Source organism: Urocampus carinirostris, chromosome 13 (assembly GCF_059441175.1).
Source record: "Urocampus carinirostris isolate Australia breed hairy pipefish chromosome 13, RoL_Ucar_1.0, whole genome shotgun sequence".
In the NCBI taxonomy this organism is placed as follows: Eukaryota; Metazoa; Chordata; class Actinopteri; order Syngnathiformes; family Syngnathidae; genus Urocampus; species Urocampus carinirostris.
The window spans coordinates 4,648,180-4,709,932 of record NC_142361.1 but is presented as its reverse complement, the minus strand read 5'-3'; the positions used below and the strand labels follow the sequence as shown (position 1 = coordinate 4,709,932).

The 61,753-nt window shown below is 39.8% G+C and overlaps 2 protein-coding genes and 4 pseudogenes across 3 annotated transcripts; 5 read left to right on the top strand and 1 right to left on the bottom strand.

Moving 5' to 3' along the window:
- Positions 1 to 2,120: 2,120 nt before the first annotated feature.
- tysnd1 (trypsin like peroxisomal matrix peptidase 1) lies at positions 2,121 to 9,349 on the top strand. The gene is made up of 4 exons (XM_088351250.1): positions 2,121 to 3,346; positions 3,538 to 3,668; positions 6,709 to 6,894; positions 9,150 to 9,349. The coding sequence occupies exons 1-4, from the start codon at positions 2,304 to 2,306 to the stop codon at positions 9,347 to 9,349; spliced, it is 1,560 nt and encodes a 519-aa protein (XP_088207376.1). The 5' UTR covers positions 2,121 to 2,303.
- A 7,234-nt stretch (positions 9,350 to 16,583) lies between these two features.
- Positions 16,584 to 52,839, bottom strand: spock2 (SPARC (osteonectin), cwcv and kazal like domains proteoglycan 2). Of its 2 annotated transcripts, none has more exons than XM_088350729.1 (10): positions 52,474 to 52,839; positions 45,998 to 46,043; positions 36,470 to 36,584; positions 36,287 to 36,392; positions 31,740 to 31,851; positions 31,545 to 31,679; positions 25,260 to 25,478; positions 23,783 to 23,845; positions 20,656 to 20,787; positions 16,584 to 17,897 (listed from the first exon to the last, which is right to left on the bottom strand). In XM_088350729.1, the coding sequence occupies exons 1-10, from the start codon at positions 52,654 to 52,656 to the stop codon at positions 17,752 to 17,754; spliced, it is 1,257 nt and encodes a 418-aa protein (XP_088206855.1). In that variant the 5' UTR covers positions 52,657 to 52,839; the 3' UTR covers positions 16,584 to 17,751. The 2 variants fall into 2 exon arrangements, with proteins under 2 accessions (XP_088206855.1, XP_088206856.1); XM_088350730.1 differs by having other exon boundaries at positions 31,749 to 31,851; positions 52,474 to 52,838.
- Positions 26,886 to 27,005, top strand: LOC148353538 (U2 spliceosomal RNA; annotated as a pseudogene).
- LOC148353537 (U2 spliceosomal RNA) lies at positions 38,053 to 38,190 on the top strand (annotated as a pseudogene).
- Positions 38,407 to 38,560, top strand: LOC148353536 (U2 spliceosomal RNA; annotated as a pseudogene).
- On the top strand, positions 38,896 to 39,021 carry LOC148353535 (U2 spliceosomal RNA; annotated as a pseudogene).
- Positions 52,840 to 61,753: the final 8,914 nt, after the last annotated feature.

Here is a 61,753-nt window from a genome sequence, read left to right as displayed (position 1 = left end):
CCCTCTTCCACGGCATCCTTCCAAGCATCCATTAAATTACTTAATGCACTCATTCACATTATGTCATACTTTTCTGTTACTGACACTATAGAGGGGCAGAGAGATGACAAGAAGTCCCAGACTGTGTTGTAAATTTAGAAAGTAACACTTAATGTGTTGAACATATTGTATTCTTGATGTGCTCGCAATGTGAGAAAAACAAAGCATATCTGAATGAATGGTAATTGGTCTGCATTTATATAGAGCTTTCCAAGTCAATGAAAACCTCCTAAAGCGCTTTATAATGTGCTTCACACTTACCCATTCACATACACGCTCACACAACAATAGGGAGTCAACCATGCAAGGCGCCTACCTGCTTATTGGGGGCATTAGGGTTTGCCCAAGGACACTTTGGCATATAACATGGAGGAGCCGGGAATCGAACCTGCGGCTCGCAGCTGGATTTGATCCTATGAGCTCAGAACTGTGCCGTGGACGCGCCAACCACTCGTGCGCTGTGCTGACATTGCTGACCCATTATATTGTATATAAATAGAATATCTATTATGACAGATAGATGGATACTTCATCTCCATAGGGAAATTCACATTTTCAGCAGCATCCTTATGTTAAAAATCAAAATAAGAGAGATGGAATACAAAAATACCCAATATACCATGTAAAATAAAAAGCATTTAAATAATGTTCCAAAGACTATACACTGTATTGTTAGTAACTGTAATAATTATTGTCTTTGGTGCTTTGGTAAAAACTGACAGTTTTGTTGTTTGTGTTGATCATAAAACAAGGTATCCATGAACCTCTGCTAGAGGGGAAGCTTCCCCAGGCAGCAGGATCATCCATTTCTAAATGTCAATGATCTGTGCTTTAAAAAGACAAGACATGGGAGCTTGAGCCAGATCTTTCCAGCATCAACCTCCAAATTGTATCCCCTAACTGTGAGCCTTCTAGTAAATGTTTGTCTTGTGTTTTTATGAAAAGTTATCTCGATGTGAATGTGTCTCCATTTGTTCAGTTTTCACCATCACCAAAATATTTATCCACCTCGTTGTTTTGTTAATAATATAAATCTAGATTTGAATGAATTTGCATAGTATAATGGTGACAGCAATATATAACAATAACAGCAATAATATACATATAGTTGGTAATGATAAAGATAATAGGAGCTTGAGCCAGATCTCTCCAGGATCAAGCTCCCAATTGACTCCCCTAACTGTGAGCCTTCGAGTAAATGTTGACTTGTGTTCTTATTAAAAGTTATCTCAATGTGAATGTGTCTCCATTTGTTCAGTTTTCACCATCACCAGAATATTTATCCACCTCGTTGTTTAGTTGATGATATAAATCTAGATTTGAATGAATTTGCATAGTGGTGACAGCAATATACTAAGAATAACAGCGTTCAAAAACAACAGTAATAATATACATATCGTTGGTAATGATAAAGATAATAGCCATGGTAATGGTTATAATAATACCAAAAAGCTTAATTATCAGTTTGACCCAATTATTTCATGTAAAGGCTTCTGCTCACTAATATATAACGAATAATGGTTAACAATAATAATAACACCTATAGCCACAAATATAATCACTAATATCATTAAAACACAAGTAATAACAACACCAACAGTAGCGTAAAACGTGTCCACCATGAGAAAGATAGTTTCATTTTTGCTCATTACACTATAGCTTAAAACGTGAGCACTTTTTAGTTGGACTACAAGCGTCTTAAGTTTCCTCTATTTTTCAAGGTTACATTGTTCATTTATCTTAAACAAAATTCAGTAATTGTATTTATATTTAGTTTGTTTTGTCTTTTAGTAGCATGTCGGTATTTGGGTAATCAAGGAGTAATCTAGTTACATAACTTTAACATAGTATTCGGATTACGTCACTGACTACAGTTTTCGAAAGTTAATTAGTAACTGCATCGGATTACTTTTTTAAAGTAATCAACAATGGATACTTTTACTATTTTAAAGAGTATGGACATTTTTAATAGCATTTGAGGAGTGAACCAGCGACACATATCCGTAATGATAGGGGTCAGTAATGAACCAAATCGATGGATCTTATACCGCCGTTGAAGAAAACGTTTTCAATCGTCATTTCCTGCAAATGAGGCATCAGGAAGTTTAAGCGCTAAAGTGACAAATATTATTAAGCGTTCTTTTTCGACATTTTGTTATGACGTTCGGCTTACCCTTGCTTTGTTAAGTAAAAATGATTATAAATATCAACATTTATTTCCTTAGTTGAATAAGCGCATACGTGGGTAAAGTTAATCCAACATTATGGAAGTGCGAGACGTAGAGAGGTGCTGCTGTGTTATCACATTAACGGACTCTTTATCCCTTCAAGTGCCTTTAAGTGTCAGCGGTATTGTCATCCATCCTGCCACCGGCATGGTGATATGCACCGGGCTGCCATTTTTTAGTTTCATTGACGAAACATTTTCAAATGCTAGAGAACTTCGCTTCTTGGCGCGTCACAACTTCCATGATCACCTCAAAATCAATATCAGCTTTCCTTCTCGCAGTCACGTGGAGCCCAACAGATGTGGAGTGAGTAAAGTTTGCCAGCCCAGTAGAAGCCACAGGACACATGGGCATGAAGCAGAGTTGTTAATGTTGGTCAACTGCTTGGAGTTCAAGCACACCTTTCAGGCAGTTTTCCATGAAGGTGACAAGTGGCGTTTCCATGGTGGGGACCATGCCGATTTGATACGTGATGCTGATCGCCTTAGTTGGTTTGCCATGCTCAAGGCTGACGTGCCACATCCAGGCCCAGTATCTTGGCTGAAGAGCTTATCCCTTCAGAAAGGCTCACTAGTCATTGCATGTGGCTCACCGTTTGGTTCCCTGTGTTTGGACCTCTTCAACGGTACTTTAAGCAGGGGCATCATAAGCAACCTGGCAGGGGCGGACAACTCTGTCATCCTTACAGACGCTCGCTGCTTGCCAGGAACTGAGGGCGGCGGATTATTTGCGCTGAAAAATGACACCCTGCACCTTGTTGGAGTGATTGTGTCACCTTTTGCCTGGAAAGCCAACGAGTGGATCGGACTCACGCTGGTCTGTTCCGTCCACTCAATCCTCTGGAATCTTGTCCAATGTAGCAACATTCGGGATCTGCTTCTAGATGTCTGGCTTCACCCTGCCACCAACACTTGTACAAACCAAAAGTTAGTTGCGTGTCACTACCCAAATGTGTGCTTGGTGGACAGTGGGCAGAATTGGGGATCAGGGGTCCTTGCTACCACTGAACTTATTCTAACCTGCCGACATGTTGTTGATGGGAAGTCCACTGTTCGCCTCAAGTTCCACATCGGAGACAGGTGCACATTTAAAATCGACAACTAAAAGTTACCTAGTACAGGATCATTTTTCCCATATTAGTGTACCAAGGCATAAAATAACAAAGAATGCGATGCACAGAAACAACTTAAACAGGAAATTGTTTACATTGTGAAGAGAATGTATGGGGATTTTCTTCAGACTAATCGTAAATGTTTTGCATTTGTTACAGAGTCCTGAATAGCATTGGAGACGTCATCTTCTCAACAAAAGCATCGTCACCCTACGACATCGCTGTGGTGCAGTCCAGAAAATCTATTTTGGACGCTGTCGTGCCTCGAATGGTTCAAGACTTCCACTTAGGTTTGTACGTTTGACAAGTAGGGATGGACCGATATGCATTTATCAGGACTAATACGATTACTAGTTTTAAGCGGAAGGGTTGACAAATATTAGGAGCCGATATTAATCTGCCGTAAAAGCTTAAAAATCCACGTAAGAAACTTTTTATAACTCAAAAATAAACAAAGAATAATTGCTATGAATTCAATTAAAACTTAAACAGCAGTCGGAAACCTTTTTACAGTAAAGTAATTAGAATTTCAACACAATTAACATGACTAATCTCACTTGAACCAAAATCCGACAGTGTAGGAAATAAAATTTAGGCTAAGCAGTAATGTGTTTAAGGGTACAAACTTTTTTTTAATACAGACAACAGACGTTGATGTGGCCCAGGCTCTAGAGGAGAGTATTTACAAAATGAATTGCTTGTGTGAATACTTTAGGATATTAATAAAGTAGACAAATGCATTCAATGATATTATTAGCAAAACCAAATTTTCTTATAACTCCAAACAAATATTCCCACTCAACTCTATCAAGCGCTTTTTCTGCATCTAATGAAATCCTTATCTTCTTCAGCTGAATGTTTAGAATACATTATATTTGGCAGTATGTGTTGAAAAACAGCTGGTGACCCTTTATGAAGCCATTTTGTTGTAGTAGTCTCCAAACGAGATGCAATTGCTTTAGACAATACCTTCATATCAACATTTAGTATAGATAAAGGTCTATAAGATGTACATGAGTTTGGGTCCTTGTCTTTCTTGAGAAGAAGAGAAATATTGGCTTGTGTCAAGGTGGGTTGCAGTGAGCCACATTCTAAAGGTTTATTGTACACAAACAAAAGCAGTGGTGCCAATTTATCACAAAATTTCTTTATAAAGTCTACCGGAATTCCGTCCGGTACCGGATCTTTTTTGAAGTGCATAGCCCTGATTGCATTTTTACTTCTTCGAAGGAAAATGGAAAGTCCGATTGTTCAGCAGTATTAGAGTCAACTAGAGGATTTGACAAATTTAGGAGAAACTCGTCCATTTTAGAACAATCTTTAAGAAACTGATTTGTTTAGTGAACAGTAAAACGATTTGAATGTGGCATTAATTTGTAAAGGATCAGTGACAGTTACATTAGTACCATCTTTAATGCTAAGAATTATTCGTGAGGCTGCTTGGCGACGCAACTTGCGTGCTAACAAACGGCTAGCCTTATCACCATGTTCAAACGTGTCCCATGATTTAAAAGTAACAAATGCTAAGCAAGTGTGGTCGAAATCAAATAAAATTCAACTTGTAGGTCCATTCATTCCTTAAGCAGTTCAGATGTTGGATTTAATGCATATCTTCGATCCAATTTGCCTTTTGCCGTCATAATTTCCTTTTCCCTAACATTAAACTTTTTTTTTTACCTGTGCAGTATTGGAAATGATCTATCCTCTCAGGTAAGCTTTAAAGGTTTTCCAATGGAGAGGGTTACATCTACAGTTAATAAACTCAATGTCTAACAATAATGTTGCATGGTCCGATATAACAATACTTGAGTAATCACAGAAAACTACGGAGGAGTTGAGAGAAGTATCAATAATTAGGTAATCAATTCTGGAGTAGGAGTGATGCTCTTTGGAGAAAAAAGACCATTTCTTTACAGATGGGTTGCGAGACCCCCATGGGTCAACCAGTCTATTATGTTTCCAGAAATCTGAGTAGGTTTTTGCCATAGAAGATTGGGTTGCTTTATGAGGACTAGAAGTATCCAACTCAGGGTTGAAAACAAAATTCAAATCCCCACCAAAAATCACATGATGAGTATTCAGAAAAGGAAGGTTGCTAAGTAATCTATTGGCAAAATCAGCATCATCAAAATTTGGGGCATATACATTTACAAGCAAACCATAACCATGCATCATTAAACCAGCTATAACTTAATACCTTCCTATTGTAACGTAAATCACTTTGGTAGGTGAAAATTGTATATTTCTATTAATAAAATTGTGACCCCCTTTGATTTTGAATTGAAATTTGAATGAAAAACTTACCCGAAAAGCAGTGCAGTCTTTGCAAAGATGAGTCTTCTGCAAAAACACTACTGCAGAATTCAAGTCTTTCAAATTAGTAAAAACGGTAGATCATTTCACAGGATCGCCCATTCCCCTAATCTTCCAGCTGACAAACCTAGAATGCGTGCCACCTTAGCTGGTATCTGCATAATTGCCAACCGTTTAAAAAGATGCGACCAAAAAAAAAAACATTGCATAAGACGGTCGAGGTAAGGCCTCTCCCCTTAAACTAAAACCGTTCTGGAACCCACAAGGTGACAGGAGTGTAAACAACAGAGAAGCCAAACTGCTAAGCTAACAGAAGGCAAGCGAAAATGCATCACAAAGAAAACATAAGAATGAAACCCCTGCTGGTTTTTAATAAAACAAGATCTCAATGCAAAATAAATATGCAATGTTGAATGCACAAGATGGCCTCCATTTAATCTACAATTAAGCTACTAAAGCATAAATCGAGCAAAAAATAAAAACTAAACAAATTACATCAAATGAACCAACAAAGGGAATATAAAAGGATCAAAACAAAAATTGTTGGATGAAACAAATGTGTCCTTCCTACATTAGTGCAGATAGTGTGGTTATCTAACACTTGGAAACATTAAAAGGAAAATTTGGGAAAAAAAAAAATAAATAATAATCAGGACATGAATAGCAATAGTAAAAATTAGCAAAACTTAACTTGATTGAATGAAAAATTTTAATAGTAATTGAGTTGATTAAAAAATTGTGGTAGCAGTAACCGTAGCTAAAGTAGGTGAATCCTCGTGAGACTTAGTGGTGACTTGCGGTGTGGTTCTCAAATGAGTTTGCACAGCGTTGCGAGTTTTGCCTGCCATTATTGCTGTTTGAAGCGGATCCTTGGGTACAAAAGAGTCCAAAATAGAAACTCAATGGGAGGAATAGTTGCAAATAGCACACTCATGATACAATTACAATCACAAACTGACAGGAGCTTCTGCACGCGCGTGATTCTCCATTAGCTCCCTAATATTGCGTTCTTTGCAGGTGAATCTGTATTGGTGTCTGGCTATGGCGGGCTTGGTCCCTGGTGCAGCCCATCGTTGACATCCGGCGTGCTTTCTAAAGTTATCAGTCACAACAACCAGATTGTCATGCTCCAGACCACCTGTGCAGTTCAGTCAGGGGCCAGCGGGGGTGCTGTTCTCCGCGCATCAACAGGAGAACTTCTTGGTAATACGCCCACTACTAAAAACTGCATACCCGTCCCTTTCAACCCTGGGTGACTAAAAATCATACAGATCAAGCAAAAAAAAAAGCTATGTATCCCCCTTAAAAATGCACAGCAGGTGTGACAAAAATCTTACATAAATGCTTGGAATCTTTGATAAGCTGATCGAATGTTTTAGTGTTGCAGCTCGTGACTACAGACGCTGCCCGACCTATGAACGGTGGTCCGGAGCCTAACTTGTTCATAAGTTGAATTTGTTCGCAAGTTGTTTCAATGCTATATTTTGTATGTTTATGGTTTATAAAAGTATGTTTAAGGCTTGTATAAGTAACCTGTATTGTTTTGTACTAAAAAAATAAACATTTCATAAAATTATATGCTCTATAAAGAAAATAAAGTGAGTTTTAATTACCGTATTTTCCGCACTATAAGGCGCACCGTGTTATAAGGCGCACCTTCAATGAATGATATATTTTTAAACGTTTTCCATACATAAGGCGCACCCCATTATAAGGCGCTATAAGAGCATGCTGGTTTAAGATCATGTTGCATGTGCAATTTTGTAATTGTAATCCTGTGCAGTCCTTCGAGACATTATTGTGATTAAGGGCGTCATAAATAAATGTGACTTGACTTGGCTACAGTAGAGGATGTAGTTACGTTATGCAACCGTTAGATGGTGCCACGCTAAAGGGATGGTCAACAAAACAGTCGGATAGGTCAGTCAAACTTTATTAATAGATAACAAACAAGCTTTCCACAACTCCATTCACTCCCAAAATGAATAAACAGCCGTTTTATTATTTTCTCTGAGGTAAAGCATTTTCGTGACACATCTTTAACATCTTTGAACAACAGCAAGGAATAACATTTTACTTTTCCTCCATTTAGTCAACACGAAAAAACCGTCTGATACTGTTATGGTAAATTAAACGTTAGTGCAATCGCAATATAGTGACACTCGTAATGTGCAAAAACAACAAGTGCAAAACAATAACAGTAAAGTAATATCATAATAACTGTAAAATGTAAAACGTTGTAGTGGGTTTTATATAATTCACCCATGGAACCATTGTTCAGTTAGCGAGTTCCTAGGGGGACTCTTTATTCTGCCGGCCCGAGCCACTCTCGTGTTCAATTCATTAATGTTGAACTCTCTCGCTGCTGCTCTATTCCCGTGTTCTACTGCGCGACTGATCGCCTTGAAGTTAAACTCTGTGTTGTAAGCGTGTCTCTTAATAGGAGCCATTTCAGGGTCTTTATACAAACGCACAAATAAAAGAGAATCGTTGTTTAATATTTCCCAGTATGCACAGCGACCTTGTAATTCAATATTGATCCATATATAAGGCGCACCGGATTTTAAGGCGCATAGTCAGCTTTTTAAAAAAAAATCAGATTTTATGTGCGCCTTATAGTGCGGAAAATACGGTACTTTTTTACTTGCGCGTCAAGAGGTCCTCCGTGGTAAAAAGTGGCCGAAAAAAAGCGTTCCGACCTTTTTCTCAACCGCATAAAGATTTCTTATTCCACTTTAGTTTCAAAACATCTCACCCCTTCCTTACACTTTACACCAACCATATTGAATGGATGCACGAGATATTATAAAATAAAAACTTCAAAGTTCTTAGCGTGCTAGCGATACAGTACACGTCGTGATGATTACACACGAACCAGTAAATAGACGCCGGATTTCTTCTTCGGTGTGGATGCTGGGTGATCTCTCACAGCGCCACGCGGCGGAAAGAAGCACTACAGCACTGTCCTCTACTCGGAGAAAGGTGCACCCAATACAAAATAACTTACAGCAATGTCCAGATATTGTTCGACACCCCGAAAAAAATGATATCTGCCAGAATCTGTAAGTCGAATGTACGCAAGTCGGGAGGCGTCTGTAATTATTGGGCATATTTTACCTATCTGGTCTAAAACTGACATATTTGGCTGTGATCTGTGTGATAACTGTGTACTCCTCCTTAGTTATTAACTAGTGTGTAACTGATTTTGAACTTGATATCTGCAAGGAAAAAAAAATCATAAGCCAAACTAAAAAGGATTGAGAGAAATCACCAGATGTCAGAAAACTTGTTTTGCTTAACCACAAAACCAGATTTTTGAAAATAACTAAAATCATGATTTTATATAGGCCAATGCACATAATATATATATATATATATTTTAACAAGGTGATGACGTAACTGCAATTTCTTACTTTACTGGTAAAACAATCCAATTTGAGCACAGCTTTCCATTGCAGGTATCGTATCCAGCAACACAAGGGACTTATCCTCAAAAGTGACCTACCCCCACCTTAACTTCTGCGTTCCAGTGAGCGTGCTGCAGAGACCCCTTCACTTAATTCAGCACGAGGGCACAGAGATTCTAAACATGCTGAACGTCACTGAAGAACAAGTGAAAAGAGTGTGGAGGCTGCAAAGTAAACAGAGCAAACTGTAGGTGTCATGTACGGTAATTGATTGTGCCTGCGCGGCAGACGCGTTATTACGGTACACACAGGGAGACCGCGTGGTATCTGGAGACATGTTTGTAAACTAGCAAAGACGCTATATCGTGTTCTGTAAATAAACAAGTTCATGTTGGGTTTAAAGAGGACTCCGTCCATCTTTTACATGGTGTCAGAAGTCTGAAAGGATCCAGATAAGGAGACAAGTCATAATGGCCAAGTTTAATCCTCCATCGAACTTTGCTTTCGAGAAACCGTCAGAATGGCCGGACTGGAGGCAGCGTTTCGAGCGCTACAGAATCGCTACGAAACTAAACAAAGACGATGGACAAGTTCAAGTAAGCTGCTTGATATACGCAATGGGAAGCGAGGCGGAGAATGTGTTCAAGTCTTTTGTTTTTGCTAATGACGGTGAAGAGGATAATTATGACGTTGTGCTGAAAAAGTTTGATGATTACTTCGTTCCGCGGAGGAATATCATCCACGAACGCGCGTGTTTTCATCAGCGTTTCCAGAAGCCTGGGGAGCGGGCAGAAAGCTTCATAAGGGCTTTATATGAACTATCAGAACATTGTGATTTCGGCACGAGCCGTGAGGAAAACATCCGAGACCGGATAGTTATTGGAATATTGGACAAGGAAGTGTCGCGTAAGCTTCAGTTGATGGAAGGCCTGACATTGACTCAGACTGTGCAAGTAGTTCGACAGGCGGAAGAGATTACTGCGCACGTCAACATGCAAGGAGAAGCAGTAGGGACAGTGCATGAAGTTACAAGGCAGAGCTACAGATACCCAAAGTCTAAACCACAAGGTGGGGAGAAAGACAGAAAATGGGGAAATGTGAGAAAATGTCTTAAATGTGGAAAAACACAGCATAACAAAGATGAAAACTGCCCTGCTAAGAAATCTACCTGCCATATCTGTCACAAAGCCGGGCACTGGGCTAGAATGTGCAGGAATAAAAAGCAAGTGAATGAGATTAGTGAGCGGGCAGAACAGTCAGGACAACCCGAGCAGTCAGCATACTTCCTGGGTGCTGTGTCACATGTGAAATATGTAAAAGAACAGTGGTCAGTTGAGCTCCGGCTAAATAAAAAGCCAATAACGTTCAAAATCGACACAGGGGCAGATGTGAATGTAGTCAGCGAGGCGACGTACAACGCATACACTCCAGAAAGTGTGTTGGAGCCACCAGACATTCCACTGGACGGCCCAGGTGGAGAGCTAAATTGTCTAGGAAGGTTCCAGGCCACAGTAACCTACAAAGGAAAATCATACCCACTAACAGCTTATGTAGTAGAGGGGATCACTAATAATCTCTTAAGTCGCTCAATGTCAGTGAAAATGAATCTTGTGAGGAGAATAGACTAAATCAGTTTGAACATTCAGCAACACGCAGACTATGGGACATTGAAAACAGAGCCAGTGAGAATACAGCTTAAAGACAATGCCCAGCCGTATGCTGTACATACTGCTATAAAAAATATAAAAAAAATAAAAATTGTTTTTTACTCCACTATTGGAATTTGAAGAAGACAAACAAATCGAAAAGGCGAATGACTCTCCTAAAACCCATACGGCCACTGGAAAGTGGGGTAAAATAGGACAAAATTGGGGGTGGTGAAAACACCGGAAACAAAGATAAGAGATTTAGAGGAAAGCCGATTGCCGATAAAAACGCCCACATGGGAACTGTATGAAGTTGAGCGGGAGGAAGTCGGGGAAGAAAAAAATCTGATCCCTTGTGGGCAGGGAAGTAAGAGACCCTCCGGTAGGTCCTCTGGCCCACCCCCTAACCCAGAAAAAAGGGGAAGACCTGGAACCACAGACAGAGAGTCAGAGGATTCCAGAGTTTTCCCCGGTGGGTCTCCAAATGAGGCACCACTCTTAAGTGGTGATTTGTGCCCCAATCAGGAATCTGACACAGGTGACACTCTCAATGACCACCAGAGAATGGACTTGGATCCCCCGATTTCGTCTAAGTAGTTTGTATACTTTAACAAAACTTATGAACATTACCTTCTCTACTATCAATGTGAGAAGTGTGAGATCAAAGGTTAAAGCTCACAGCGTTTTATCATTTTTAAAAAACATCAGAACGGATGTGTTTTTACTACAAGAATGCTGCATCCCCTTTTTAAAAAAATTATAAACAGTGGGAAGAGATTTGGCCATATCCTTCATTATGGAGTGGCTCAACTGAAAACCGTAACAACCCTCAACTCATCATAAAGGGGAGTACTGTGGTGAGAGACGGACGCGCAATTTTTGCAAGACTTTCCTATATAGGGAACGATTTTAACCTCAAATGCGGTGTACGTCAGGGTTGCCTTTATCTCCCCTTGTCTATGTTCTGTGCATAGAACCTTTGGCACAAATTTTAAGAAAAGATAGATTTGTCGAAGGGATCAATATCCCAGGAAGTGGGGGACAAATTAGTAAGTGTGTTCTGTACATGGATGATTTTAATATTTTATGTACTGACCTCTTATCTGTTAGAAGAGCCCTTGACTTGGCTGACCTGTTTGGGGGGGGGCGTCTGGGTCAAGGCTCAATAGAGAAAAGTCACAAGTGAAGTTTTATGGACCGTGGACATAGACAGAAAAGGCAGGACTCTCACTGACGGTGTTAAAGACAGACCAGAAAATTCTAGGGATAAAATTCAATGCGAATGGAGGAGGCGAGACCAACTGGGACGATGTGACGAGGAAAGTTAAGCAAAGACTTGGTTTTTGGACAATAGAGGGGAAGGTCCTAATCATCAAATCGATCATCCTCCCACTGTTTTTATAAATCAGTTTAGTTTTTATGCCCAAAAGAAACCTGCTTTTACAATTGGCCTGACCCATCTTTCACTTTATCTGGGGCTTAAAGTGGGAAAGGATAAAAAGAGATACAATGAAAAAGAAAAAGGAAAAAGGGGGGAAAGGAGTGCCTGACCTCCAGCTCTTCCTGGGGAGCAAATATGTCTCCCTCCACTTCCAAAACGCTATGGGCCCACCCAACAACCCGAAAAGTCAAGCGATGACCCGGTTCTGGATGGGCTCGTACTTGCGGAAGCTAAAGCTTGTACCAAACAATCATTTGATACCAGTGTCCTTTAACTTGCCACCAACACATTTCTTTATTCGGGACTTTTTAAAGAAATTTTATTTAGAAACACCAGAATGTCACACTTTACAAAACCACAGGGCCCTTATTGCTATTGTGCAGGAGCGAGCAACAGTGAGTCCTGTGCGGGGGCTTGCATTTGGCGAGCCTACAACGGTTTGGAGCAACGTGAATCATCCTGCCCTCCCAAACAGACTACGGGACCTGTCATGGATGGTGGCTCATGAGGTTCTCTCAGTCAGAGCCATAATGCACCACCAAGGAATGTCAGCGGTTTCGACATGCCCTCGACCTGGCTATGGCGCCCAGGAGTCGGTGAGGCACCTTTTTTGTGAGTGCAGCGCTGCCGAGGATCTGTGGGAAATGGCCGGCCACCTAGGAAAATTCCCGGACCTGCCAGCAGGGGAGGTACCTGACGCACAGTACGTGCTTTACAGGGTGAGTCGGTCGAAAAAGGTCACAGAACGACTTTGTCAAGGACTGGCTCACTCTCGCCGCCATCAAAGACGTCATAAGGACCTCCAGAAACCTGGTGGTAAGGAGGTGCAGGCAGATCCCCCCCGTGGCTGTGCTCCGAATGGCTGCAGATACCATACAATCGTCTGCACCCACCCGGAGGAGGGAACCGGGGGTCCCGGCAGCAACGGCCTGGTTATTCAGGTGGTTGTGGAAGGTAGAAGTAAGAAGGGTGAGGACCCATCTGAGCATCCCGGGCAGAGGACTGGAGGATGCTGCTTGGGAGGGTAGGATGGAATCCCACTTGAGAAGACAGAGCTATGCCCTTGCACAATAGTATTGCCCTTTACAAAAATTTTGTTTGTTTAATTAATGGTTAATTGCTGTTAAAAGTGTCGATAAAAATTGTTCAAAACTCATATTGTTGGGATATGATATAATTAAATTGTGTGTTTAATTGCTGGTAAAAATGTCAGACAAAAATGTTAAAACGTCATATTGTCAGATATAAGGAAATTGTGAATATGCTTAATTGCTGTTAAAATTGTCGAGAAAAAATGTTCAAACCTCACATTGTTTATTTTCTGTTAGTGTCAATAAAATTGTTCAAACCAAAAAAATCCTATATAGTTGCTTCTCTATGGCCTGGATTTTTCTTCAAAGGGATTAACAAGCACAATCATATGAAACAATTGTTCTAACATTGTTTGCAGTTTCACAGTGGCTACTCAATATGCTTGCAAAGTTGTTTGCTCAGTATGTTTGATTTTTGCCAATTGTTCCTTTTTGCCTGAGCTGGAAACATGTTTGTATATTAAGGCGCCCAAGTTATAATTTTTTGACAGGTTGCACATTATGATCCCATTAGGTAACAGACCATCAGACATGTTCTTGAGGGGATTGCCCGCTCCCAGCACAACATATAATGAAGCTCCTGTCATGGATAAGCCATGTGTCAAATTTTTGATAATGCAGGATTTGAATATTCTATACAAGGCCTGAAAGTGTAAATATTATACACTTAATAGGAAAAAAACATAAGGTTAAAGAATCGAGCAAAAGGCTCCTCCCAAAAGCTAAGACAAGTAAGTTTGACAAAGTATACGAAGCAATTCACTGCGACCACGGAGGCAGACAATCAGAGACCGGCGTGCTTGCTATGTTTAAATTGTTGGCAGCAGACAGCAAGAAGCCAAATCAATTAAGCTGTCACTTAAATACATTACAACCCAATCATGTTGTTCGGAGGCTTGAGGTTTTTTGTCATCGGAAATGTGCCTAAAGGCTTGATTTTTTTTCTTGTGTGTGGGCAGTTTGGGATGGTGGTAATAGAAAATAATCGGAGCACTGGCCTAATGCACCACCTTGACTTTTTCTGTATTAAGTGTTTAAGACTTTTAAAAATGCTATTTTGTGAGAGGGATTAAAACAAAAAGGCATTTATGCAGAAACAGTTTTGCAAGTGATTGCTTTTTGTAATGTTTAGAATGTCCATCCATCTATTTCGTGTGCGGCCCATCTTCAGTAGGATCACGGGGGTGCTCGACAGGGCAGTGGGCAGGGGACACCCTGAACTGGTTAGCAGCCAGTCTCAGAGCACACAATTACAGACAACTCACTCGCTCATTCACACCTTCAGAAATTTGAACTGGACGATTAACCTGACCTGTAGGTTTTTGAAATGTGGGAGGAAACGCACACTGGCCCGTGGAGAACATGCAAACTGCACCTGGAAGCTGCCATAGTTGGAGTTGAACCCTGGACATCCGCACCATGGGGCTGCATGCTATCCACCCAGATTAGAATGTGTATTTCTAAAACAGAGATAGAAAAACTATGGCCCGCGGGCCACGTGTGGCCCAACAGGTCTTTTAATATCGCCTGCCGGATAAAAATGGTAAAACATAAGTATAATGTAAATAAATAAAACAGTAAAATAAAATACTTGTAGTTGCTGTCCGTACAGTGGAGGTCTTCAGCCTTATATTAATCGAGGTTTATCATAATTCAGCCAATGTCGATCTTATTCTTTTCAAGGATTTATTGTGCTCCGTTTGATTTCCAATGCACAATGAATATTACAAAGATGTTCAACTGGTAAATACTTTTCGAAAGTATTTGTATGTTGGTTTAGTTTGTGGTCTGTGTGTTTGAAAAAAAACTATATGACCACTTTGTCCAAACCCCAACTCTGGTCCCTGTTAACGCCCAAATAAACACACATGCTCAATTGCCTAATCTGCCACACACTTATTCACAGTGGAGCCCTGCCATAGGCACCACATAGGGCAGGGGTGTCATACTCATTTTACCTCGGGGGCCACATGATAGAACCAACATTCTCTCAGGGGCTGGACTAGTAGATTAGCGAGAAAGAAAGAGAGTAAAAAAAAAAAAGAGAAATAGAGGGAGAGAAAGAGGGTGGGACAAAGAAAGAAAGGGAGAAAGAGAGAGATGGGGAGAAACAAAAGAGATAAAAGAGAAATCGTGAGAAGGGGGAAGAGAAAGAAATCCAAAGAGAAATAGGGAGGAGAGAAAAGAAGGAAAGAAAGAAAAGGGGAAAGCGAGAGAAAAAAGGAAAAGGGGAAGAGAGGGCAAAAGAAGGTAAAGAGACAGAAAGAGAAAGAGGAACAAAGGAAGAGAAAAAGCGAGAGAGAGTAAAAGAGAAAGAGAGAAAGAAATACAAGTACAGCGTTTGTGAGAGGCACCTGGCTATGGCAACATCTAGTGGACATATTTCAACCTGTAACTTGTTTTTCTCTTGGACTTCCCTTAGTGTTGTCTCGCGGGCCGGATTTAATCCCCTAGCGGTCCTGATCCGGCCTGCGGGCCCCCTGTTTGACACCCTTTGACTTGAATAGTGATAATAATACTTAAAATTTAAATGTTATCAGACTATTAAATGCCACTTGAATAGTGATAATACTTAAAATTTAAATGTTATCAGACTACTAAATGCCTCTCATCACCAGTGTCCATTTCAGTATCCCTCCCTTGTAATAATATTTATTTTTCATGCAGTATTTTTGTGTACTGAAAACAAAGTCACATTCAAATAGCTGGCATCATTTTTCTGTACTCGTAATTTTTAAATTAATTTCTTTCTTTTAGTAACATATTCCATCAAATTTCATGCAAGAAAAACCCAAGTTAGCCTTGTTAGATTTTACGATTATTAATGCATTTCTTATTTACATCTATCTAAACTTTGTAAAGGCGTGTGTGTGTGTGTGTGCGCGCGTGTGTGAGACAGAGAGAGACAGAGAGAGAGAGACAGAGAGAGAGAGACAGAAAGAGAGAGAGACAGAGAGAGAGAGAGAGAGAGGAGAGAGACTTATAGTCGCCAAAAACGGCACAACTAATTTTGGGAGGATTTAAACAGTACTTCAGACCTCTGTGGGTGTCTTTAGCTAGGTTTCATGTCAAGGCACCCCCAATAAAACAAACAAAATTGATAATCATCTGATTTTGTGGGGTCTCTAACGTCCTCTGGTGGCCAAATTGGAGCGACCTGGAAACCCGAGGCGATATTTACTTGTTACACAATTGTATATTTTGTGTGTATACTGTATGTGTATGTACACAACATTCTCTCGTTTAGATTAAAATTTCTAAAGTGTACACAAAGAAACAACAGACAAAGACAACTGTACGGAGACCATTTGCGGCTACCCAACACATGTTTATTGAATGCTTAATCATTTCCTTCATTTTTTAATAAACACAAAATCTGAACCACACGACAAGATGATATACAATTGTCGCCTAGGCAAAGAGGAGCCCTTTGTGGAGTGCTTGGCGACCTCAGTTCTGGTACACAATGTGAATCAATGTTATTTACATGCTTCGGGTTGACGTGTTAGGAATAAGACAACACTAATAGGGCTGCAACTAACTATTATTTCGATGAATCAAACTTATTTAAAACCCCATTTCCAATTTCCACCTCTGTTCAAATATTAAAGTTTTGGACATGTGAAAAAAGTGCACAAAACAACAGAATATTCTGCAATATAAACGAATGAATAAAATCCAAGTGTTTGTCAAATAACTTAACAATAAACAAAAACTACATACAAATGTATGCAATACACTTGCAACAATCCTTATGTGCAAATAATAAACATGTCATCATTATTATTTTTATTTTAGTTTCTGATTATGTCTCAGTACTTCTGTTCCCTTGAAAATGTTTAACTTTATAGTGATTCATGCCAATTTTGTTTAGAATGATGCAATGTTCAAAAAAGGATTTAAAGAAAATGTATGACACTTTTATAAAAACGGTCTTATGGCGCTCTCTGCCGGACCGAAGTGTTACCTCAACCCAATAACTTTATAACGTAATGCATTGAATTAACGTGCTTAGTTTGCTCATAAATCGACAATACATTGATGAGGAAATAAGCGGCATCGCTTTTAATAATCGATTTTATCGATTCGTTGTTGCAGCCCTAAACACTAATATTAGAAGTTCAAGCGCATGAAATGTGGATGGTGAAGTCAATGTCCTCAGTATAGTTTCCACTTAAAAAAAAACAAGACTAAATGTTTCTAACCTAACAAAAACATTAAGAGATGGTCGACCAATTTTGAGCTAGAGGTAATCAGCTAAGAATCTCCTGGAAATAAAGGAGTTGAACTCGAGAAACCAGAAAGTAGAACATTGAGTCATGAATATGAGCGATAAGCTTTTTGACTGCACATCCCACGATTACTGCTAGTGACATGTTGCCTGTAAATATCCACTTCTGAACCTTTCTCCATTTGTGTTTGGAATAGAGAAATGCTTTTGTAAAATGAGGCCATGAGTACAAATACTCAAGCATTTACCAGATGTAACCCTCATCGTCCGCCTCTTCCGGCTCACCCTCTTCTTCTTCTTCGGTCTCCTTGGCAGTTTTATCGCCGCCTTTTTCTTCTTCGTCCTCCCAGCCCACGCCACTGCCAAAGTCTCCTGAATATGTGGCTTCGTCTACGGGAAAGGAAAAATTTGGGTTATTCAGTAGCAGTGTTGGGCACTTTAAAAAAGTAACTGAATTACTCCATAGTAAAAGTAATTAGTTACCGGGAAAGTAATTTTTTCCCTTACTTTAAAACTAAGTTGTTGTCTTTCATAGAATTGGAAATTTTCTAAACAGTATTCGAGGCAGTTGAATAGAGAAGAAAACACAGGGAGTTGCATTGTAGAATCTTGTAATATGTATTGCGCCTCACCAGCAAAATATTCATGTTATGTTTGAAGTGCAACAAAAATAAAAAAAGTAAACAATATAAAAAAATAACAATCAGCAGTAAACAATATAGAGTTAGTTTAACAAATAAAATCAAACACTCACAACCTGTGACAACTGCTCAGGTAGACATAAGCCTACTGTACTTCAAATATATTCACACAACATAAGTACCGTTCAACAATATAAAGTGCATGTCTGTTTACACCCTGCAACAGTAGAACAGGCTTAAAGTTGCTTATTGTTCACTGAAATGATGTGGTTTGACAAGCAGGAGAAATATGGACAAGCGCAATGTTCTAGAACAGTGGTCTCCAACCTTTTTTAATTAGAGAGCTAATTTGGTTAGTAGTTAGCACAGAGGACAGTTTATTATGCATTTTGAAAATGACATGTTATTACTATTTTTTTACTATGTTATTACTATGTTGTCATTATTAGAGGCTAAAAGAGACTCAGTCAACCACTAAACATCATGCTTGTTAGAAATTATATTTCCTAGAAAATCTCAATGACCCATCATATATTTTCAGGGCTACAAAGGTGGTCTCATGTGGTTACCTTGTGCCTTGTGCCTAAGTATTGTGAATTTAAAATAGCTCTTACTTGCGATTTTTGGTAGGAAGTTCGCCAATGTGTGACGTCATCACACGTTCACCGCATTGTTTTGTGTTATTGTAGATGGCAGCTGTGTTAGGTTGAATAGGAGCCATGTTTACGTTCGTGTGTTGGTCGTGAATAATTATGCCAAAAGGCTGACTGAGGATGCCCTGCTTATCTTCCTTATGCACAAAAGACTGCGCACTCTGACATAGCCTAACATGAGAAAACATGCTGATTTGTCTGATATAAGTATGGCACCACTTTTGACCATCAGTAATGGTACACGGCGTTGTAACGGAGGAAAAAGTAGTTAGATTATCTCATTACTGAAAAAATAACACTGTTACGTAACGGCGTTATTCACAACACTGTTTAGTAGTGATGGCAAAACGAGCCCCATAAAGCAGTAAAGACCAGCAGGGAAATGCTTCACACACACAGGGGCTTCAAGAGAAATCATTTCCTTGTTCACGTGATCATGTGGACAAAATAATGCATAATATGCTTGGTACATGCAATAAAATAATACAGTGTAAATCATTCTTTGAATACAAAAAATATGTTTATGTTTGTGTTTTTTGCAACAAGTGAATTTTTTTTTTATTTAACTCATTCAATTACAGAAGTTTTTTCTGTAGTTTTTGAACTTAGGCGAAGATAAGGGGAATCCACAGCATTACTTTGCCGCTTTTATTTCGAACGACACTCAAATTTAGTGATTCATTTCCTGTGTCAGTCACGTGGTACACCCACTTAACAGGGCTACAAACGTCACAGCCTACGTCATCAACACACACCCCGACTGTCGGTTCATGAACTACTCATCTAAAACACTTGGCACACGCTTCAGGAATTTGAACTGAGAAGCATATCACTATTGTTCAGTATTCTTATTCATGCTGCTGTTGCAAATCTTCACAAAGTGCAGAATAACAGGCACTCAAAATCTAGTGATGGCCACAACTTAAAACGGAGCAATATGACCAATAAATTAAATCTGAATTTTATCGATAAAAAGCAAGAATAATTTTGACGCTCGGTCTCCAAATTCCTCAACTGGTGGAGGACAGAAGAAAACAGCGAGCTGCCTTTTCCACAAGCCATGCGCTCCAAATACAAAACACGGCAGTAATGTCTGAAAACATTTATGATGCCGTTTTCAAGGAGAAATAATTGTTTGTTTGTTTTTGTCAACATTATTCATTTAATACATAACGGTAGGTTGACTTGATCAAATTTTTACTGTGTACTCACAATATGTAAAAAATGTCACACTCAAATCAAGTCCTCAATTTGTACATCTGAGTTGAAAAGCAGTGAAAGTTATCAATCAAAATTTTTCAAGTTTTCTTTCCATATGATTGCTGTTATTATCAAGTTGCTGGAGTTTACTTTAATCACTTAACGGATGGTGACAAGATAATGCAATCTTTGTTCGTTAACACGGCAAAGACCAATGACAATGCAAAAAGACAACTTTTCATGTCTGTGTTGCAAATTTGGCACTATTCTCTACAGTGTGGTTAACCTCGTGCTTCCATCTAGAAATAAAGGGCCCACAATTTACGCAAGGCAGCCCTCGTTAAATTTTTTTTGCGACGCAGTAGTAAATATGTGCCTAGTAAATACATGTCTTGCTATGTGACTCTGTGGTAGTCGCTATTTTAAATGTCCACATATTCCAAAAACATGTGACGTAAAAATTTAAATTGAGTTGAAAACGACCTAAGGTGTGTGTGTGGGGCCACTGTGCCATTGGTGTAATGCAGCCAAAGGTTCAAAGCCAAATTCCCAACGAGGTTAGCGCCAGGTTTTATGCAGAGGGTGTTAACCCCAAAGGGATGGAGGAGGAGGAGGATAAATGCAATTTGCAGGAGGGACAATTCTCAAACTCACCGCAATCTGGTTTTCCACGAATTCTTGACCCAGCTACTTCTCCCCCGTACTGGTCCACACACCAGCACTCTCCCCCGTCACACTGCAGCTTTCTGTAAAAGCCGTCTTCGTCACAGTTTGGGATGAAGCGACCTGACAAATATACGCACATGCAAATGCACGTGACCGAAAAGGAAGATTGCTTCATGCTTCATTGCACTCTTCTCTCAGTAGGATGCGTATACGGCAGCTAGTTTCATCACCTGTGAATATCCATTTGCTTTAGAGACGATCGTGGAATCAAATATGTTAACTCTCCATGGTAGATCTCAGGGATCAGGAACCTATGGCTCGCAAGCAAGATATGGCTCTTTTCATGAGTACATATGGATCGGAGATAGAACTCAGCGAGATTTCTTCTAAATAATCAGTGTTCTCGTTTGCCCGCGTCCCTGCGTCCTAGACGCATTATTTTTGCTGGGGACGCATCGTGTCAAATCAACGTGCGTCCCCGGGACGCAACTTTTTTGACACTAAATTGTCATTATCATTTTTTAACAAAGATTTACCGCACTCCAAACTTTTCGTGAGGCAGATCCGCCATTGTTGTTTTGGTCTCGCGGTTCGAGTTTTTGTCCACACGCCGATCTCCAGTTCGAGTTGTGTAGTGAAAGTTTCTTTTTAGAGACTTGGCTTTTTCGGCTCAACTCATTAAAGAGAGCCGGCTCTCAAACGGCTCACTTGCATCATATTACGAATGTTTATGTTGTATAAAGAAGTTAAGAAAAAAAGGAAGTATAAAAGGAGAAAATGAAAAAAGACAGGTTTGTGGTGATCCCTTTTAATCAGTATATTACCAACAATAATTTAATGCAGAAAATGAATTAATAATTTGAATAAGAAAGTGTATTATTCTACTTAATTATATTTGCATGTATTTTTTCCTTCTGCAGTGAACGTCCAAGCTACTTCGTTTTTGAACTTTTTTTTTAATAATAAACCTCATTCATGTAGAGCAACTCAGTGTATCGCAACAAAATGTTCATTAACAATATATATGATATAAGGAAACACATGTACGATATAACATGTTAAACTACATAAATAAAAATGTTTGGAAAAATAAAGATTTTTTTGTATTTTGCAAGGGAAAATACGACAGTTTGTAAGGGCATGTAGCACACTAAATTTTGGGGACCCATAGATCTCTGTTGGGACCCATAGATTTTTGAGCACGCGAGTCCCCGGGACCCATTACTTTTCACAGGTAAAATGAACACTGTATATAGCATTCCAATTTTGATATGAGCAGAGTTACATTTGGTGCGTGCATAGCCGACGTAATACTGGTAATATGAGCGGTTCTATGCAGTATATAAAAAGCTCAGTCCCGACAACAACGGATTAATTAGTTACTGATTTTTTTTTCCATATTAAATCTTTGTTTTTTTTAAATTTGAGATATTCGATCGTTTAACTGAAACAACAAAAAAGAGTGGTGCAACGCATCATCACTGCTGTTTAAATCAATGTCTACGGTTTGAATCACAACATCTAAAGCAACAGTCACAAAGTCGACTATTTGGGGGCCGCCATAACTCGGGTCTGGGCCAAATTGGGAATCCACAAAAAAAGTTCAGCTAACAACATAACACTGTTCTCAAATATTTTTTGGGATTCCCGACCTCAAAGGCCGAAAAAAAATCAACAGAATTTTGATTTTTTCTTTTTAAGACCCCCACTATATATTTTAGGACAAAATTTGACAAAACCACCAAAACAGCTCCCCCAACAAAAGCTAGTTCTCCAATACATTTTATTTCACTGTGTGATGATTGATGATTTGATAAAATCTATGAAATAATAGTAATGCCAGAGCCTGTGTCCCACAACAATATAAAAAAAAAAACACTTCAAATGTGTCTCCCTCCCACAGTTACTTAAGTGTTGAGGCTCATTTTGACCATCATTTTTGTCATAGAAAATGGTTTCAAAGCAAGGTGCGAGAAAATTTGTATTTGTAAAAATGTCACAAAATACAGCAAACATGCATACCAATGTATTTAACTTCGGTGTAGACGGCATTGGGCAAGGGGAAGAAGCAGTGCGCGCAATGTGTGTATAGCTCCGTCCATTTCTACCGCTAACCCAATCAAACTTGTCTGAGTGCTTTGATAGTTTTTGGGTGTTTACAGTTTACTCTGTGGGTTTTCATCTTGAAAGGTTCTCAACAGTGAACATAGATAGTTTAATGAGCTAGCATATAAAGGATTCTTTAGGGATGTAGAACATAAATTGGGTCTGTTGGTGGACAGTACTGTAGTGCTTCTTTCCGCCGCTACCGGTGTGTAAGGCTGTGAGAGGTCACCCAGCATCTACCCCGGAGAAGAAATCCTCCTCCTCCTTCTAGTTTGTGTGTAAAAATTTTATACTGTATCTCCAGCACGCTAAGAACTTTGACATATTTATTGTTTAATATCTCGTGCATCCATTCAATATGGTAGGTGTAAAGAAGAGGCGAGACATTTAATTTGAAATGAATGTGCAATATGGAAGCATGATGCTGTTGAGAAAATGGTTGGATCACTTTTTTTCCACCACTTTTTTACCACAGAGAGGAAGTCGCCTAACTCTTAAAGTGCATCTTCCAAAAGTAAGTTGAACTCAACTTTATTTCTCTTTATAGAGCATATTATTTTATGAAATGTTAATTTTTTAGTACAGAACAATACAGGTTACTTATACAAGCCTTAAACCTACCTATATATACCATAAACATACATTTCATACAAAATATAGCCTTAAAGCAACTTACGAACAAATTCAACTTACGAACAATTGTCCAAATCTCGTTCGTAAGTAGGGCAGCGTCTGTACTGGACCGAACCTTCGTTGAATTCAGACTGACAGGACTTCGCATGTGCTATATTTTGCTCGTATGTAACAATGCCATATAATTGTGCATGTTTTGTTTTGTCTCCGGGCAAGGGTACTATGTATGAAGATCCATATATGGCTCGCAAGCCATAGGTTCCCGACCCCTGCCCAAAGAAGTTCTAAAGATCATAAATCCCCGCCTCCTGTTTAAGTATTTGGAGACAATTCCCTATCCATAAATTATTCACGGAATCCCTCCGAGAACACCTACCCAACTTTCTTTCGCCACCATCCAAGACTTGAATCCTCTCCAGCTCAGCAAGGCAGGGAGGCTCTGAGTGGGTGAGAATTGTAAAAGTCAATGGAATATTTTGACTTGCGTTCCTTGCATATTAACATGAAGAAAACCTTGCTGTAAATTGACACAATGCATTCATTCATTTTCCAACCGCTTGTCTTTGTCCTCACCTTTTATGTTTTGTTGCATTTTGTGATGTTTGAGACTTAGATTCTGCTCTGCTGACTGAGTAAATCATAGCGCTGAGAAAGAAAAAGGCTTTCAACTATTGAAATGATCTGCATTTAGTAGCAATGGTTTCCTTGCCTGGTGGGAGCCGGTTCCCTCCTCTGAGAAACAGAAGGGCGAGATATTGACAGTAGGGGTGGGCGGATCATACCAAATTTCTATATTATCAATACTAAGCAAGTACTTGGATCGGATCGATACTCGTGTGCTGGGATCAATACCTTAATACTTCGCCAATTTCACCTTCTCTATGTAGATAGCGCAACGCTTCTCTCTCTCTCACCAGCGCCCACGCTTTAAGTATATGCCACAGTGTTTGACTGACAAGAACACTTTTAGCACCTTTCCCTACCTGAAGCGAGAGCTGAATCAATGCGCCAACCGTTACCAGTAGCTAAAAATCAGACAGCCGAACAGGAAGTGCAGCACTTTGTGGACTTTTACCTAAATTCCGTTTTTAAACGATCCTGACATTTCCAGGCGAAAAGTAACGGTATTGGATCGGTATTGATTGATACCACTATTTACTTACTTGGTTCGGATTTATACCAAAACTCCCACTATTGCCCACCCTTAATCAATAGGAAATAAATGACGACAGACACGAGGAAACTATATCGGTAAGAATTGAGCAGCCTCTTTTTTCCCTTTTCATGAGTTTGTCCTGATATTAAAAAACATGATGAAAGTGGCAGGTGGTTAGCGAGTGAACATGTTCTGACTCAACGGAGCCTGTGCTGGTCCGTTGTAGTGAGCAAAGTCAAAGCTATAAATTTACCGGTTGATGATCTACGTTCCAACCCCCACCAATGGTCACAAACTGTGCATGATGACCAAAACAACAAGATCCCGGATACAATCGGCTGAAAGGAGTTCCTTTAGATTTAAGGTGAGAAGCTTGCCTTCCCTGGGTGGCGCACAGTGTAGAATAGCTGCTTCTCCTCGTTGAGAGGAGCCAGCTCATGTGGCTAATGCATCTGGACGCCTTCCTCAGGAAGTGTTTGGGGCATGTCTCACATACAGGAGGCCCTGAAATAACCCAGGACATGCTAGAAATACTAGGTCTCTAGGCTGCCCTGGGAACGCCTTGGGATCCTTTCTAATGAGCTAGAAGAAGTGGGTAGGTTTAGGGATCTGCGCTTCCCTCCCGAGGCTGCTGCCCCATGACCAGATGCGGGATTAGCGGAAGATAATTGTTGGATGGATGGATGTTATGACTCACTCTCTCTCCAGAAGCACAGGCACCACTCAGCTGTAGACACTTTGCCATCCTTGTAGAAGTCGCAAGAGTTGAAGAAGGGGCGGATGCAGATCTCATACTTGTCCAGGTTGATAGCAGCCAGCTCGGCTTGATCCAAGTACAGGTCGCTGTTGGTGTCCAGCTTTGAGAACATCCAACCTACTGAGTCCTTACAGCTAGCCACCAGGCTCCTGTCCAGAACTAAATATACACAGTCACCATTTTAGAGAAAATATGCCTTCTTACTCTGTTTCTTAAACATTGTATTCTGTTAGCGCTAAATACACTTACCATTTGAGTTAAAAAAAACAACAACAACCCTAATTTAGGTCAATTCAAGACTTCTGGGTTAATTTGTGCTGAACTGCCAGATAGGGATTACAAAGATCAGCAAAGATTTACTACTGCACTGAAAGAAAACGCTAATGAGGGCTGTGTTGCATAAAATAAAATCCCTACACTAACCATACTCTGAGGAATAGTGCCAGATTGCTTCATGGACATGAGAAGTTGTCCTGTTGTTTTTGTCATTGGTGGTTACTGCGGTAACAGACCAAAATGCTTTTGCTTGTCATTGTTCCGCAAGGATTAAAGGAAACTCCAGCGACCTGATAATGACTCCAATGATACGGAAAGAGAACTGTAGTTCATATGAAAGGTAATCTCTCCTGCTGTAAAATCCGGAGGTATATATGTGGGAGAAATGGTAGAACCTTCATGAGTACGTAGAAAAAAATACCATCTAACCACCCATTTTGCTCCTGATATGTATTTTATAAATAATACTGGTCATAAAATCAACTCATTTCTCCTCTAGAAGGACGTCATTACATTACCGCAGTATAAGTAAAGTAGTATATAGCGCGCACACAAATTTTCAAGTGGGTTTTATACTCGACGTTATTGGAACTGTGTTGTTTTCCTCCAAAAAGCAGGCAGTAATGGTAAATGAAAATGTGTGAGGGCGGACTATTCAGCCAAAAATCCTTTGAACGGCCTTTAATAAATTCACCTTCCGTGAAAGGTTTGCAGTGCTTGGCGATCAGCGTCTCAGCTTGTACATTAGGGTGGAGCTTATTTTCAAAGTTGCAAAAAGTCACTGTCTTACCCCTTAATTGTTTTCCATTACACAAAAGAACAATTTCTGTGCAGTTTGGTCTAAATAAAATAAAATTTAGGGGTAGCTCAATTGCTGAGAAGTTTGGCATTTTCCATCAGTTTTCTTAAATGGGAGTTCTCGAGATGCTGGGATAAGCCACAGATGTTTAAGTTTATATCTCAAACAATAATTACGCACAAGCCATTGCTCAGCAAGATCAGTCTAATTCAACTAGTATATTTTCCCTTGACCTACAAGGCCAGCAGACCTTCTTTGTCCTCCAAGAAGTGATTGACATTCAAGGATCAACATCAGGTAAATATTCAGTACATTCAAACATTTCTCGGTTACATAATCTTCCTGATCACAGCTTGCAAAATTTTTTTTACACCATGATACAGTTTGATATTACATCTGCATGAATAGTCAAGGAACATAATGGCGAGACTTTCTAAGCAATAATCATCCATACTGCAAGCGGTCTTGTGGCTTTGATGCTATGTCAGTCCTTAGCTTGGCCTTTGCCATGACCTTTGATTTTTGCAATCCGGAGATGGAATAAGAGCTTGCTCTGTCCACTCCACGCATCGGCCCGGTATTGCAGTACCTCCGGGAACGGTGCATTCGCAATGATCGCAACAAGGCTATAGGGCTAGGACCTTAGCTTAGCCTTTTGGCTGAGAGTAAGTGTCCCGGCTCCTAGGCTTTGTAGCGTATAATGAACTGACCGATAACGGATAATGGATAATGAATAACGAAGATAGATCAATAACCCTTAAAACCCCCCCCCCCATGAACAACATGGTTTAAAATAGATCAAAGAAAAAAGTATATCTGCTTGGTACTTTTGTGTCTGAACTAACTGGAAGCAAGCTACCGTCAGTGCATGGCTCTTGGTTTCTTTATCAACACTTGGAATTGCACAAGCCCATCAGAGCGGCTTCCGCAGTGACAGTGAAAGAAATATCATTTTGGAATGAAGCAAGAATTCCACTACGAATTCCACAAAATTGTCAGACTAAAATTGAAAACATTTTCAAGCATGGCGTTTGCTAAAAAAGAACAAAGGACGACGAATAGCAACATAATAATCGAAGGAAAGTGAGTTCAAAGAAGAACTTGATGACTTGTTTGACATTGCTCATGCTAATGCTATCAACATTATGACAATTCCAAAAAGTTTTTGTTGGCTCGAAGAGCAAAGGGAAGAAAGGGGTGAATGACAGGTGTTGACAAAAAATTAGCAGAGATAGAAAAAAAGACGTGAAGAAAAACAAGAAAAGACCTTGAAACAGCGTCTAGAATCTGAAGCTGAGCAAATAATTGTGCATGTTAGTTCAATTATCATGTAGCAGTAGTAGTTCGGTAGATGATAAACCAGGAACAAGTCATGACATATCAGATTTATTCTTTAAAAATATGGATGTTTCGATCCCAGTTCGGTTTGACTAGAAGGGAAGAACAAGCACTCCTTGGTGTGTGTGTCTTCACAGTAAGGATCTACGTGAAAGCCTGGATCATGGCACCTCTTGGTGCAAGTGCCCAGCGCACTGATTTGCAGCTTTTAAAGTCTTTGGTGGAATGTTTAAACATAAATGCTGCAATATCTAAGGCTACCCTCCAGATATTTTCCAATCACCTAGGGTATCTAACACCGGAAACGGTTACACTAGCTTTGTTTGACAATCAAATCAGTGCGTCAACGAAACAACTCGTAGTGGTTGCAATGAAAAATAAGGACAACATAGATGAAACTGCTGAACAGGATTTTCAAAAGAGGAAATCTGTTCGATTTAGACACTGTTACTAGCAAATGTATAAAAGACTTTGTGTCCTCTAGATCTAGCACTTTCTTCAAAATCATGGCTATCTTGATGTTGAACCACAGGAATGGGAATCACGGGATGACTTCAAACAAGCTTTGGAAACTGTTCAGGCAATCACTGATCTTGCAGAGCAAAGTGTGGCTGATTCGGGAACACTGTGGTCATATCACAAAAGATGAAACTGATCTGCAGAATCTGCTGCAAATTGCTGAAAAACACTGCAAAACTTTTCATGACAGACGTAAAGAAACTAATAAAGAAATGAGTTTTTCATTTTGTTTGTATTATGTACCTAAGCAATCATTATTTTGTGTGTGTAACCGGCTTAATGGGCACCAATCCAAATTTATAAAGAGGTTGAGCTACCTGTAAATATCAACTTACATGACTGAAACTTCTGCTGTGTATTTTTTGGTGGAAGTGGAACATTTTTGTGGGATAAGATAAAAGAATACATGAAAAAAAAATTATTGGTTGTATAAGCTCCACCCTATTGTACATACATTTCTTTATTTAAAAATGTGTGTTTCCACCTTTTACCAATGTTTAGTAAACAACAGTTGAACAATACTGTTTCTTGAAAATACTCGTTTCCAAGAAAATTTCATTAAAAATGGCTTCGAAAGAATACATTTCAAGCAGAAATTTCACTTTGGTGCTTTGTTTTTGCATATGTAATACCTTCAATATATAAACAATGTATTCCATAAACACAACAGCACTTACCTGCCAGATAGCATTTTATTGCAGGAAAAAGGGATCTCATGATTTTTGGTCACCCTGCTGACTGTAAACGTGCACAAAACATCATCCCTCACAACCCCGAAGACTTTGCCATCTTTTTTTAAAAATAATAAAGCCATAAACCGTTAACTATCTGTACTTATAGCTTCACTTTTCTTACTACACCTCTACTCGCCATATTGGCCGCCTCAAAGGATGAATAACTAGGCAGTTGGGATACATCGCTGTATGGACAAAGATCCGCTCAAACAAATTCCTGTAATCTAGTGATGATTTATGATGCAGAAATCATTGCCAGAGGCTTCAATCTAATTGATAAGCAGTGCCAAAGCCTTTGAAATTGTTTAAAAAAATGTGTGTATATATATATATATATATATATATATATATATATATATATACACATTTTTTTATACATTTTTTTTTTTAGGTTTTGGAAATCAGAAACTAGAGGTAAACCAATTATCGGACGGGCCAATTTCATTCAGCAAGCTGATTATCAAGTCTCATGCAGCCGAAACTCTCTCCATCTGCTCCTACTCCTTCCCTCCTCTCCTTCTCCCCCCCTGACACCCACCCCGCACCTTCTGAATAAGCGACCGGGGACAGAGCCACTGAAGGAGTAGAGCGCGGCAGCTCAGCTAAGTTGTCTCGACATGCTTGTGTCCGTGATAGAAAAGCATTTTTGTGATTAAAAGATAGCGTCGAAAGTGTAGTTACCATATTTTCACACCCCTCAAAAATAGATTTTTGTCATATATTTTCCATACATAAAGCGCACTATAAGGCGCTCTAGTGGGAAGATCAACAAAACTGATAGTTCAGTCAAACTTGTTAACCCCTTAACATTCCGACGGATCGCAGATGAGCAAATAAGTGTCTGTACGATGTCACCAATCACTCAAATGTGTCATTCCACATATCATTAGGAAGGTTAACCTCTTGGGATTCAAGAAATGCAAACCATTTCTTAATTTCTATTTTCTTTTTCGCCGGCAACTGTGTGGACAGAAAAGTAAGAATTTCATTGTGCAGGGAAACCGGTTTCTTTCCTGTGCATATGACAATAAACCCTTTAAATTGAATTGAATTTAAAAATAAACTCATCACAGAAACATCAAGATCAGTCTGAGACAAGATAGCATCTGCATCGATAGACGTTGCTTGTTGCTATGTGTCTGTTTAGCCCCGTAATTCCTGTTTACGAATACAGACTAGTAAAAAATGTTTTCTCCATGTCGTAGAGCAACCTAACGTGTGATTCACATTCATTCATCTTTTATGGCAAATTGCAGGCTTTTACCCCGCTTTAGCCTAAGAGAGCCTGTAAATGCTAAAAAAGACCAGCCTTCTTTACCCCCGAATAACTTTAGCCAATAGTGACCAATTTTTAAACGTTTACAGCAAATAAATAGCTACGGTCTCCTCATAATACTAATAATCAAAATCAGTATCGGCCCTGAAAACCCCATATCGATTGATCCCTATTATGGACAATGCTTTTGAAAACCTAAAATCGTAAAAGTTTCAGATTTCATTCAAAATGTGAGTTGCGCCCTATCACACAGCGGGCCTTTTTCAGTGGACGTGACATAGTACAGCAGTGTGGGAATCACCGCAAAAATTTGAATTGTGTGCGTCGCCGCTAGACGTTTGAACCGTGGCCTGAATTGGAAGAGTGCCTGCCACGCTGATGGACACAAACTACCACCGATGGTGATTTTCAAAAGAAAGACTTTGCCTAAGGACACATTTCCTGCAGGAGTCATCATAAAGGCAAATGAGAAGGACTGGATGGACGAAGGCATAATGAAAAAACGGCTGAGGAATATTTATGTCAGAAGACGAGGTGCTTTTAGTCATGTCACCCAGTCTCTCTTGATTTGTGACTTTCTGCGTGCCCATCTGACAGCCGATCTGAAAAAAATAGTGAAGCAAATGAACACCGTTCTTGCTATCATCCTGGGTGGGCTGACGAAGAAGCTTCAACCAAAGACATCAGTGTCAATCGGCCATTCAAGGTGGCGCTACGTGCGGCGTGGGGGCATCTCTGCTCGGACTGTCGTTCGATAGCTTTCAAAACTACCGAAGGGCCACATGGAACAGTATGTGACTCGGAATATTAAGCTTCAGCGCAGCGCTTCATGTCCGAAATGGAGGATGAAGAGTTCGAGGGCTTTGTGTAAAAATGTGAGTACCAAACTGTACCGGGTCATTTTTTTTTCTCAAATTTGTTGGATTCTGGTGTTTTACTTTGTGAGAAATATCTAATAAACCCCAATCAAACTCAATTTTGTCCCCTGTGCTTTTTTTCTGGATACACACACTAGTTGTGGTACGAAAGGAAGTCGCTTGAGAATCGCGTCTAATAGGTCAGTGCACGATATGAGCCGACAAAAAAATTATTCGAATCAAGGAGATTGCGCCCTTTAAAACAGTGCACCTAATGGGTGTGAAAATATGGTATTACATTTTGGCACTGAATCACTTTATAACAACAAAAATACAACCCAAAACAATATTCAGACCATCTTTGCGTTGCATTTCCACAGGCAAAATAGCAACAGTAGCTGTAATAGTAGTAGCATTTCCTCCTACCTGGCGCTGTGTTGGCTGTGCTGCTTCTGGCCCCAGGCTTGCTGTTATTGTTCTGCTTGGCGTTATTCTGAAGGAGTTGGAACCAGTCCCGGAGACGCTCGCCAAGATCAGCTAGATCCTGTCCAGTGCAGCTCTCTGCGGGAAGGTCAGTATTCGTAATGACTCTTCATGCGCGTGTTTACGGGAAACCCTCACCATGTTTACCATCCTGCTTGGCGGCGGGAGTGGCAGTGGTACATGGGCATAGCCCCGAGCACTTGAGGGTCAGCTCCTTTCCTGTGAAACACGCCTGCTGCTCTAGCTTGCACTGCCACACAAACATGGGTTATTAGTTTTAGTGATGTTAAAATGAAGCTTGTACATTAACCAGTTTAGCTGACTGTTCCGGCCTACCTGCCAATGCATCATATTGATTAGTGTAATACACTGTGTAATATTAGACGACTAGATGTCGCTTATTGTGTAGTGCAACCAAAAACGATAAAGCACAAGGATGAATACATACCTTTTTTTATTTGCCCAGCCTTTCACAAGCCTTTTGGGGTTACCCGTAGGAGCAAGATGGTGGACAATGATGTCAGCTCCCTGCCTCAGGTTATGTAAAATGAATTAAAATGTCTCCATGTCCCATGTCTCATGTGTATTTTTATAAATGCACGTTTATAAGATGGTTCATGCATTTTTCCTTTTATTCAAGTCAATAGTTTTTTTTTTAATGAATGACGTTGCTTAATCATTAGGAGGTGCTAAATAATAGACAATGTAGAGGTAGGAAGTAATGAGTAACAATTACACTGTTACATTTACTTAAGAAAGTTTTGACACATTTGTACTTTTAAGAGTAGTTTTCTACTTTTACTTGAGTAGATTTGTAAGCAAGAAACATTACTCTTACCCAATTAAACTAATTTATAAAATCCCCTTTTTGTAAGTACACGCCTGTCTGTCTCTACTAAGACACATTTATCTTATCAAGACCTTGTTTCTTTTATGTAGATTAGACCAGTGACCCAAACTTCCACCGGGTGGCACTTGTAAGTAGGGTTAGGAATGTGTTTTGAAACTGGAAACTATGTGCAGTGTATATAGCGGTAGCCTCACATATATACTTTTTTTTTAATCGACAGAGGGTTCACCTAAACTGTGAGTACACTTACAATAACACAAATTCGTAATTTATTGTTGACTGCATGGACTTTGATGATTTGATTGAAAAATAAATAAGACGTTGTTACATGAACTCAATACTTGAGTAGTTTTTTCACCCACTTCGTTTACTTAATTATTTGGATGACTACTTTTTCCTTGAGGTCAAAAGTAAGAATTGCTTGTCAACCACGGTGCCATAAATTTGACAAATACTTCCTAAACGACAATAAACCAACGTATCTGAGGGTGGACAATTCTGATCATTTTAAGTCACTATAAATATTAAATTTGACTTTGAAAGATAAATATTTTATCTACAGTGGTATGAAAATGTTTGAGCACCCCTGCTTATTTTTATGATTTTCCGGACTGATAGATTTAATAAACTTTTCCAATATCTTCTGGAACTTCTTTGCATCGTGGCATGTAAATTGTGTTCGAGAATTACTTTTTCACATTGGGGCCGGATAAGCCGCATTTTTTTGTGCCTTCGTAAATGTATCAACATTTCAAAACTGCCTTTTGTATTTCCTTGGGTTGTCTATGTGTGATATTAAAATTGGTAAGTGATAAGTGTAAGTGATAAATATGCAAGAATATATAAGCGTTTAGAGCATGGTTCGGGAACCTATGGCTCGCGATCCATATATGGCACTTCTCATGAGTACATATGGCTCAGAGATAAAACATTTCATCTCATCTCATTAGCTACACCGCTTATCCTCATTAGGGTCGCGGGGGTGCTGGAGCCCATCCCAGCAATCATCTGGCAGTGGGCAGGGGACACCCTGAACTGGTTGCCAGCCAATCGCAGGGCACACGGGGACAGACAACTTACTCGCTCATTTACACCTAGGGACAATTTGGACCGACCAATTCACCTGAAATGCATGTTTTTGGAATGTGGGAGGAAACCGGAGTGCCCGGAGGAAACCCACGCAAGCACAGGGAGAACATACAAACTCCGCACAGGAAGTCTGGAGCTGGATTTGAACCCACGCAGGAGGTTCCCAAGACATGAACTGTGCCGCACATGCGCTAACCACTGCGCTGCCCTTATTCTAACATATCTACCCTTATTCTTATTTTGGAATACAGACCCTCCCCACTTACGACCATTCGACTTATGTAAAATGGTAGATACCAAAATTTTTTGGGGGATGTAAAAAAAATTACCTGGACATTTCTGTAAGTTAGATTTTTTTATTGTGTGCACCTTTTTCCGAGTAAAGGAAATTACTGCAGTGCTTCTGACCGCCGCTACCGGCGCGTGGCGCTGTGAGAGGTCACCCAGCATCCACCCCAAAGAAAAAATCTGCTTCCTCTTCCTAGTTCGTGTGTAAACATTCTATACTGTATCTCCAGCACGCTAAGAACTTTGACATATTCATTGTTAAATATCTCGTGCATCCATTCATTATGGTTGGTGAAAAGTGTAAAGAAGAGGAGAGCCATTTCTTTTGAAATTAAAGTGAAATAAGCATGATGCGGTTGAGAAAATGGTCAGAACGCTTTTTTTCGGAGGACCTCTGGAAGCACATCTTCCAAAAGTAAGTTAAACTTAACTTTATTTGTTTATAGAGGATATTATTTTATGAGATGTTTATTTTTTTGTACAAAACAATACAGGTTACTTATACAAGCCCTAAACATACTTATATAAACCATAAACATATAAAATCTAGTACTGAAGCAACTTACGAACAAATCTCGTTTGTAAGTCGGGCAGCATCTGTAATGGTTAAAGGTGAAAATTGCACATGCGAAGCTGTGACTGTACGAGCAATGTGATGGGTTCAGTCCAATAAAAATAGGACACAATTTTAACTACAGTCAAGCTGTCACACTAACAGACCCTGTTTTCGCTGTAAATCGCTAAATAATCCTTTATATGGAAGCTCATTGAACAATCTATGTTCATTGTTGAGATATTTTCTGAGGATAAGCTACATACTACTTTTTTAAAGCGCTGGCAAAAGCACGAGAGCAATTTTGATTGGGTGAGCAGTAGGAATGGGCGTAGCGATACACAGAGCTCCTTCTCCTCCTTGCCCAATGCGGTCTGCACTGAAGGTAAATACGGTATGTTTCTCGTTTGTGGTTTTAGGTGAATTTTTTACAAAATAACTTTGCTCGTACTTTGTTTTGAAACCTTTATTTAGGTCAAAAATAACAATCAAAATGAGCCCTAATGTGTAACTACGGGAGGCAGGCGAATTTTAAGTGGTAGATTTATAGATATGGGCCACATGTTCTGGCAATATTATTTTTTCATACATTTTATCAACTCATCAAACTCACACAGTAAAATAAAATGCGCTGAAGAATTAGCTTTTGTCTTAAGAGTGGGTTTGGCGGTTTTGTTAATAATTGACTTAAAATATGTGGTGTGGCTCTCTCTCTCTCTCTCTCTCAAAAAAAAAATCCAAATATTTTTGCACTTATGGCTATTTTTGTCAAAAAGGTTCCAGACACCTGGTTTTAGAGGCTCTAATTTCTGCAAACAGAGGATTTACTAATTTATGCACCCTCAAAGTAATTTTTGCCTACTTAAATCATACAAAATTCATTACACTTCTCAGATATCGCTGTGTTTGTGTCATCTAATATATATAACTGAAATTGCTGATCCAAACAACGGACGATTTTTCAAAGACAATCTTGAAAATGATCAAGGGAGCCCTAACTATTTCATATGACAGTATTTTACCACATTTTTCTAAAAGGTTATTGTACTATGAAAGTTAACATATATAAAGATATTTAAACATTTAAGTAATTTAATGAGTAAAAAAAAAACAGTCAGCATTTAAATATAGCAAAAATATTTACCAGTGAAAAAAATATAGTAATCCCTCGTTTTTCACGATGGTTGCGTTCCGAAAAGGATAGGCTTGGATGGTCAAAATACTCGAAGGAGGAACCTTGATTTACTATTTAAATACTATTTATTAAATATTCAATTTTACATTCAAACCAAATAACAAACCTTATTTACAGGCTCAAGCTTTTGTTTCACAAGTACAGTACTTCATAAGGTTTATTTTTATTTTTTACAAATAACTTATTTACTGTGAAATCATACATTTTTAATTAATAAATGATCAATCTTGCTGCAATATTGCACTATGGCAAAATGTGAAAGTGAAAAAAGTATTACATTTTTTTTACTGTACTTTATAAACGTTTTTCTTTCTTCTGTATTGTCAAATTATAATTTTAAAAATAATCTTGCTTGTATGTTGCAGAACTGATTATAAACCGGGTTGAAAATGACATTAGATATTATCCACTTTTTTTTTTACTTCCGGTCAATTATTGACGCACAGATATACACAGGCAGATAAGGGGCGGGGCGGCTGTTTAGCCAATCAGAATGCAGAACATAATGCATGAAGTAGAAAAAACCCATAGAGTAGACCGTGATACAGCAAGGGATTATTATAAATTGTACAAAACCCTTACTGATAAAAATAGAGCATTGTTCATTGGTATAACACACACCGAAAGAAAAAGGTGTGTACAAGTTTTGTTAGATCAATGTTTTTTTCCCAAAAAGATCTATGCTAAATGCTAATATAATATCAGGTTACCCTCGAGGCATAGTTGATTCCATCTGAGCCGCACACAGGCCCGGAGGAGGAAATGGTACATGGTTGACAGTTGCCATCAGAGGACCTGAGAGCAGGTTGCTTAAGTCTATGGGACACAAATCCACACAAGCTATTTGTTTTGTTCTTCTCAATACTCAACATATCACATACACTCATACTCACTGGTGTTCTAGCTTCTTGCGGTTGATGCACACTGCTTTCTGGTAGTCCTGAGTGACACACACCTTGTGTCTGCTGCACTTGACCTTCTGACATGGGTCCTTGGTTGTGTCCACTTCTAAGAAAACAATATTATGCCTTGTGGTGGGTTTCTGCTTGACTTTCAATGTCCCTTGTAAGTACAGTAGATCTACAATTTGCGGTGGGCAAACTCGGTCATCGAGGGCCACATATCCGGATTACCGTAAATTACGGACTATAAGACGCTAATTTTTTCCCAAACGTTCAACCCTGCGGCTTATTCAGTGATGCGGCCAATTTATGTAATTTTTCTAACAGCCGCCAGCGGCGCTCAAGTTCAAGGCACATGATGAAGCTTACAAGCTAAACGCAATCGAACAGTCCGATAAAGAAGGAAACAGAGCTACTGCACACACTTTACCTTGCGAGCGTGTTGCTAGCGTGTTTTTGAATAAGGGAGCGTGGGATGACGTCTATATGACAAAGTCTCTTTCCAATACTATAGGAGGACAACTTTGATGACGACAGTTATAGGGAGGAAGATGAGAACGGTTTACCGTGATTTCTACATGCACAGTATGTGTTTTTAACAGTCATGTTAACTGTATGCGAGCGTGTTGTTAGTAGCGTTTTGCTACCCTTCACAGAAACGGTTTGGGATGAAAGTTATACTATTATTATTAAAGCTTTGAAAACTCTCTCGGTGTACCGTCTTTCTTTGTAAATATGTGTAACCATGTATAATATGTATTTGCAACTGTATATTTTTGTAATGTATTTATTTGTATTTATTTTGGAGACTTATTCTGATAAGTCTTGCACTGACCAATTGAAATGAAGGGGCGTAACAGACGCGGGGGATGACGGGAAGTGGGGACCTGTAAAGGTGATTGTTTGTGGACACGGCAGACAAAAGTGGATATATATTTTTCCCACCCTTACCTTTGGAAATATACACTTTTTTTCCTTGAATTACTTTTAACGGGACTTGAACTCTGCAGGTTTGCATCATATATTAAGTACCGGTATCATTTTCTGTTCATTTTGCCGGCTGTGGTTGTTGAACTGAGTGAAATGGGCGTTTTAAACCAGCTTTGCCCGCATCAGCCCGGTATTGCAGTACCTCCGGGAACGGTGCATTCGCAATGATCGCAGCAAGGATTTAGGGCTAGGACCTTAGCTTGGCCTTTTGGCTGAGAGGAAGTGTCCCGGCTCCTAGGCTTTGTAGCGTATTATGAACTGACCGATAACTGATAATGGATAATGAATAACGAAGATAGAACAATAACCCTTAAAAACCCCAAAACCCCATTAATATGCTTGATTGCTAATAAGATTTTCGAGAAGGGTTGTTCAAACCTCACATTGTGTTTGCTGTTAAAAACGTCATATTGGAATATAATATTGTGAATGTGCTTAATTGCTGTTGAGATTGTCATGATTGTTTTCTGTTATTAGTGTCAATAAATTTGTTCAAACCAAATAAAGCCAATTCTGAGAAATATGGCGACACCACGGTTCTGATTTTGTATATGATCTTTGTGGTTGGCAGGGGAGATACCATGATCATTCCGTGGGTTTCAGACTCTAATGGCATGTGTTGATCTTTGATTTTTGCAATCCGGAGATGGAATAAGAGCTTGCTCTGTCCACTCCATGCACCGGCCCGGTATTGCAGTACCTCCGGGAATGGTGCATTCGCAATGATCGCAGCAAGGCTTTAGGGCTAGGACCTTAGCTTGGCCTCTTGGCTGAGAGTAAGTGTCCCGGCTCCTAGGCTTTGTAGCGCATTATGAACTGACCGATAACGGATAATGAATAACGAAGATAGAACAATAACCCTTAAAAACTCCATTAAAGAAACATACTATATTTCTGAATTTGAGTACTATCTATGAAGGTAGCTACCACCAGTTTGCATTGCTTCTGGTATACTCTTAGGGATCATTTTTATAGTTTTTGACTTAGCCATGATCTTTGATTTTTGCAATCCGGAGATGGAATAAGAGCTTGCTCTGTCCACTCCACGCATCGGCCCGGTATTGCAGTACCTCCGGGAACGGTGCATTCGCAATGAACGCAGCAAGGCTTTAGGGCTAGGACCTTAGCTTGGCCTTTTGGCTGAGAGTAAGTGTCCCGGCTCCTAGGCTTTGTAGTGTATTATGAACTGACCGATAACGGATAATGGATAATGAATAACGAAGATAGAACAATAACCCTTAAAAACCCCAAACCCCCATGTATAGCTGGCGTATTATGAACTGACCGATAACGGATAATGAATAACGAATTATGTATAGCTCTTGGTTGTACAAACCGGCCTTGTCGCGTATTATGATTTGCCGTGGCCCTCAAACTGTGACGACTGTGAGAGTGTTTTGGCAATCTAGATGTGTCGGCATGTGACGATCATTTCTATAGTTTTTCCTCAGGAAAGTTGTATTTTTGCAATCCGGAGATGAAATGAGAGCTTGATCTGTCCACTCCACGCATCGGCCCGGTATTGCAATACCTCCGGGAACGGTGCATTCGCACCGATCACTGCATGGCTCTGTGGCTGGGACCTTGACTCGGCCTCTTGGCCGAGAGCAAGTGTCTCGGCCCCTTAGCTTCGTAGCGTATTATGATTTGACCGATAATGGATAATGGAAAATTGATAAAGAATTTAGAACAATAAACCTTACAAAATACCCCCTTCCCCCCCCTCAGTTTAAATCGCAGGACTCAAAGCAGGGTTTGGGTTGATTTTGTGATTGTGTTACAAGCTTTAACGTGGGCGCACGCGGCTTATATACAGGTGCGGCTTGTGTAAGTACAAATGCGGTTATCCTCTTAAAATGTGGTGGGTGCGGCTTATAATCAGGTGCGCTCTATAGTCCGGAACTTACGGTAATTTTGGAGCTTCTCTAATCACCAGGCTCTTCCTGCTAGCTTTGTAACACACCTTCTAGTAATAAGCTGAAATGGCGGCGTGCACGAGTGCAGCGGCTTCAGGCTCTCCAGTTAGTCTTTTTGTTTTAAGTGTTTTTTCATCTCTCCTATTTTCCCCGATAAATACATGCTTGGCAAAAAATGCCCTCAGTCGCCAGGAACTCAACCTGGGACCAAGACGAGATTTCGAATCCTTTCACGACTTCAATAACACCTACTACATCCCGAAGGATATATAGAGACCACCAGGATCTCCCTGGTTGACCAGCCTGTTCAACAAGCAACGGAGATGGCGGAGTCTCCTTTTGGAAAATACTGGTTTACTTGTGACTCCAAGAGCCAAACAGAAATCCGCAGGTTTCAAGAGCATTCTCCATTCGGGCCTGGAGCTGTGGTATGCTCTGCCTTCAGAGATAAGATCTGCAAGCTCAGTAGAAGTATTTAAATCGAGACTTAAGACACTTATATTCTATAGCTTATGAGTGTTGTTGACCTCATACTTTTGTTTTCTTGTTTTACCTGCTACTTGGCTGGTGGCTAAGTGAGGGAGAAAGATAAGTCAGTGGACCAGCACCTGGCCCTGAGGCCTGCCATCCTCTGCATTGACTGAGATGGGAAACTGCGTCATTTCTGTCTAGGACCTTTGGCTCAATTTCACTTTTATTATTGTCGATGTTTACTACGTTTTGTTTGCTGTCTACTGTTGACCATGCAAGATCCATTGCAGCCTGGTCATCTTGGAAGGGGATAATGCCTCATGTACGGTCCATTCTCAAGGTTTATAATTTTTTACTTGCTCTCATATAGGTTTCAGACAATTGTGTAAATTTGGCCTGTGCAGCCCTCTGAGACTGTGACCTAGGGCTATACAAATAAATGAGACTTGACTTTAGGCCACCTTCGCCGTTTGTTCATCTGAAGAGGTTTACTGGCAAACACTGGGAACCAAAACCAAAAGGTCTGTTTACGGAAGTGGGAGGGGCGGAAGTGGGAGGATGCGGAAGTGGCAGGACGTGGAAGTGGCACGCAAGCGCACGCTAAATGCGGCAGGTCCTAAATGCCGTATTTTGAAGTCGAGTCGAAGTTTTTGTTTTGTTTACTCAATAATTGAACTGAGTTTTTGATTTATTCGATATGGCGCCTCGAAAGGCAGTCTCTAAACCATGTTTTTGCAGTGCCGTGGACCATGGAGCGATGATTCAATGTAGCCACTGCAAGCACTACATTCATTACGAGTGCTCTGGGTTGTCAGTTCAGGGCCTAAGCCTCGCGATTCAAGATAAGCAAGCTACTTACATCTGCAAGTCCTGCGTCCCCGGCTTATCCGCTGATGATAAGGATTCTTACGCCTCTCTGAGTAGCTCTGGAACGGTGTTCACCTATGTGGATAGCACTCCAGTGCCTTTATCCGGGCCGTCTGGGCCGTGCGGTGCCCTGAACTCTGCTGATTTGGTCTCCACTGTCCGTGAAACCGTGAAGGCCATGGTACCAACTCTGGTCCGAGAGGTTATGACGCAGATGATGCCAGAAGTTGCCAGAATGTCGACTAGCCTAATAGAGGAAATGCTAGCAAAGGAGGCTAGGAAGCATAATCTTGTGGTGGTTGGAGCAAAGACACATCGAGAAAATGGGGAAGCTGTTCAGGATACCCAGCTCTTTCAGGAAGTCGCCGAAGCAGTTCCGGGAGTAGAGAAACAGGACATTCTGGAGGTTTTTCGTGATGGAAGGCCGAGGAATGATGGTAAACCCAGGATTGTGAAGATCCGATTCCGGAATACAAGATCAAGGCTGGATTTGTTCGTCCAGATATGACACCAAAAGAAAGGGAACGCGACAGGGAACTACAGGACGAACTTAAGCGCCGTCGGGACAAAGGTGAAGTAAACATTATTATACAGGACGGGAAAATTATTGTCAAGCCGGGAAATGCCTAAGGTCGCCTTCGCCTTTATTGAACAGCCCCTTGATTCATCTCATTAATGCCCAATGTTTGACTTCTAAGGCAGATGACTTGGTCTCGTACATCAATTTCTACACCCCTGATATTTTGGCAATTACAGAAACTCGGTACTCCGCTGGTGACACAGGGCCAACTATAGCGAAATATCATACCATTAGAACTGACCGAAAAAATGCTCAACATGGAGGAGTTTTGCTCATGATTTCTCATGGTATATCTGTGTTTTCTGTCGCTAATTATCAATTCGATGGAATTGAGTTATTGAGTTGTGATATTCTTATTTCTGGGGTGAAGCTGAGAATAGTGCTTGTATATCGCTCTGGTCTGAGCTCTTTTCAGGTCGCTATGTTCGAACATCTGAATTCTATTTTTGATACTAAATTGCAAATTCTACTTATGGGTGATTTTAACTTTTCTGACCTTCACCACAGTTTTCTTCAAAATTCTGATACTAATCTAACTTCAATGTTCAAAAACTTGGTTTTAAATGCAGGTTTCTTTCAGCATGTCGATAAACCAACCAGGGGGTCCAACGTATTAGACCATGTGTTTTCTACTGACAGATATCTGATTAAAAACATTGACGTTGGGCCGAGTTTCTCTACCAGTGATCACGATTCTGTTACTTTCCAACTTAAACTGGCTCTTAAAAAAGACACCACTGCTCAGAATTACATAAATTTTAAAGACTGTGATCTACATGGCATGAGGTACTTTCTGTCCAGTGTCAACTGGTATCTCTTATTTGATAATTGTGGGAATATTGAAGAAATGTGGGCAATTTTTAAATCTGTTGTTTAAACTTTGATATCTGTATACGTACCCTCAGTTGCTGTTACACCTCACGTCAACCAGGATATAGCTGAATTGCATAGGCGAAAGCAGTTTATTCACAAGCTTTATAAACGTGATCAGTTGGCATACTTGGAAAGTTATCAAGATGCTTCAAGGGAACTGCGGAGGGCCATCAGGCGGGAAAGGGTGGCTGAGGAAAATAAAGTTTTAGAGGCTAATAATACTCGTAAATTCTTTTCATACATCAACCGTAAACTAATTTCTAGGGCATCTATTCCCAACCTTAAGGCATCTGACGGTACCGTTGCTACTGATAATGCTGATAATGTCCGTATATTAAATGATCAGTATGCCAGTGTTTTTGGTCGTGACAATGGTGTTTCACCCGACTTTCCCAGCAGAACTTCAGCTGTTCTGAATTCTGTGGAACTTTCAAAGGAGTTAATTCATAAATACTTGATAAAACTTCCCAGCAAATTTTCAGCCGGCCCTGACAAAATTCCAAATTTCTTGCTTTAAAAGCTAGCTGACTTTTTATGTGAACCATTATTTTACCTGTTTTCTAGATCTTTTGAGGATTCACAGCTGCCTGAGGACTGGCTCAGTGCTATTGTCATACCCATTTTTAAAGGGGGGAGCACAACAAGTGCAGCCAACTATAGACCAGTTAGCTTGACTAGCTGCGTCTGTAAAGTGTTTGAGAAAATTATTTCAGATGCCATATGGAAATTTGTACAGGAGCACAATCTTTTTACGTTTAAGCAACATGGGTTTAGGTCCGGACATTCTACCATGACTAACTTGATAGCTCATTTGAATAATATTACCAGTATGTTTTTTGTTCACAATATGGCTGGTCACGTTGTTTACTTAGACTTTTGCAAGGCTTTTGATAAAGTGTCTCATGACAAGCTTTTACAAAAACTGAAATGCTATGGTATTAGTGGAAAACTGCTTGAATGGATAACTGCATATTTGTCAAATCGTAAACAATGCGTAAAAATTGATGATGTTCTTTCAGCGTGGTCCGAAGTTTGTAGTTATTATTTCTGTTTTTTGTGAACGACCTACCTGAGGCCATTCAAAGTAGGGACATCTCAATTTTTGCCGATGATGCTAAACTGTTGGCTTTCTTACCAAAAACCCAGGTTGCAGGAACAATTGATTCTCTCCAAAATGACATTAAATCAGTTTTTCTTTGGTCCAAACAGTGGCAACTGCAACTGTCATCTCATAAATGCTTAGCACAGTCGTTTTTTCATGGTTCTGTTCCGCTGTATAACATTAATGATCATGATTTGCATGTTGTTACTGAACATAAGGATCTGGGTGTCACTCTTACTTCAAACCTAAAGTTTATCACGCATATCGCCAAAATTACCAACAAAGCCAATAACATAGCATCAAACATTTACAGACACTTTTACAAGAACCTAGCATTCTTAGTTCGAATGTTTTGCGTTTATGTTAGACCCGGGTTAGAATATAATAGCGTTGTGTGGAACCCTTACTTACTCAAGGACATTAACCTACTGGAAGGAGTTCAACGTCGGTATACGAAGCGGAAACCTGGGATGCACAACTTGTCATATCCGGAAAGACTACAAAGACTGAACTTGGACTTTTTGGAGCTCCGCAGAATTCGATTTGATTTAATTTTTGTGTTCAAAGTACTGCATGGAATGATCGATGTGCCTTTTGATCAATTTTTTGAGGTCTGTCGTGTTGATGGTTTACGTGGTCACAGATATAAATTACGGGTGCCTAGACCTACCAGCAACTTGCATGGAAACTTTATTTCTTTCAGGATACCAAAAATTTGGAATTTTTTGCCTGACCGGGTTATTAAAGCAAATACGGTGCAAACCTTTAAGCAAAGGTTGGCAGAAATAGATCTGTCAAATTTTCTTAGGGGAGGGGGCGTAAGGTGACCATATTTGGCCATGCTCACTCTCAGCATTAGTTTTTTTTTTTGTGTCATGTTTTGATTAATGTATCCAACAATACCTTCAATAAACATTTTATTTCATTATAAATAAATGTACATGTAAATAAATAAATCAATAAATTAATTAATTTAAAAAATTGATTTACGACTCCCTCACATCTTCATTCCTCTACCCCACGTCCAGAATGAACGTCAACACCAAACAGGTGAACAGTTTTGACCAAATCTCAGTAATCCAAACAAAATCCAACTCTTAAATTAGTTTAGCACTTTTAAAGATCACAATTTTCTTCCCCTGGGGTAACAAGGATTGGGATGGGGTTTACTTTACCCAGCTCCTTTGCCACCAACAGTAACCAATCCTGCATTGAGAGCACCACCCAAGTGTTTTAGCAAGCTCCTCAAACTCTTTTGCATTAATTGATTTTTTTAAGTATTATTTGTTTACTAAATAGTTTTGGAAATTTAAAAGTTTAAGAGACATGATTCGAAGTGATTTATATTTTAGATATCTCATGATGGTGGGTGGTTGCTGTGTTCTACGCTATTGCAAAGGACGAACAAAAAAAGCAGGGGTCCACAACCTTTTCTGTACGGTTCGCTTCTACGTCTACGATATTTTCAAGGCATGGCATTATTGTATTTGTATTTTTTCTATAATAATAATAGTAATACTAATATCAACAATAATAGCAATAACAACAACACTGGTGATAATAAATAAATAAATAAATCTATTTTGTAATATTTGTGTAACCGCATAACATCACACCTTCATGGGCAATGATAACATGACATGGGCAATTTCGGATAACTCATTGCGAGACACTCTGGTCATCGACAGTCACAAAAATTTGTAACGTGACATAGTAGGCTGTAGTCAACCATAACTGACGCCGAAGCACATATGTTTGGTTTAATTTATCCCTGCTGTATTCTCAGACGGCAGTTGCAATGCCTGACAAGCAATTGCGCCCGCACGTGTTAGCCACACTCACTTTCATTTTTATGCACCGCCTCAAATGCCCGGTTCATGTTTGGTGGGGTCGTAGTAGTGTCAATAAAAAAATAAATGGCAAAAATAATGGGCCTATAGTTCTGTTTGTGCGACCAACTGCCTCATACTGGTCCGTGGCTCTGTGATTGGGGACTTCTGCAATAAAGGACATATTGTAAAGCAGTTGTTCTCAAGAAAACTTTTCCACTTCTCAAATGTATTCATATTTTTTCAAAAAAGAAAACATTAAGTGTTAAGAAGTGGAATTGACCCTAGGTTATTTTTATTTCTTACCATTGTTTTTGCCAAGCGACCCACTGAAAACAGGTCTCTGTACCCAACTTTTGGGTCCCGACCCACCACTTATAAAGTGTATAAAATAAATAAATCCAATAGTGTCCATCAAAACAAGGAATGAAAAATAAAACCCCTTGGGTTTCCTCACTGTCTACTGCTAGAATGAGGTAAATTATTTATTGAGCCGTTCCAACCAACCTCTTTGCCTGTAATTACATCCATCCGTCCGTTTTATGTTGTGGTAGTAGAATAATGTGAGCTCAAGTAGGTTTCTAGTCTGAATTCCCTCTCTCCCACAACTCTGAGCAGAACGAAATGAACGAAATAATTCAATTAGGGCTGGGATCGCTTGGTAGTTTTAATTAATTAACTAGATATAGCCGTAGCAAATAACACTGTATTTCCACTTGCTTGGCTCGCAAGAAATACAGAAGCGCGCAAGGAAATGCTGATCACCAGCGAGTTCGCTGTGGATTGTTATTGGGCCCGGGAAGAGGGAGCAGGTACATTTGGTAGACAATCCTCCATTTAGAGTTTGAATTTTAGGTTTAAAACAACTAAAGTAAGTGAAAAAAGACTCACTGTCACTAGAGCCTTGATTCTCATCCCAGTTGCGCACGTAATCATCCTGCACAAAAAAATTCACAAGAATCAGCGAGTTGGTAACAAAATTTAGAAAATGATTTCAGGCTTGTACAGTAAGTAAGAAGTGCCATTAACATTACATGCTGATAGTAATGTTGGCGTTTGTGTTGAAATCATGAAAATGAGCATAATGAGATCTGTATGTGAAATGAGTGTGTAGCTGTATGAAAATGAATCTGACGTTTCGGTGTTTACCTGCGCGACTGGCGTATGGTGCTGAGGGCCTACTTCAGTTCAAATGCTAAGTGGTGCTCGGAATTTTAATTAAGTTGAAGCCATGCATGGATGAAAACTGCATGGCTGCTAAACATTATATTCACATTTAAAAGAACTGACCTCCACTTCCTGAGGAAACGTGAGCAAAAGGAGAGAAAAACGGTGAACATTAGAGGAAAGTAATGACTACATTTTGCATTTTGACAGTCATTAAGTCAGTGCATAGATTATGCTATGTAACACTAATAATAAAAAAGCACAAGAAAACTATTAAGAGTTATTAGACCCGAATGCTTTAATGTTCTTTTTATCTTTTGGCCATAGGATTTGAGCGTGGTACTGCTTCAGTTTGGAGTGATGGGAATCCTGGCTTCTCTCAGTGAACCATCTCTTTTGGCTCCCAAACAAGAGCCAACAATTATTAAACTTGTAGAAAACACGCTGTACAAAGAAATATATTGTGTTAATTCAGTAGCTAAAGATCGGACAACTCCGAAGCAATCAAGCCTTTCGCGAGGAGGAACAGATTTTGTCCAACACTTACAGGCTGGAGCAGGGGTCGAGAACCTATGGCTCCCGAGCCAGATATGGCTCTATTCATGAGTTCATACGACTCAGAGATAAAATTGAAGATCAGACCTCCCAGTTTCAAGGCGAACATTCCAGCAGAGGTCATCAAGCTGGTTTTGTTGTTGAATTAGCGGGGATCTGGTATCACAAAAAATTATATAAAGTGTCAGGTGAATTCCCAGCAAAGGAAGCTTTCCATGTGGACCAGGGAGAGTGATGGAGTCATCAAAGATGCTCACGGCGATGTAGACTCTGGAGAATGCAGGTTAGCGTTGCTATGGAAGCGAGCAGAAAAATTAAGGTGGTTCCTTTCCTTCTCCCTCTTTCCCAAAACCCTCCAGGAGGCACAGTGGCTCTCTACTATGTCACTTCTCCTATCATCCTAATCAGCTTTAGGGTCACCAGAAAAACTATTGGCTTTTAAGACACATGCATGCAAATGTAAGACCACACACACAGCTATAAACTAAGATTACAAGAGAAACAACACTTAATGAGTATGTGTGCATGTGTTTCCATGCAGCCTTGATAATAAATTGTGACAAAAATATGAAGCTTGACTGCATGATATCCTTCAAGGTTTCATTTGTGTCTTTGCACAGCATGATCCAGGCATGTCAAACATACTGCCTGTGGGATAATTTCATCCAACCAGCCATAAATGTATGTGTATGTCACAAAAATAAGTGAGTCTCTGTCATTTGAACCAAAAGTGAGTATTTCTTAAATTAATGCATACCAAATGCTCCATCTGGCCACTAGAGGGCAGTAAATGTGACGTCTTGCATTTAGACTGAACGAATCAGTACCAGAAAAACGTAATTCGCCACTGGATGCGTCCATATCAAAATATGGCACAGACTTAAAAGACTCTCCCCTCGCCAAATGGGCGAGGAAGCTGTTGCGTACCGGCAACTGGGTTTAGGTCTGAGAGCGACCGGACAGTTTTGGTTTAAATTTTAATAATTTTGATTAATCTGAATCACAAAATTTCTGACGTAGCTTTCAAGTCTGGCGTGTTTTTCTGTGGTAGCTTTTTAGCATGGTGCTTGTTGACTACGGTAATCACACACTGTATTCCAACCCTCGTTATATGTCATGAGTAAAGGTTCTGTTGACAATTTTTCTGAGTTTCAGTGTTGCTAGTTTTACTTGAAAGGAAAGGAAACAAAATTTGCGGTAGGATTTTTCGGCAGAACACCGGGATATTACACTTAGAACTGCAACAGACAACGTGACCTGAAAAATCTTCTATTGCACAAAGTTATTGAAATGAAATGAAGTCAAGTGTAAATAAGTAAACAGTACAATGTAAAACCTTTACAGTACACAAATAAAGTAAATACATTTTCTGCAATAAAATGAGAGGTAACCAAGCTGCGGTCACATTGTTGAGGCAGAACAGTGGAATTTATGTAAGTTTATACCAGAACGTAGATAGTAACATCTCAAATAAGCAAATATGTGCACGCAGAAGGATAGCGACTTTATTTTATGATCAACGTCAAAAAACAAAACCAAAACCCTTGCTGGATCATTGGGTTTTTCAAGTAAAACGTTTTTTTAATTGGTTGACTGTGTATATTTAACCCCTTTTAAAAATAAGTAACCTGGTAATAACATATTGCTGAGCGTCAATTCGGAGGTCCGGCTTGTCTCAGATGAGTGACATGACACTTCACAATGAAAAAAAACGATGACCAGATGATGAAGTTGCCGTTTCTGAATTAGATCAGGAGGCTTCTCCTGCTACTGGTAAACATGGAAACCAGTACTATCTATTTCATGTGGGGGAGCAAACCCCTACCCCCCAAAAATGGCCTGGAGAGGGATGGGCACTGCCAGGTTGTACTTGCCCAAGACACACCACAGGAAATATTAAAAAATTGTATTCATTCATCTTTTTATGGATTTATCTTACAGGAAATACAACAAACTGAATCTCTGAATCGCTAGGTTGCTTTTAAAAAAAAAAAAAAATCAAAGTTGGTGCCCATTGCACTAATTACTAACAAAAAGTAGCGCTCAGCTTGAAAAAGGTTTGAGACCCCTGGTTTACACTATTTGCACATTGACTTCATTTTCAAAATATTGTAATAAGTAAGGTATTTTAGTGATGTTGACCTTTCTATGTTTTTTTTTGTTTTGTTACATTGCTGCGTTTTTGAGTTTGTCTCTCTTGACATTTGTTCTAAGACGGTTGTAATTCAAACATTTCTATATTTCTTAGAATGTTAAAGTTTGCCTTGTAGTTTTTCAATAAAACTGGACCATTTTAAGCTCTACATAAAGTTTCTCAAGGGGGAGAGTTCAAGTATCAATGATCATTAAAATCGTTAAAACCCTTTTACTGGTCATCCCATGTTAGCATATTAGTTTTGGATATGATATATAAAAAAACAAAACCTGCTAGTAAAAAAAAAAACATTTAAATAGTTCTTCCAAGGTAAATGCATTCTGTAACTTTCAAAATATTCTTTTTGAATTAACGCTTGTTTAAAATCAACGGTATACAAATACATTTTATTTAGAACTAACACATTTGAGTTTGTATGTTCTCCCCGTGCTTGCGTGGGTTTCCTCCGGGCACTCCGGTTTTCTCCCACATTCCAAAGACATGCATTTCAGGTGGATTGGCCGGTCCAAATTGTCCCTAGGTGTGAATGAGCGAGCGAGTTGTCTGTCCCTGTGTGCCCTGCGATTGGCTGGCAACCAGTTCAGGGTGTCCCCTGCCCACTGCCCGATGATTGCTAGGATGGGCTCCAGCACCCCCGCGACCCTACTGAGGAAAAGCGGTGCAGCTTATGAGATGAGATGAGACATTTGACTACAACACAAAGTGAGAACAGCACAACCCATTGAAACAAGTGCGTGGAAATGATAAATGGCTCTTTATCAGCAAACATCCCCGATGTTGGTGTCTTGTTCTTATCGAGCTTTAGAACTAGCAGGGTGTGTTTGATTTTCAAAAAATGCTACAGTTCTTACCGCCGATTAGTTTTTTTATTTTGTTTGGTTTTGTTTTAAACGAAAAACAGGTTTTTTTATATTAGAGGGTCACACCATATATTTTATGATAGAATTCAACAAAATTGCCAAACCGACTCTCCAGAAAAAAAGCTAACTATTCAGCACATTTTATTTTACTGTGTGATGTTTGATGATTTGATAAAATCTAAGAAATAATAACAATGCCTGTGTTGAGGCTCATTTTGTCATTTTTCTCCTGAATAATGGTTTAAAAACAAGGAGCAAGCAGAGTTATTTTGTAAAAATATCACTAAATGCTGCAAACAAGGGTACGAACGTTTTACAATCGGTGCAGACGACAATAGGTTAGGGGAGGCCCAGTCAAATTGCTCAAGGCGCTTTGCTATAGCTTCTGGGTTTTTAAAAGTTTGTCTGTGGCATTTTATCATAAAGTGTCTCAATGAACATAGATTGTTCAATAAAGGATTATTTAGCGATTTACAGCCAAAATAGGGTTTGTTGCTGTGAAACCGTGACTGTAAACTGTAATTAAAATTGTATATACTTGACCGAACCCCTAGAGCAATCAGTGTTTTCTAATCTTGGCTTGCACGTGCGACAATCGGCACCGCTTGTAACAATACATTAAAAACACAATTTGTATTTCATCTTCAAACCAAATGTACTTAATGCATAGGTTCCCGTTTCAACTAGTCATCCCAGGTTGTCAACTGTTACTAATAGTATGTGGCATTCTAGCAATATTAGAAAATAAACTAATGTTCCTAACTAGTTTAGTTTGTTAGTATACTTCTTGCTTGCAATGAGGCAATCGTGTTGATTCAATGTTGATAGAATGCTCGATAGCCAATGTTACTGTTAGCATTGTGGGCGACACTACCTCTTCTTTGGACCGAGAGATCCCAGGTTCGATTCCCAGTTAAATGTTGAAGTGCCCTTGGGCAAGATGCTAAATCTCTAATGGCCCTGATAAGCAGATAAGCGCCTTGCATGGCTGTCGCCGCTATTGACGTGCGAGTGTGTGTGTTAATGGGTAAGTGTGAAGCAGTGTAACATACCTGTCAACCTGTTCGTTTTTGCTGTATACAGCACGTTTATTATGCATTTTAAGACGTGTACGACGTACAAGAAAATCTGTACGGAAAAAATGAAATTCGTCAATTATGGGTACCATCCAGTATACACAGACTATCATGAAACGGCAAATCAATCGAGTCAAACGAGTTCGCCGCGGTAGCCTCTATCTCTGAGTCGTTTTTTTCCGCTTCAAACAAAGCGAGCGTTTGATGCTACTGTGCGCATGCGCCTGCCACTGTAGTGCCTAATTTCGACTCTCCTGCAAAATCCTCCCCCTCCTTGCGTGAACGCGCATTCTGCTGCGCTTCTGACAATAGCTTTATTGTTTTAATAAGCTTATTATATAGAAAACGATCGCTATTGTCAGAAGCGCAGCAGAATGCGCGTTCACGCGAGGGGGGGAGGATTTTGCAGGGGAGTCGAAATTAGGCACTACACCGGAAGACTCCTCAACAGCTACAGAAGTGATGTTTCCCATTTCATCACAGAGCACAACATACCTCCAACAGTTGCCGATCACTTCACAAAGCTTATGAATAACATGCTTCTCAGTCACAAGGCTGCAAAGGTTTGTATTTTCTGTCCCTGTTAAATAGTCTGTTTGCTATTTAAAATACAAGCATCAATGGTTGATAATGTGGTTCGGTTTACAAAATAGAAATGCCAACTCATTTTTTCCTCCCAAAATATCTTTATTTACAAATTTAAATTGAAAGTGCTATTAACGGATATTTTAGTTACGCCGATAACAATTGCTCCTGATTTTATATATTTTTTGTTTTAATTTTTTTGTTTTATTATTAAGAATATGTACAAAATGATATAACGTAACACATGTACAATATAACATGTTAAACTACATAACTAAACACGTTTAAATATGGTGTAAGATTTTTTTGCATTTTGTAAGGAAAATATGACAGTTTGTAAGGGCATTGAGCCTTGGAGGTTGACAGGTATGGTGTAAAGTACTTCAAGAGGTCATCAGTGACTTGAAAAGCGCTAAATAAATGCAGACCATCATGACAGTTCCAAGCAAAAAGTATCGCTAATGCATCGATGTTGATCGATACGGTCATGTATTTACTGTACTTGAATCGGATCAATACCAGGATCACCCAATCCTACATTCCATTGCCCACAATAGAATGATGTGCACCCGGTTAATTGCTTGTTCTTATAAAACGCCATAATGGAGGAATGGATGCATGGTATAGTTGTAACATGCGCAGTCCTTTGAGACATCTTGTGATTAAGGGCTTTACAAATAAATGTTACTTGAATGTGACATGCAAAAGGAAGTGATGCACATCATTTCTATCTTAATCACATTGGAGATACAAACAAGGGTGTGCAATTAACAGTATTGTGACTTTCGATTTCCACATCTAATCAAGGTAGTGCACTGAATTGGAAACGATAGAAAACGATATCTATGTTTTTGGTCTTGACTAACATTGTGTGGTAAAAGCATTTACGTAAACAAGTTTGCCTAAGTTCCGTGTCAAGAGAGTGTTTGTCATGTCCTTTTTGTCGCAGTACAGCGCGCGCGTACTTACGTCTCGGAAGCGGTTCCAGTGCTTGATCTTGCGGCTGTACTGGGAAATGGTGGATAGCCATTGCTCGTCCTCCATGAAATTGCCCGTCTTTTCCGCCTCCTTCATGCTCCGCCCGTCGGCGGCGGCCTGGCGGCTGGAAGCGAGCAGCACCAGCACTAGCGGAGGAACTGCGAGACACAACATGCCGTAATCCGCCCAGTGGATCGCAAAGACCCAGTTATAGAAACGGATTCAAGATGGGTGAAGATGAATCTTGGCCCTGTTTTCTGAGAGAGATGTGGGTGGGGTGGAAGACACGGAGGCTAGGATGAAAATGTGATTAGCTTGGAGGATGCTCTACTCGGGTGTGGGAGGGGGCGAGCCAATGCAAATAACCCGAATGCGAGCCTCGGTTTACGACGGAGGACACGCAACCAGGGTACACAAAGGTGAAGAATTCATGAGCGTAACTATGGCGCAACAAGGGTTGCTGACTAGTTAAAATGTTATATTTTGGGATTCATGTTGTGTAATCCGTATTTGACATATATATATATATATATATATATATATATATATATATGATTGTTGCTGGTGCGTCTGTCAACTAAAGCAAAGTGTGAAGGAGTTTGGACATGACCCCCATCTTTCATAGGCAGTCAGGTGGGTTACCCTAGTTGTGAAAAATGCCCCAAAAAGCTGACTCAGCACTATTGCTTGTGTTGGTTCAGTATTTTCCCAATAATAAAGGTTCCACTCTCTCAGACCTGAACAACATTGAATATCAACATCATCTTTTACAGGCAGTCAGGTAGGTTAGCGCAGATGTAAAAACTGTCCCCCAAAAACCTAACCCGACATTTTTTTTCTTTCTCAGGCCAGAACAAGTATGGCTAAGATCATAATCTTTTAAGCAATTAGGTAGGCCTCTCTAGAAGTAATCTCACCCAAAAATAGTTTTACCTCTCAACGGTTAATGCTCTTATGGAGCACAGCCATTCTAGTTCTTTGTACTTTACCTATTCAAAAATCAACTGTTTTACTCTCATAAGCGTGCACTCTGTGTTATTGCACTCTGATTGTTGCTGAGGAAGGTGGTAGAATATGAACAATCCATTTTGATGTTTTTTTAAATGATCAAAATATATGTCATCCAAAATTGCATTTTATGATCGCAATTCTTTAATTTAAGCAATAAAATTCACTGTTATTTATTATTTCTATCTAAATTAAGTTAAACTTGAGGCGGTATCCTACAACAATGTAGTTATGTGGTGCTTTATTCTTCACAAGATGCACTGCAGGCTAAATAGGCATGTAATCATGGAGGCTCATTATGTATTTGTAACGTTTTGACAGTAGGCTAATGTGTTGCCTTCACTTGAAAGATTATTTAATTTTTGTTTTCTCGGCTTCAACTCGGCTCTTTCAACCTTTTGGGTTCCTTGCCCTAAGGATTTTGTCTCCTGTTAAACAGCACTGCAATTTATGATGAGTGAGGTTTAAAAGTACTCCTACAATGTTTATGGTGCTTTAGTTTAGCTCTTCAGTGATATACTTAAATTTAAATCATCCATTTCTATATAAGATATATATATAACTGTATTCAAAATGTGTGTTTTTTAACTATCTATTTCTTTGTGAAATGTTTTTTTCTTAACTCTATTTTCATCCTATGGATGAATATGGTTGAAAACAGTGTTTGTATGTCCTTTAATTTAGAAATTATTTACACCTGCAGCAGACTATTAGAGAATTACTGTCCCATTTAAGCGGGCCAGTATCTCATAAACTCTGTTTAAATTCCCTATGTCAGTAGTTTAGCTCGTTATCCTAATGTTTACTGTGAATTATTTTCTTGTGAAAATTCCTTTTTGCCTTGACTGAATTTAATGCGTCACACTGAACCTCTTGATTGTCGTCTATGTTGTCCATGTTTGCGGTTTGTACCATTGGCCGCACTAAGGAAGGCATTAGTTAGTATTTGGCGTGCCCTTGTGGATATTTTGTGTAACATGTCATTGCAGATGATTTGTCCTCATTCATCTAAACACGACTGTAGTCGAGTCACATTTATTTGTATAGCCTTAATCACAAGACGTGAGGACTGCACAGCTTACAGTTACACAATCTCCTGATCTTAAACCAACATACAGGCAAGGAAAAACTCAAAACCTCAGAATAAGGAAAATGAGAAACCTTGAGAAGGGGCCTCACAAGTGGTAATCCCCCTTCAAAGATGACCAGGGCGGAATAGATTTAGCATTGGGTAACAGTAAAAAAAATAGTGAAGATCAATAAAAGAAAAACTATAGGTAATATGTTGTTAATAAGGGGTAATATCTTGGGCATGGGCTGGAACCCGGGTTTAACATGTAAATCATTAAGTAGGGCTTCTGTCTGTCTGTCTCTGTTTTCAATAGCATCAAGCTTTCGTATTTCACTTTCATTTAAAAAGAAACGACTCGGCTCTTATTTACACTCTACACCAGGGGTGGCCAACCAGGTCCTCAAAAGCCGCATGTCCTGCATGTGTTTGGAGTTTCTCTGCTCAATTACAGGTGAGTCCAATTACCTGGGTCTTTAACCATCTCCCACACAGCTTGCTAAGAAGCTTTAAGTTTGCATCACCCAAGTTGGGGTAAAGAAACCTTCAAAAGATATATGAGATATCCATTACCCACAAAACGACACGCTACATTGGTGGCAGCTATGGGATAACAACCGGGTGAAGGAGAAATGTTTACTCGCGAACTTGGAAGAGGAAGCAGATTTTTTTTTACTTCCGGGTGGATGCTGGGTGACTTCTCACACCGGCGGAAAGAAGCATTACAGTAATGTCCTGTACTCGGAAAAAGGTGCACACAATACAAAATCTAACTTACAGCAAGGTCCGGATATTTTTCAACACAATACAAAATCTAACTTAGAGCAATGTCCGGATATTTTTCGACATCCCCCCAAAAAATGTGTATCTACCGTTCTTACGTAAGCGTCTGTAGCGTTAAAAGGGGCAGTCTGTGAGGCAGATAATCAGGAAAGGGCAAGTCTAAAGAGGTGAGTTTTGAGTCGTTATTTGAAGGTGGAGAGGGTCGCAGAATTCCGGAGGTCAGGTGGCAATGAGTTCCAGAGCTGGGTGGCAGAGCAGCTGAAAGCTCCGCTTCCTATGGAGCTGAGACGGGCAGCGGATATAGTGAGATGGAGGGAAGATGATCTGAGGGTGTGGCAGTGTGAAGGCGGTAGGACAGGTAGGCAGGGGCAAGGTTATGAATTACCATGTAGGTGTAGAGCAGAATTTTGTTGTTTAAGCTATGGTTGATTCAGAGCTAGTGGAGTTGCTGAAGGACAGGGGTGATGTGATGGCGAGAGGGGCTTTTGGTGATGATGATGCGTGCAGCAGAGTTTTGGACAAGCGGAGGTTTATGGAGTGACCTTTGAGGTAAACAGTAGAGGAGGGAAATGCAGTAATCGAGGCGTGAGGGGACAAGGCTATGGATGAGAATGGCAGTTGTGTGGGGGGTGAGGGAGGGGCGGAGACTGTTGATGTAGCGCAGTTGAAAGTAGGCTCATCGGGTGATGATTTTAATATGAGAGTTAAAGGAAAGAGTGCAGTCGAGGATGATACCCAGAGGGGAGGGAAAAACTGGGGAATTTGTAAACAGAAAGAGAAAAAGAGTCAACTTAGAGAGGGTGGATTTGGTGCCGATGAGAAGTCGTCCAGTTTTATTGCTGTATAGTTTTAGGATGTTGATTTTATTTCAGAAAGGCAGGAGTTAAGGTCGTGTGGTGGGAGTATCGAGTTGGGTTTACAGGATAGGTAAAGCTGGGTGTCATTCCTGAGGATATGGCCTATGGAGAGTAGGTAGGTTGTAAAGAGGAGGGGCCCCAGGACATAGCCCTGAGGCACACCTGGGGAGATTGAAGAGGGGTCAGAGGAAAAATACTTTGGTTTGAAAGAATTGAGTGAGGCCAGTGAGGTACGAGTGGAACCATTGAAGGGGGGTGTGGGATAGGCCAAGTGAGGAGAGTCTGCTAAGAAAGATGGAATGGAAAATGGTTTCAAAGGCACACTTAAGTCGAGAAGGATGAGAATGGAAAGAAAACCAGAATCAGCGGCAATAGGGTTGCTTGTGATTTTGATAAGTGCCATTCCAGTGCTCTGGCACGGATGGAAAGCGGACTGAAAGGCTTCAAATAAATAGTTGGTAGTGAGATGAGCATGAAGATGGGAGGAGACTACTTTTCTGAGGATTTTGGATATGAATGGTAGGTTAGATATAAGGCGGAGATTGTTGAAGTTATTGGGGTCTAAACTGGGCTTTTTCAGAATGGGCATGACTGTGGCAGTTTTAAGGGCAGCAGAGGGTATAGAACCGGTGGTTAGTGAAGAATGCCAGAAATGATGGGGAAGCAGAGAAGATAGGCAGAATTTTAGCAGGGAAAAACGAATAGGGTCGAGCAGACATGTGGAGAGCTTGAATAGAAAAAAATTCAGATAATTCAGTTGTACTGGGTAAATGAAAGGAGAAGAATTGATTACTGTAGGGTAAGGTGTCGAGAGAGAAGGGTGAGAACTGTGGAGCTAGTGGATTCAGCTGATTTTATCATTAAAAAACGCATCACCCCCTCTACTACCACCCTACAACTTCATATATCGGTCCAAAGCTGGGGAACTGAAATATTGAGTTTTACTTGCTGAACAAGACACGAACAGTAATGAAATAATGTTTGGTTAAGTTTAGTAACAATTTAGGACTTAAAAATTTTCGATTGTTCTCAGCTCAGGGATGCTGCTGGAAAAGTGAATTTCCCTTCGGGGATGAATAAAGTATCTATCTATCTATCTATCTATCTATCTATCTATCTATCTATATAATTACTACTGCTATTTTATTATTTTTTAATTTATTAATAGTTTTTAATTTTCTATTTTTATCTTTAAAATGGTGAGAAAAAAAAATCATGTACGATTGTCGGTTATGTAGAATGACTTTGTCCATCAATTAAGAAAAATGCTGGCTGCAAATTCTTGAGTACTTTGAGGACTGCCACTCCCTCTGATTGATTGCAGATATGCATCACCATCACAGTCTTCTGTATTTATCAAAATGGATATGATAAAATGCCTAATTGGGCTCAGAACCTTGCCCGTTCGCACAGCCCACCATTTCAATTTAACTGCTTGTTCAATTGCCATGCACTCCGGTGCTTTTGCTGTCCATCATGGCGCTCATACTTCCGGGGAATGTAACGTGATGTCATGTGCTAAGGGGCGATAAAGAGAGCCAGAGTCATAAAACTCTGAGTGAAGACCTGTTCTGCTTTCCTCGAAGATGTAACGGACGACAAATAAACAAATCCGTTTGCTAAACCTTGAAGGTAAAGATTGACATCAGCCTGTGTCAAGGCCAATGCGCCAATCTACTGCACATAACACCTGAATGTTGACCGATGTGATTGGTCTGACTTCTTCTTTGCAGGGGGACAATGGCTCAGGCTTCTCCTTTGCCTGAATGATAGGTCCTTCACGAACAAAACAACTCCATGAAGGTTTTTAGTGAATGCCAGGAGCCCAATCAATAAGGAGCCAGCAGCCTTTGAGAGGCTGCATCTTTTGACGGCGCTGGTGACTGAGAGGCATCATCTCCGTGTCTGCCTGCTTTGTGCATTGAATAGAGGGGGGAAGACGCAACAGCCTGGAGCTCAATATGTAATACAGGGGTCTCAAACTCAATTTATCTGTGGGCCGCCAGGGTTAGGGTCTGGTTGAATTGAGCCAAAATGGGGTTTCCAAAAAAAAGTTACGATAAAAACTGTTTTCAAATATATTTTTTAATTGCCCACACAAAATAAGATTTGAAAAAAAACATTAAGAATTCATATGAAAACAAATCCATCACTCAATCAGTAGTAAATGAAAACATAATCAGCGAGAGCTGCTTTTCAGAGGGCAGTGTCTCCTAGTGGTAAAAAGTATCATTCAATTAAAAAAAAGATTATTATTTATATTATTTAGCAAAAATACTCAACTATCTGGAGAGGATCATGACTAAAGTTTTGGACCAACATAAATGTACACTAAGCATTTGGGGACACAACGTCACTAAACTTCAATTTGCTGATGATATTGCAAGATTGGCACGAGAAGAACAGGAACTCAGAGATTTCGTCAATCAACCTGGACAATGCATCAGCCTGGTATAGAATAGAAATCAGCGTAGAAACAATTGAAATAATTGGTGCGCCTTTTTCCAATAGAGGGTGCCTAGTGGGTTTGGAATTGGGACAGGTGTGTCCAATCACCACACAACTGTCCCTAATTACCCCTTGCCTTCATACTGACATTTTGGACAGAGCCCATTGTCGGGTCCATCCATCCATCCAATATCTGCACCGCTTATCTTCAGTAGGGTCGCGGGGGTGCTGGAGCCCATCCCAGTTATCTTCGGGAAGTGGGCTGGGGACACCCTGAACTGGTTGCCAGCCAGTCGCAGGGCACACAGGGACAGACAATTCACTCGCTCATTCACACCAAGGGACAATTTGGACCGGCCAATTAACCTGACATGCATGTTTTTGGTACGTGGGAGGAAACCTGAGTGCCCAAAGGAAACCCATGCAAGCACAAGAAAACATGCAAACTCCACACAGGAGGTTCGATCTCATGACCTAAGAACTGTGCCGCACACGCGCTAACCACTGTGCTGCCACGTTGTCGGATCATCATCCATTTTTCACCATCCATACCTGGATTACCTTTTTGCAGTTTTATCCTTGTATCTGAGGTTTGTTTTTTGTTTTCTGGATTGGATAGTTTAGTTGTTCACCATTTTTTTGTTACTGCGTTAATTATTTTGTGATCAAATATATTATTATTATTATTATGATATTCTTAGCACCTTGTCGTCTGCTTCCCTGCGTTTGGGTCCACCGCAAAACAGCAATGACCAACAACCCCCAAAGTATCACCAAACATCACCGTTAACCACCAAGAGCTTGAACCTGACACCAAATTTAAAAGCCTTGGAGCTGTCACCTCAAAAAAAGGTCAGAACCATAAATCAAAATCTCTATAGCTTAAACCACAGCCACATTTGCCACAAATAAATCCATATGGAGGGATAAACACATAGTGAAATCAAATACCACAACATATTGCTTTACCAGTTGCACCACCAGAGGGTGACCACCCCAATTCCCACCCTCGCTTGTCAGTATATCGTTAGATTGTTGTAGCTGATTGTTATGGATTTCATCCCAAATGCATAGCCAGGCAACCCATTGCTCCTCCCCTTCACAGAAGTGGCTCCGCCCCACCCGCAATCACATACACTATTCCAATACACTTAAGATGTGACATTTAAAAAAAATTAAAACAAATAAGCTATTTTGAGAAGTACAATGACTGATGAGCATTTGAGCAATTAGGGGTGCTAAGTGTTGAATCATTGTAGGCCAGGTCCATGAATCTTAATGACTTTGTGGTGAATAATAATAAAACCGTTCTAGAACATACTAATTGTCATGGCTGCGACTTTTCTCCAAAAGCCTGTAGCTTTACCCCATCTTCCAATTCCCTTTGCCTTTCCTGTCCCCAGCTGTTATTATTTAGACAATCAGCCATCTCTTCTATCAATACCCCAAACTCCTTCCTTCCTTTGATGGATCGTTTTGAATTCTGAAGCCTTTTAACCTCCAAAGCAATGAGCTTTTGCCTTTTATGTTCCTGTTTCACCACTCCAAGACATGTTACACTATGTCCTCCTCCGGTTCCCTCCTTGACCTCAGAATGATCCACCCAAGCCATCTTCCTTAAAGTTAATTCCAAATACTCCGAGATTTTTCTTCACCCAAAGACCACCTCTCTGGTTTCCCTAGCAAGCATCTCTTTCAAGATTTCCTCCTCTGCTACCACGGTTCCAACCCCTCTTCTCGCCAATTAAGTTTTTTATTTCAATAAACGTCCCCCTAGTGGTGTTATACCACATCCCTTGTGTCTTGCGCTTGGGTCAGTCTGACACCTTGTGACACTGATAGCCTGGTAATCAAATTTGGAGAATATTGAGCTTTTTGAAGTTTCTTGTTCAGTGTATTCGTCCAGACAATTCAGTAATTACTTTTGTGCTACATTAGGTAACAATATGAGTGTGTTTTGCACATATGGTATAGTCTGGTATTCTTTTGATCCCTGTTGGAAGGTTATTTTTGTTATAGTTTGTTCATTCAGTAATTATTTTTGTGTCTCATTAACATTGTGTTTGGAAATATCAAGTTAAGATATGATTGTCTCTGTATTATTTGTATCTGCCACCACCACCCAGTAACTGTTTTGTAAATGTACACCTTATGCCTGATATATATACATAACTGAATTGTTGTGGAACTCAAAATAATGACAGGACAGTTATGACTATGCACATTAAATCATTAGTAACATAAAATATTACACAATACACAAAAGTAGTAGCCATGTCCTTAAGTCTTTCTGACCTTCTTACTTCAATAGCCTAAAATTATGATTTTTAGTTTCGATCCTACCCCAACATTTTAAGTGGGCCCATCTGGCTACTCCTATCAAACATTTCTGGAGGCGCAACTTCAATTGACAGCCTGAAAACTGTTTAACACAATTCAAATGGTTTTGTAAGAGACTAACCAATTGCTGCATTACTCATAGTTAACCACAAGAGGTCATAAAAACCCCACCACACAAAATCCCGTTTTATTTTCTGCACCGAGATATTTCTCTTTTGACTCTTTGTTTGCGGTGCACGGGCAAACCTTCTACCTAAATCTATTTCACATTTTGTTTTATTTCATGGTGTTTACAATCTTAAACTTTTTTTTTACTCAGGAATGCGTTTTCATTGTGTTTTCTACTTTTTTTCTTCCAATCATTGCCCCCATGTTTTATATTTCTTTCATATTTTATACGATTTTGAAGTTTGTATGGTAGTTTTGTAATAATACATGTTTGATTTTAAAGCCTGAATCTTGGTGTTGGTATGTTTTCAATGCATTTGTCACATGTTACTAGACAATGTCCCCTCTTACTGGATTAGTTGCTGGTCATAAAGTACAAATCGCTTAAAGTATTGAATAAAACCAAGAAACCTGCTTTTGGAACTGCAATATTCTAGCAGTAACCAGATAATCGTTTTCTCCACTGAAAATAAAAAGAATAAATAAGTCAAATTATGTTTATTTGTATAGCCCTTAATCACAGAGAGTCTTAAAGAGAGCTGCAAAGATTAATTGCAAACTACAGACTATTATTATACTATCCCCTGATCTAAAACCT

Bases quoted from the DNA above. Each gene is read 5' to 3' on its own strand.
- tysnd1 (XM_088351250.1), top strand. From the start codon at position 2,304: ATGGAAGTGCGAGACGTAGAGAGGTGCTGCTGTGTTATCACATTAACG. The intron at 3,347-3,537 runs GTGCACATTTAA...CATTTGTTACAG, and splicing joins AAGTTCCACATCGGAGACAG to AGTCCTGAATAGCATTGGAG. The intron at 3,669-6,708 runs GTTTGTACGTTT...CGTTCTTTGCAG, and splicing joins GGTTCAAGACTTCCACTTAG to GTGAATCTGTATTGGTGTCT.
- spock2 (XM_088350729.1), bottom strand. From the start codon at position 52,656: ATGTTGTGTCTCGCAGTTCCTCCGCTAGTGCTGGTGCTGCTCGCTTCC. The intron at 31,852-36,286 runs GTAACCTGATAT...TTTGTGTGGCAG, and splicing joins GAATCAACTATGCCTCGAGG to TGCAAGCTAGAGCAGCAGGC. The intron at 31,680-31,739 runs GTGAGGGTTTCC...ACCTTCCCGCAG, and splicing joins CAAGCAGGATGGTAAACATG to AGAGCTGCACTGGACAGGAT.